This window comes from Cuculus canorus, chromosome 1 (assembly GCF_017976375.1).
Source record: "Cuculus canorus isolate bCucCan1 chromosome 1, bCucCan1.pri, whole genome shotgun sequence".
Taxonomy (NCBI): Eukaryota; Metazoa; Chordata; class Aves; order Cuculiformes; family Cuculidae; genus Cuculus; species Cuculus canorus.
The window spans coordinates 29,890,194-29,962,282 of NC_071401.1; the positions used below are offsets into that span (position 1 = coordinate 29,890,194).

The following is a 72,089-nucleotide window of genomic DNA, read 5'->3' on the forward strand; positions in this document are numbered from 1 at the left end:
TACCCTCTAAACTCATGGCCTTGGCAGAGGCTTCGGCTTTCTCACTCAGATATCCTTCTTGGCAAGATGCTCTGTCCTAGTGTTTTGAGACTTAAATAGGAACCAGGGGATCTTACAAGCTCTGGGAAACAAATCAGGTTGCACCATTGTCACTGGGTAGATGTAGTGAATCCATAATAAAGCAAATTAATAACCATTTCATAATGCCTGATCCTTCTCGGATGCTTTATTTGGCCTCAGGCAGTTGGCTGTTTTTTAAAAAATCTTTGTTCCTTCTACCTCATTTGCAAAGTATTTTTTCCCTCTTTCTTTATAGCTTTAAACATATCTTCGGAGAGATCTTCTGTCCTATGTTAAAAAGCTTAATCTGACTTTAGCAAGAAATCTCACAAATTTAAACTTTGAATAAGAAGAAACCTATATCTACAGTTTTCTGGAAATTTAACAAAACATCTGGATATCTCTCGGAATCCTACAGTGCATTCTGCTTTCCTGCACAGTTTCTGCAAGTGTACATCAGGTATTTAACTAGGCTGAGCCCATGCAATCCTGAGTTAGTTTAGGTAGATTCACTAGGAATTTGCTTGTTCGTACCCAAGATTGTTATCTTTTCCTGTTTCTGTAAGAAAGCAAAGAAAACGTGTATGTGTCATTTCCAAGAGCTGATGTTTTTAAGGTTTGAGTTGTGTTAATTCCCAACCACCTTGTATTGACAGTCTGAGCCGGTTGGTGGCACTGGTCATCAGACAGAAATTCACGCATTTTTACAATGAATTCCAGTTAGACCAATTCTCACAGCTGAGAAGGAAATCAGACAATGCAACATCCAAATAATTAAAGCTCTTCATATCATACAGCTGTGTATCAGACTATAGACAATGGCAACAGCTGCCACAGTCTTTCTAGAAGTCCTTTAGTATTGCAAGACCAACTAAGATTTCTTCTTGAGTCAGAATTTAAATCTAGTTTCCTGACCTGCAGCCAGTGCTTGTCCTTGAATAGTAGCTTTGGGCTTTTAAGCTTAAGGTTCTAAGTCTTGCCAAGTTTCATTACATCATGTTTGCAAACTTTCTTGCATATCCTTTCTTCTCCTTTGCAGGAGGAAGGTTATTTTGGAGAGTTTCCCAGAGTTATGAGATTTCCTAAGGTTTGTATGTGGAAATGACATTCAGGTACTGTCCTGTGATGGAGCCACAGGCAGATCTGGTTACTAGTGAAGAGCTGCTGTGTGTACAGAGGAGAGGTATTTTGGTGGAGGAAGGCATCAAAGTTTTAAGCACTTCCCTGCTCCTTGGCAGAAGGAAGTCTTTTATCAGCTGTGGTGGAAAATTCTGGATGGTCTATCTAAATTTTGCAGCTGTTCACAAGTTCAGTGACATGTACTTCTACCTTGTGTGTCTGAACACAAGTGTAGAGCTGAGCACTCTGCTGAGCTTGCTGCAGTGCTAACAGGTAACAGCAACACTAAGACAGCCAAAGGCCAGAAGCAAAATGACTGAACTATGGTTCCTGTGTGTTTTGCAATAGCCACTGAAGGAGTATCTGTGATAATACACTTTCAGTTTCAGAACAAAAAAATGCAACTCGTCTGATTATTGAATAATTTCAGGTATAAAACTCAGGGGAATCACAGCTCTGGCATGGTTTTTCTTTAAATCAGATCTAACTTTGACATTCATGATGTATGGAAATAATTGCATTTTTCCTTATTATTGGTGGAGGACATTTCTCATTTTGGTTTCCCAGGCCACTCCTCTTTTCCTAATTGCTGCTGTCTTTTAAAGGAAAAAGCTTTGCCTCCTCATGACTGATGAGATCTGCTCACTGGTTTCTGCAGAGATGTCTGTCCTTTGCTGAGGGTCATTAGTAGCATGATTCCAGGCAGCCACAGTAAACGTACACAGACTGAACTGCAAAGGCGGAGGCACAACGTTGAGCGATGTGAGGCAGAAATGGATCTGTGTCGCGATGGAGGAGCCTGGTACAAAGGAGTGAGGAGGGGCTGCAGAATCAGCATCTGGAAATAATGGGTCTTTGGTTCGGTTTGGTAATGGATGTGCTTGAGTTATTGCATGAAGACACCCTGAAACTTGAAAAAAAAATTCTTCAGAATAGAAATATTGACAAAATTTCCACTTTGAAGCCAAACCAGGACAGGGATGGCAGGAAGGAAATGGGGCCTCTCCTTCCATCTGACATGCGTGGCGCCAGCTGGGGCTGATAAAGGCAGGAGGGTTGTGGGAGAATTACAACACTTTTTAGGATCCCTATTGGAGAATAACCTTTTTTTAGAACAAAGTTGTCGAGGGCTGGAGCACCTCTGCTATGAGGACAGTCTGAGACAGTTAGGGTTGTTCAGCCTGGAGAAGAGAAGACTTGGGGGAGACCTTACAGTGACCTTCCAGTACTGAGAGGTGCTACGGGAAAGCTGGAAGGGATTCTTTGTCAGAGAATGCAGGGACAGGACAAGAGGGAATGGTTTGAAGCTGAAAGAGGGGAAATTTAGATTGGATAGTAGGAAGAAATTTTTCACTCTGCGGGTGGTGAGGCACTGGAACTTCCATCCTTGGAGGTGTTCAAGGTCAGGTTGGATGGGGCCTTGAGCAGCCTGGTCTGGTGCGAGGTGTCCCTGCCGATGGCACGGGGATTGGAACTGGATGATCTTTAAGGTCCCTTCCAACCCAAACCATTCTATGATTCTGCAATTCTATAACACGCAAGGAGCCGGGCAGGGCAGGAGCGCAGGGACAGAGTAGGGGTTGCTCAGCCTAGAGAAGAGAAGGCTCTGAGGAGACCTTGTAGCAGTACCTGAAGGGGCTACAAGAAAGCTGGGGAGGGACTTTTTTACAAAGGCTTGTAATGATAGGGCTAGGGGGAATGGCGATAAATTGGAGAGGGGCAGATTTAGACTAGACATAAGGAAGAATTTCTTCACAATGAGAGTGGTGAGGCACTGGCACAGGTTGTCCAGGCGAAGTGTTCAGGTTGGATGGTGCTTTAAGAAGCCCGGAGGTGTCCCTGCCCACATCAAGGGGGTTGGAACTGGACGATCTTTAAAGTCTCTTCTAACCTAAACCCTTCTACTAATACAAGAAGTACCTAATATTAAAAAAAAACTGGATTTTTTTTTATTTAAGCTTAAGTATAATGAAGTAATTTTATGTTTGGAAAGTTACACAGAATATCCCTCTGATGGCATGTTTTCTTTCAAGCAGTGTTTTCCAGACATTGTGCATTCTTTGACGATGATAATGTTTTGTGTGAAGCATGATCCATGCTGGAAAGGTGTCTCTTCTTCTCTAATCCCCTCTGTTTATAGACTTTCCAATCTCAAATGCAAGGTCAGGAAGAGCTGCCTCCAAAGCTCCAAATTAGCAAGAGACTTGACTGTTGTCAAGTTCACAATAACATTAAAATTAGACCTTGGAAAATAATAGAATGTGCATAAGATTTCTGGGAATATTTATACATATGCATGTAAGTGGGAAATCCATTCTGTCCCAGCTCTTGTCTGGCTGCACATGATGGGTGGAGATCCCCCCCTCGTGTTGCCAGCTCTGACGAAGGGTGCTTGCTTTCTAAAACTCCAGAACGACTCTTGGGGACTTTATTTCTCGGCGTTTTCGGTATCCCTGCGATTGTAAGAACAACGCGGGGCGGGAGATGCCGCCGCTCCTCAGTCCTCCCCGATAGGGGGCAGCACCGCCCGCCCGGGGCCCGCGGGGACCATAGAGCCGCGCTGTTGTCGATGCGGGCGTGAGGGCGCGCGGGCGTTTCCGGTCCCCCGTCGTGTCACACTTCCCCCCCTCCGCTGCGTTGGCTCTGCCCCGTCCTGGTGGCGGCGCGTGCGCGCCGGGAGCGGCCCCCGAGGGCGAAGCGGCGGAGCCATGGCGGCCTCCATCATCAGCAGCCGGGTGGTGGCTGGGCTCCGCGCTGCGATCGGCACCGCCTCGGCCAAGGTAGCGGGGGCGAGGGCAAGAGGGCGCCGTGGGACGCCTGGGGTCGGGAGCGGCGGCGGGGGAAGCGGCCGCCCCGTCCCATCCCTCCCTTTCCTGCCCCGCCCTGTGTCCTCGCGTGTCCCCGCAGCCGCATGTTCCCTGTGTCCCTCTGTGTCCCCAGCCCCTTGTCTCCGCAGCCCCTGTCCCCGCGTCCCTGTATGTCCCCTCAGCCCCGTGTGTCCCCGCAGCCCTGTGTCATGTATGCCCTCCCGCAAACCTGTGCCCACGCAACTCCGTGTCTTCGTGTGTCCCCGCAGCTCTGTGTCTTTGTGTGCCCCGCAGCTGCGTGTCTGTAACTCTGTGCCTCGGGAGCCGTGTGTCCTCGCAGCTCTGTGCCCTCTTGTGTCCCTGCAGCCGTGTATCCCGTGTGCCCCCCGGCAGCCCTGTGCCCACGTAACTCTGTCCCCCCGTGTGTCCCCGCAGCCGCGTGTCCCTGCAGCTCTGTGCCCCCGCAGCCCTGTGCCCATATAGCTCTGTGTCCTTGGGAGTACCCCCGCAGCCCGTGCTCCTGCAGTCGTGTGTCCCTGCAGCTGTGTGTCCTCCTGTGCCCCCCGCAGCTCTGTGCCGCCACAGTCGTGTATCCCCGCAGCTCTGTGCCCCTTTCTGCCTCTGCAGGCCTGTGTCACTGCAGCTGTTGCTCTGGTTGCAGCAGGGCTTCTCGGACTGTTTCACCTTTTACTTCCTTTCTCTCTGGTGAATGCTTTTTTTTTAGAGGTAGGGTCTTGGTTTTGCTTGCAGAACCGGTGGGAAGCAGTGCAACCAAAAGAGCTGGGGGAGTCTGAAGGGTGCAGCTGTATGGGTGACTTGCTCTTCTCCTTCCACGTATGGGGAAAGGTCGCCTGGAGTTCCCCTCTCGTGTTACGCAGGGCCCGGCAAGTCTGTCATTTCCAGAAGCAGCCGCGAAGGCAGTCAACACCTCTCACTTGTCTTTCATGCCAAGGAAAGGGCCTGCTGTTTGCAGAAGGAATGCTCTGGAGATTAAATAAGCTCTGCTGATTTGCTAGCTTGAAATGCCGTAGTAAAGCTCTTGTGTTGCTTGTGTGCTTTATTTAAAATGAAATGCAATCTTAAAAATCCAATCTATTAGAAATTTCCGAATACAGATCGATTTTTATAATACTTGTGCCAATGGTACTTACTAAAAAAAGTGAAAAGTAAATGCAGAATTTTGCTTGTATCCAAGTTTGGTTTGTTGTCTTTATAGTTTGAATCTTCCAGTGCTGATCTGTGTACATGAATTAGCTGAATTCAGTAGGTTGGCCTTTTTATGTGTGTGTAAAGTTAAGGTCTTATTCCTATATAGTGAAATATGAAAAAATACCATAAACAGTTTTGACTTTGTGGTTCATAATTTTATTGTTATGAAGTGCAGGTACTGTACAGGGTACTCTTTCAAAATCTGTATTGTCCTAAAATATATGAGTATCTGTTCTTTTTAACTGGCATTGCTCACATAGTATCACTTCTGATATTTTATAATAAAAATTAATTTTTCCCTGATATGCTTTATGCAAAATATCTATCAGAAATTCTTTGAGTTGTGTACTTTTGCAAATGAAATTAAGACATATTCCACACTGGAATTTCCTGGACTGAATATTAGACGTGTTTTATTTTACGTATTGTTTGTTACCTTGCACTTTTGGCAATGCTCTGATTCACTGTAGGTGCTTGAAAAGGATCATATCTACTTTTTTCTGTTTCATGATACTCACATGAAGGCTGAATTCTGTTCTGTAGTAAATATAGTTTGCCATGTACAAGCACCAAAGTTGGTGTAACTTAGTTTCTGCTGCCCCTCCTCCCCACCTTTTAGTTCATAGTTTGTCAGTTGGAAGCAATCTACCAAAACTTCTGAATGAATTCATTCTGCATGCCTCTTCTCTGTTCCCTTAGGCTTCCAAATTTCCTTGGGGTTCTTTTCTCTACAGATATATTCCTTAAAGTACTTAAAACACCCCATAGTATTTAGTTAGCATTTAACCCCGCTGACTCTTGTCACTGCTTGCAACCTCCCCAGCTCTTTCCCACTGCTCCAGAAAAACCTATCAACCCCCCAGATCAGACCTGATGTGAATGACTATACTACATGTGTAGGGTTAAGTGTTCAGAAGTTTGCGTTGGTACACTGGACCGTGCCTAAATGCCTAAATCTCTTTTCACCTACAAGTGAATAAATTTGTAGTGATTCCTGAGATTATAAGTTTTGTTAGATTCATTTCAGTTTCATGTACTTGTTTAATAGATAGACTTTTAAAAAATATAACAAAAGAGCAGTTTTTCAAAACAGAGTAATGTGGTTTTTTTGTTTTTTTTTCTGTTTGGTTTTTTTTTTTCCTTTCCCTTCAGGTTCTTGGTGGAAGTCCAGGAATACTCAATAATCATGGATTTCAGGTGCAGCAACAGCAACAGAGAAGGCTGTCACTACATGAATACCTGAGCATGGGACTGTTGCAGGAGGCTGGCATTGCTGTTCCACATGGACTGGTTGCCAGGACACCAGATGAAGCTTACAAAATAGCAAAAGAAATAGGTATAATATTAAAGAGAACATATACAGTATAGGCATGGGATTGATACAAGGTGTAACTACTTTTTCTGTCTTTCCTGGTAAGACATTTCTTGGCCTTCTGAATATACCTTCTCTTTAAGAGACCCTTTCCCGTGAAGTGACTTTCTTGCAGATCTGTTTACTTTAGAGCTGACATTTTCCTAATGTGAAGTTTTCTAATGCTTAAGATTGCTCAGCGCACAAGCACACAGTGAAATCAGTTAAGTGACATAGCTTTAAAGACGGTGAAAAAAAACTTCCCAAATGGGGCATTTGCTTACATCTGCACAGCACTCCTGTTAACAGCATATGAGGCAACCTTTGCCTGGGGCTCTTTAATAGACAGCAGGGAAACTCGAAGGTCAAGATTCCTTTGTTTTGTTCCTGGTTCAGGGAGGCCTTCTGTGACAAAGTAGGCATGCCTGTTGGTTTATAGCTCTGTCTCATCCATGTGGCTTCATATCTGGAGTGTGTGACCCTGTGACATTTCTTGGAGGTCAGAAAAATGAAGTTGTGAAGTGTATTAGTTAGAATCCTTTGGTAAACTAGAATAAAGGAATTCAGGGCTTCTATTTGTAAGTCATATGCTTTAAGGTGGTATGTGTTTGATGCTACGGTTTTCCTTGGTACTTGAGGCATGGAAGGGAAGTCTTTCCAAAATAAGAGTACACTGAAGGAGCTTGAGTTCTTGGGGCATTGCTCAAACGTTGTCCCGAATCCATTCTACGTGGTGACGGAGTGTCCTCTGCTGCAGTGTTTTGGATTTCTTTGATATTGTAGTAATTTCCCCACTAGTCTTCATTTAGTATGTACTTAAAAAAAAAAACCCAAACCAAAATAAATCTCTGGCAGGATGAAAATAATCTCACTTTTTTTGGTCCACCATTGTTTATTTTTGTTGTGTAAGAGTTGTTGCTAGTAGATACGAGCTAATCTTTTGCTTCTTTTTTATGTGTTAAACTGGTTTTTCAAATGTTTGTCTAAACTGTTAGAAAGATAGTTGATAATACTGCTTGCTCTGTTCCCCTAGTGCTGATCTGCGTGATTCTGATAACCTTTAGTCAGAAACCTGCTCTCTGTAAACTTGAGTTTGGCATCAGATTTGTTTCCTTTTGCAGGTACCTCACTGCAGTTAGAAATCGGTAACTTTTTATCTTAGTGTATAACAAATATAGCCTTCTCATTAACAGAGATGATCATAGTTTAGCTGTGGCTGTAGCTAAATCAGTGTAACCCTGTCGTATGAACGAAGCCAAAGCTTAACCAAACTGAGGATTATTTATCCCTGCAAGGTAACTCATGTGTGGTAGAATCAAGCTGAGACATATGAATGCTGCGGTTTGTCTTGGAGTCTATTTAGAAGAGTACACTAAGTATTCTTTAATTAATAAAAATAATGAAATTTGGTAGATTTTCATTCTAAGTTATGCCTATCTTGAGGTGTGAAGTTAGATAAAGCAGTCTGGAAGCCAGAAAGGTTGCTTCCTGTTCGCTGACCCCAGTCTTTCCTGTGCTCAGTATTTTTTCTGCTAAAGACTAGAGTGTCCTAAAGAGAGCAAATTGTTTACCTCTATTTGAAGTAATTTTGAAACGGATGTGAAGTAAAATACAGGATTTGAGCTTGTGTTATTTTCTTCCCTATAACTTTTCCCTAATAATTTTAAAGGAAACTGGGATGAAATTAGATGCTATGAGTGACTCTTGACAGATGGTTTGAAACTTACATTCTTTGAGTTTATTTGCTAGTTTTTAAAAAATTGTTTTTTGCTGCAGCTATCAGATTTCTTAAAGTGCTCTTTTCAACTCAGATTTCTGTTCTAGCTAGATTCTGCATATGATTATTGTTTTACTTCTGTTTTTTAAAAATAATTTGTTGAGTCATGGGAGGTTTGCCATTGTCGTTATTACAACATTGGTTTGCATAACTTTCTCTTTTCATATTTGTCTGGCCGTTGAGAGTCATAATTGGAATTTGTTTCTTATCACAAACAGTGCTTCCCTATAAAGAGCCATCCATCTTATTTCAAGTCAATTGTTATCACATACTGGTTCATGAAACTATTATTCTTTTCAAATGACAACTACTGAGTAATTTACTCCCTGGGAATACATTTGGACCTCCTGTAAATGTCCCTGCTCGCTTTATTTTCCTCCAGTAGTTCCCTGTCTCCATTCAAGACCTCCAGATCTTATCTGTGCCACTAAAAGAATGCATTCTGCTCAGAGCTGAGAAAACTTGTATCTGATGAAGTCTTGAAAGACTTGATTGATTTTTTAAAAAAAGTAGTGGTTTTAGTTAATTTGTGGACTTCGCAATATGTGGCTCTTAGAATCATAGAATAGTTTGGGTTGGAAAGGACCTTAAGGGTCATCCAGTTCCAACCCCCCCTGCCATGGGCAGGGACATCCCACTAAATCAGGCTGCCCAAGGCCCCATCCAACCTGGCCTTGAACACCTCCAGGGATGGGGCAGCCACAACCTCCCTGTGCAACCTGTTCCAGTGTCTCACCACTCTCATAGTGAAGAAATTCTTCCTAATGTCTAGTCTAAATCTGCCCCTCTCCAGTTGATGCCCATTGCCCCTAGTCCTGTCACCACAAGCCTTTATGAATAGCCCCTCTCCGGCTTTCCTGTAGGCCCCCTTCAGGTACTGGAAGGTCGCTATAAGATCTCCTCTGAGCCTTCTCTTCTCCAGAATGAACAGGCCCATCTCGGCCTGTCCTCGTAGGGAAGGTGCTCCAGCCCTCCAATCATCTTTGTAGCCCTCCTCTGGACCTGTTCCAACAGCTCCATATTCTTCTTACATTGAGGATTCCAGAACTGGACACAATATTCCAGATGGAGTCTCATGAGAGAGGAATAGAGAGGCAGAATCACTTCCCTTGACCAGCTAGCCACACTTCTTTTGATGCAGCCCAGGATACGGTTGTTTTTTTGGGCTGCGAGCACACATTGCTGGCTCATATCGAACTTCTCATCGACCGGCACCCCCAAGTCCTTCTCTGCAGGGCTGCTCTCAATCACATCACCTCCCATCGTGTACTGAAAACGGGGATTGCCCTGACCCAGGTGCGGGACCTTGCACTTGGCCTTATTGAACCTCATGAGGTTCTCAGAGGCCCACTTTTCCAGTCTGTCCAGGTCCCTCTGGATGACATCCTATCCTTCTGGTGTGGCAACTGCACCACTCAGCTTGGTGTCATCTGCTAACTTGCTGAGGGTGCGCTCAATCTCGCTGTTGATACCATTGATAGAGATACTGAACAGCACCAGTCCCATTACAGACCTCTGAGGGACACCACTTGTCATGGATCTCTATCTGGACTTTGAGCCATTGACCACTACTCTTGGCTACTCTTCATATGTTACATGAGCACCTCACTCAAATTTTGAAAAAGTGAGCTGAGTCAATTCTGTTCCAGAGCATTGATGAAAGGCTGCTTTATGTCTTGATGATTACCTCTGAGTTTATAGTTTACTCTCGGCCTATGTGTGCATTCCACCCAGCACTGTGAGCTGTGGTGATGTGGAAACATATGCATTTATCATCAAGAACATAACTAATGAACCTAAAAATTATTTCTTGAAGAACAGGTGCTCCATCGGTGTTATAGCAGGTAGCTCAGCAGAATATGCTATTTTAGAAGTGTAGTGTTGCTGTTTGCTAAGACAGCACCTATGAAAGTATGTATTGCTGTAACTGAAGTTTTGATGCTACCTACCACCATTCTCCGTTAACAGTTGTGTGGAGGACTGTGACATATTCTTTCCCTCTAGAAAAGCCTAATTTTCTTTTATGCAAAACATAAATTTTTACGATTCTTGAAGCAGCTTTTGTGTTCTAGTATTTTTGTAGGATTTTAAGACGCTAAATTCTCACAGTTTCATGCTCATGGCATGGTGTCAAATTTTAGTACAATACTAAGCTATACAGAATAGCAGGTGTTGAGGAACAGTACATAACATTTCTCTTTCCTACACCAGAGTTCTTGAAAGGAGACTAAAAGCAATGGAGGCTGCTGCTACTTTTGCTATTGCCGCTCAAGAGATCTAGTCCATCTCCTTGTCAGTGTGAGTAGGATCATAAGGAATGATTTTTTTGGTATGCTTTCTACAGAATGACTGAAGTAATTGGCTTGGAGGTATTCTTTCAGACACTTCCATGATTCTGGCCTTTTAAGTTTTTTTCAATGTTGTTATTTTAATTTTCTGCCTATTACATAAACATACAACCGGTAATGCATAAACCTGGTAGATATATAATTTATAATTTTGTTTATTTCAGGCCTGATTTAGTCAGAACCCGAAATTTAGTACAATGTGTGCAATAATTTTCTTAGTAAAGTACTAGCTTTGTCTTTATTAGCTTGTCAAAAGAATAGGTGTTCCAGGCACAGTGACGCAAAAGCAGGGGAGGTTTTCTCCTTAAAGTATGCCATACCATCTTTGTGATTAGTTGTGTTTCTTTTTATTCTGTGTCACTAAAAGCTTACATTTAGCTTTTTTGTTCCTAATACTTTTTGGTTGTTTTGCCAACATAAGTTTCCCCTGTTTGTGAATTATCTGCATGACTATGTTAACTGATGTCCTTTAGGTTGTTTGTAGGGTCTGAAGCTCCAGAGCATTTATTCAGATGTTTTAGGACATGGATGATAATCTAAGGTAGGAAACTTATGCAAAAATTTTCCAGGTGTTAAAAAGCCTCTGCTGTAGTGGTCAGTGATAAGCACTTTTTTTTTTTCCCCAACTATGTTCCTGCTTACCCAGTCAAAATCTCTAGATAATGAGCAGTAGAGGTCTAGAAGCCCAACATTTACTTGAATTCTGGCAAATGCCTCTTCTTTTGGCCTCTGAAGCTTAAATTTTGCTTCAGCCTTTGCTTTCTTCTGCAGGACTTGACTCCTTCCACAAATTCAAGTAATTTGTCTAGCCGACAGAGTCAAATGTTGACTGCTGTATTTTAATTGCATAACTTAAGCTATTGCCAAAACCAAACCTGTCTTGTGAGTTGGTGAAAAACCTGATGCAGTTAATTAATGTCTGGAAGTATTTGTTTAGAAAATAATTCTTTGTAATAGGCGTGAAATGTCTTCACTCTCCTAACTGGTCTGACCAGTGAAAGCGTGAAGATTTCTGGCACATAATTATGTCAGTAATCATACTTCTGATTTTCATGGAATGTTTCTTCTAACATTCAAAAGTTTCAGATGCTGAAAAAGTATAATTTTGAAGTTAAATTCTAAATAACCATACTTATTAGCAAAACACAGACACCACACTCTGAAGAGACTGTCTCTGTTGGCAGAGTTAATGTTGGCACCTTCCTTGTGTTGAGACTCCTGTTGATAAGAGGTTGTTAGTTACAAGCCCATCTTTTCTCTCCCTAATTCCAGTAGAAACAATGTTATTATTTAAACTTAGAGTTTTTATTGTATCTGTGCAACAAGAAAAAAATTGATTTGTGTTACAAATGGAGAGATACTCTTCTGGAGCTAAGAAGTTTTAAATATAGTAACCGAGGCAAAAGTTCTGGATCTGTGTCTCTCTCTCCCAGGGTAAGTTTGCAGTTGAGTGGTAGTTGAGAGTTGCTTGACACATGTTATTAACCTATTACTGCCTTTTACTCTTGTCTTTTGTGGCAGAACACTTTAGACTTGCATAGTTATCATGGAGATGTTTATAATATGTCGAAGGCTGTGCTGCTGCTACAGTCAGTATTGGACAGAGAAATGGCAAAGCAATTTGATAAAGTTCAGAATGGAAACATGTAAAGTGGAACATTTTAATAAAAGTTATCTGCCCTAATGATTGGATTTTCTACTTGCACAGAAAACGTCAGAGAAACAAAGAAAAGCAAGCCTCTTGCTTCTTAATAAACTTAATGTAAGATTGTGCTTTACTCAGACCAGCGCATGGAAGGAGAGACAGACCTTTCTCCCCGTTTGAAAGCTTAGGTTATGGAGTCATAAATTATTCCTTCCAGTCAGTCAATGTCAGTGTTGCTAGGAATGAAGGTCGGGCCATTTCCTGGCTGTTACACTCACTATTTAATAAACTGTTGTGGAAGAAGAAACCTATAGTGTTAGTACTACGTAGATTTTTGTTGTCCTGAGCAGATAGATGCTAGCACGGTGTTCTGCTGATTTCAGGCGCCTGTTCTCCTTGGTACCCACTCTTAATTTTCTAAACATTTCCTGAATCTTTTCAGGCTATTTTACTTATATGTGCTTTTAGTGCTAACTGCTATTAATATGGAAATGCAGCTCTTAACAAATATTCTGAGTTTTGTGCATTGATCTGTAGCTTGCTTGCCTGAGACATTGTCTGTACTAAAGGTTTGTTGTTTTGTTCCAGTGGCCTGTGGCAAGACTTCACAGTTTGCTACTGCTGCTGAAAGCAGGTGTCCTGCTTTCTGTCCCACTCGCTTCAGTGCCTTTGTGTCTGTGTTTGTCACACACGGCAGACTCGCAAAAGTACTGTCTGCTGGATTGGCTTTTGCCTTCAGCAGAATCACTTTCCTGATAGGCTTCAAGGCACAACTGCACAAATGCTTACGCTGGCGTGAGTAGAAAAGTATCTTAGCTGCTGGTTTCTGAATTTTTTCTTGGATTACTACATATCAGCAGCTCTCTGCTGTGTCAGACTGTGATGGTGCTGCAGCTGTAGCACTGCAGATGAGGTGTGTGACCAAACTTTTCTGTCCTAGTTCTAGATTCACCTTAAATAGGAGCTGTATGAAAAAAAATGTTTATTGGACAATAAAATTTATGTATAGGTTAAGTTAAGGTTTTCTTGGACATGTTATCTTATATTTTTTTTCACGTGTATAAATGCAGCTTAATTGCTTGTAAACACAGCTGGTCAAATAACCCTTGAAGTGTTATGTGCTTGTGCAGTCAAGCAGCTAGTTTGCTTGCAGTGCTGTAGGAAAACAAATTACAAATCACTAATATCCTGCTTACTTAATGCCAAAATTGTTTAATTCTGTTGTGTAAAGAATAGTCCAATGACAACTTTTTTATGACTGAAACTGATTGCAAAAAGCTTAGAGTTGTTTCTCACACACTTTTTCTTCAAATGTCTTTCATATGCTGCCAAAGTATAATCATGCATAATAATTTAAATCCTTACGAAATACCTTATGACATAGGGCAGTGGTGCATTTAGCCCAACACTCTGCCTCTTGTGGTGGCAAAAGAACGTGCTGTTTAGGGAGGTTGTTAGCCCAGCTGTTTTCTACAGGCTATGCCTCATTTCCTCCCATCACTCATAATTTTTGACTTGGGAATATCAGAGGAAACATCTCTGTCTGGTTTCTTTTGAATCTCCTGTGCTTCCGTCATGTCTCCTGGCAGCCTTCACTATCTTCTGTGTAAAGAACTGTCCCTTTTTCTCTTTTCTCACGTCTTTTAAAAACTGACTTCCCTTGGTAGATGGCTTTTGCTTTTGCCTGGTATAGAGAAGGAAATAGGATGTGTGATGTACTTGTGTGTTCTTGCTCTGTTTCTCACCAAGTGTGGCTAAAGACTATATTATGTTCTTGCTTTGTTCTCCTTTGATAGAATTAAAGTGCAAGCACTTTTAGTCTCCTCTTGTAAGGGAAGCTCTTAATTTCAATGATCATCCTAGTAAACAGTCTTTACCATTGAAAATTACTTTTATGGTGATTAGGCACTGGAACAGGTTGCTTAGAGAAATTGTGGCTGCCCCATCCCTGGAGATGTTCATGGCTAGGTTGAACAAGGCTTTGAGCAACCTGATCTAGTGGAAGGTGTCCCAGCCCATGGCAGGAGGACTGGAACTGATGATGCCCAAAGCTAAACGTAAGGTTCCAGCAGAGAACTTACCAGAGCTTTAGTATGCATCTGGTTCCGACTTGTTCAAATTCTAGTCTTCATCAGTAAGAGGAGTAGTGAGTACAAAGAAGTTGCCTCTGGGTGAACTTCATGGCTTGACATCTTCTCTGTAGAGGCTGTTTTACCTTCTGGACTTAGTGTAGGAGATGAAAAGTAGGGTGGAGAAATATGACCCTCTCTTCTGAACCTCGTAGTGGACTCTTAAGTTAAATCTCTTAGCCTTGATTACTAAGTATATGGTTATAAGTCTTTGTTAGATATAAAACTCCTATAGAGAACTCAAAAGATTAAAATAATGCTGTGAATATTTTAAATGTCAAATATTTGAGTCACTGCAGATCCTTGTGAAGGAGCCCAGGCAAATCGTCCATGGAGGCACCATGTGATGTTTTGTTCTTTTTAAGTCTCTTCACAGAAAATAAAGTATTTTCCTCTCTCTTTTACACTAACACTAAGAAGTCATGTTCCTACCAATTTTGTATTTGTATGTACGTACAAGGTAAATTGTTTTCAAATGGATGGAACTTTATTTTTAAGCTTGCATGTTGAAGTATGTAGCTTCATTTATTCATGGAGCTGCTTTTATAATCTTATTCATATATGAGGCTTAGTGGTTCCTAAAGGAAGCTTTATACTTCAAGTAATTGCATAAAAGTTAAGGTCTGTTTTGTGTGGCTTCTATAAAGCGTGTTAACTTGCTTGATTGCCAGCACTTAGTAGCTATAAAAAATAGTAACTGTCAGAAACTGAATTAAATATTAGAAGATCAACTATAGTAAATCAACATATAAGGGTTTATAACCTTCATGCTTCTCATGCTAAAGTTGTGAATTCAGAGATTTGTTGTTAGGTAGACAGTCAAGAAGTAAAATCTACAGGTAGCTACTTGGGAGTAGTAACTTGAGCATTTGCTTTGCTTATAACCACCCTAGCTTGTGATATTATGCCAGTTTAATTTTATCTGTCCAGGCAGGATGCAGTTCAGAATAGGAATTACCACACCTTTCTTGTGTCTGCTGTAATCTTTTTCAGCGTGTGTAGTGGCCAGTTTTGCTTGAGTACTGTAATTTTTCTTAGGCTTTTCCGTGCTGCCTTTTCACATCCAAGGGAACAGCAAGTTCTTTCTTTGCTCAGAAAGACTAGAGTGGCTCAGCTAATGGTGGCATGAGAAAAGATGAGATGTGCTGCACAAATGTGAGTGGGGCAGCTCTTAACGTCTTGTGGTCTAGCTCCTCTCTGCAGTGTATTCGGAGTAATTGAACTTGAATAATAGCATGGGGCTTTGTTTTACTTCCTTCATCGCCTTAAGTGAACTTTGCGTTTTGTCTTTCAATGTCACTTCAGAATATCTTAGTGGATTTTTATTATGGTCTCATACTTTACTTTTTAAACACAAATTTGCAGCCTCCCCTGCCTAGATTATTTTGTAAAGGATTTTTTTACACAGTTAAAGGCAACTAAAGGGCTTACTTGGCCTTCTCTGGGAAAAATAGTGGATTTGCTTAGACCATTGACTTTTGCAAAGCACTCAAGCTCACACATCAGTGCTCTGCAGAGTGGAGGCCATAGTGGACCTGCAAGTTGGCTTGGGTAAGTGCCACAGATATTTATAATTGCTGAGAAGATAGTGTTTACAGATATAAGGTATTTGTACTTGATTGAGGAAAATATTGGACTATGGTGTGTCAGATACTCAGTGTCATCTTGTTGATAAATAGTCTGTTAGATGCTAACCATTTCTTGCTGGGTGCCTAGTTATTTGTGATTCAAACATGTCTTGACCATATATCAGAACACTCAAAGTATCAACACTCTTGGATACTAACTCACCAAGGTTTGTTCACAGAACCGCCTAAAGCTGAAATTTGGGGATGATTTGAGACTTGGGATAACAAATTGAGTTACAATGTCATCTTTGATTCACATATGTGTGTTTTTAATTGAGGGGGAGGAGAGGAGATGCGGGGATAAAATAAAAACAATCTTTATTCTACCTTGGGCAATTTGTTTTAGTAGTCACAGATGACAACTTTTGGGTTTTCTTTCATTCTAGGTTCAAAGGATCTTGTGGTAAAAGCACAGGTTTTAGCTGGTGGTAGAGGAAAAGGAACATTTGAAGGTGGCCTCAAAGGAGGAGTGAAAATAGTTTTTTCGTAAGTTGTTTCAAAATTATCCAACTAAGTGGAAAAACTTAATATTTTCACTTTGTGAATTGGACATGTTGCTTAGTTTAAAATCAGTGTTTTAATTATTAACCTTAAAATAAGAAAAAATTAGGTAAGTTGTTTTTTTTTTTTATGCTACTTCTGTTTTTTCTAGCAGTTTCTTTGTCACATTCTGAGCTTCTTTTATTCTAGTCCAGAAGAAGCAAAAGATATCTCCTCCAAAATGATTGGAAAGAAGTTGTTTACCAAGCAGACAGGAGAAAAGGGCAGGATATGCAATCAAGTATTTATCTGTGAGCGCAGATACCCCAGGAGGGAATACTATTTTGCAATAACAATGGAAAGGTCTTTTCAAGTGAGTAATATTAGAAATACAAGTAAACTAATTAACTTGTTATAGCTGATTTTATAAACAAAAACACAAACCCCCAAAATGTTTACTGTACTGGTCACTTGCTTTTGAAAATCAGAAATATGCATGAGCTGAATTTTTTTTCTGAGTATCTCTGACTACATCATTGCCTTAGTGTTTAGATGCTTTAGAGATGTAACGCTACAATTCAAATATAGTGAATAATAAATCGGTATTGATAGTCCCAGCTGAAATTTGAAGTCATATGGCTGAAGGGGGCATGGGTGGAATGAAGGAATTATTTTCATTTTCATTTTAGTCTGCCAGCTGCTTATACTAGAGTTTAGTTAAAAATACAGCTCTATGTGTGTGCACATGTACATGCTATTTAAGAGGGTCAGGAACAAGATATGTAGAAGTCTTTTGGAAGAGTCATTGATGCTGGGTAAATTAAAACATCCTTATTCCTCAATGTGTGGAGGTTCCTAGAGGTGCACAGGTATGTCCTTCAACTTTGAAAGTACGGGTAGGTTGCTTATGCCAGTACTTCTTCAGAAATTGGTAAGAAGATTCGGGCATAGAGGTCTGCTTGCAGAGCTTTTAGAAAATGAAAGCCATAGTCATACTGAATGCAATGAAAGCCATACTGCTTGTATGTTCTGTTAGTGTGGGTATGTGGGTTTTTAGGCTACAATTCAGATGCAGTTATTGAAATGTGACAGTGTATTTTTTGACAGACTAGTGTGCCATTATGGAGCATAGAGCATAAATTGCTAAATAACTTCAACAAAGCCAGGTTAAAGCAGATCTTGGGCCTTTATATTTTGAAGCTCAACAAAAATTGAGTTTGGTCTATCCAGATGCTTAGGATTTTACAGACACACTGCTCTTGGCAATTACAGGAGTATCTCTGGCACGGATATGAAGTCATTTTCTGTGGTGGAATGAGGAAGCTAATTTTAGTCTTTTGTTTGCTTGAGTATTTTTTTTTTTATGAAATTAGGAATTAAGTATCACATTTGTTCCTTCATCTTCCTTGGTAGTGCTCTGTCTGATTATGTTGGATTTTAGTACAATTATGTGACTTGCGCACCTACGTTCTGTTGTACTCTATGATGGAGCAGATTTAATTGTTGCAGTATGCACCTCAGATTTACCACAAGATGGCATTAAAATACTGTAAACGACTGGATTTTATGAACTGAAAATTGTGTAAGCAATAAGCAAGCATCCTTATGGAAATAAAGTTGACTGTAACTGATTTAAGCAGATCAGATAAAGAAGGGAAACATATCTTCCTGACTTATTCTCGTTCTTGTATGAAAAAAAAAAATCTTATTAGTGTATATTGGACGTAACAGCATGGGTTATTGTCTCTTGATAGGATTGTGCTTTGTTTTTACTGATGACTTTGTAAGTCGTGTTTCTAGATGTGCTTGTACTTGCTGTGACTTGGATGCTTGTGTTGAGGAAATGCCTTTCTAAAGAAGGAGGTGTGAAGGCTGAATAGCACATAGTGTGTATTCCCAATGTTGTTTCAAACCCCTTCCTTTAAGGGAGGGAAGAAGTCTGTAAAATAAGCAGTTGGAAGTGGAACTTGATGTCTTGAATGTTATTTGCCAATAGAGGCAAGATTTTGTATGTTTTAAGCAAAACTGTTCACTTTGGTCAATTCTGTGGAACAGGAAGTTATTTCTGTAATGTGTTTGTAGCTTCCTGACTGTTCAGTACATGAATATCCAGAAATGTGCACTGTGTTGAGTCTTGCTATTAGATGTAGGATAATTCACCATCTGTGTATTACCATTTGGAAGGATGGTGGTGGAAGGGGACTAGTGTGGTTACTAAGTGTGTTCTCACTTAGTATCACACTTTACAACAGTTATAAGGCTGTTTGATGTGCAAGATCTGTGCTGACCTTAAGTGCTGCCTTAGTACACCAGGTGCCAGGTGGTGATCAGGGAAGGTAGGTCGAGATGATACAGGTGATGATACAAGTGAGTATGTCGTTACTGTAAACTGGAGGACTGTTCCCATGAGGAGAGATTTTAGATTCCATGGTAGGAAATCCTTGATGTTTCTGTTGACATTTAGATAGCTTTCTAAAAAAAACCTCTGCTGCAAATGTTATAAATTCTGATTTCTTAATTTCTTGAGTAATTGAGTGCTGTTTTGTCAGAACTCTGTGACTTACTTTCAGTGATGGCTGTACTTCTTGAGCTTTGTGATGCTACTTGAACAGGAATTGTTTGCAGTAACTTGCCACTAGGTTCTGCAGACCTAGATTTGTCCTTGGAGTTGGAGCGTGGCAGAATGAATAAATGAGTACCTGGCAGTTGGTGTGTGTTTGTATAGGGGTGAGTGGAGAAAGGGAAAATGAGAATCTGTTCTTTTTCTGGTGACAACCTAGAAGATACAATGCATATGATTACTAAATGACTTTTTATCAAAATTTAAATCTGGTGTGTCTGTGTTAATTGCAATATTGCTACTGTGTATGTGAAAGACAGTTTTCTGGTTAAAAGAAAGTGGACCCAACATACACCTTAAAATTTGGAAAGTATTATTAAAATATTTTGTATAGATGTATTGAATAGAAAGTGACATTCTCCTTGAAGCATGCAAATAAAATACCCAAATAAAAAAAATTCCAGTTAACAAGGTTTTATTGCTATGAGGTGTTTTATGAGAAGACCTAAGTTTCAATTGTGTGCTATAAAATTACTTATGCTTTTCTTTTTTTCTTTTTTTTTGTTCTAGGGTCCTGTGCTGATAGGCAGTTCTCAGGGTGGTGTTAATATTGAAGATGTTGCTGCAGAGAATCCTGATGCGATAATTAAGGAACCCATTGATATAGTAGAAGGCATAAAAAAGGAGCAAGCTGTTAGGGTAATTGCTAATGCAGAAAAGTACACATTAGTGAGGATGGGAGGGTTGCTTCTAAATTTTGTGAAGTGTGTATGCTTTCAACCTGCTGAGTTGTCTTAAATCCTTTTGAGATATTGAAACAAATTTGAATTAGATATTTAAGTATTTTCAGGTGATAGTCACGGCAGTGCTGTATGTAACTTTGTGGAGGCACATGATGGTGACTTTTTACTAGCTCATTTTTAGGATAAATGTGGTGCTTTGTGTTGAAAACACATATTTTCAAATGCAAGAGTTAACATTTTTTCCATGAAGACAGGAAAGTTCTACATCTACAAATTCAGTTAACACTGAAATAATAGCTAAACTGGGACATTCCTAATTTGTAACTAAATCAAACCGGGAACAGCAGTTAACTGATAAACAATCTTTTACTTTCAGCTTGCCCAAAAAATGGGATTTCCTCCTAATCTGGTGGATGAAGCAGCTGAAAATATGATCAAATTATATAATCTCTTCCTGAAATATGATGCTACCATGATAGAAATAAATCCTATGGTGGAAGATGCATCAGGAGTTGGTAATGTTTCTTCTTCATATTCTTCATGTAACGGCTTAAAAACTTAGTTACTTGGCATTGCTAAAACTTCATCTGTATCCAGCAAGATGACTTAACATTAACATGTTATGTTGAAATATGAATTTAATAAAGCACGTAAGTTTGAGAATCTAAGCATTGTAAATATCTGCTCTTAATTGCTAAGTACTATCTTAAGTGTGAATAGCTTCCTTTTTAAAAAGATTCTATTTCTTTAAAAAGAGCACATCCTCTTGAGTGTTTGACTACCCAGTCTAAGGCGTTCCTGGAAATTGGGTTGTGATAAAATTCATGAGTTGAAACTGGAGGCATCTTGAGTATTCAAAGTTGGTATTGAAAAGGGGACCAGAAGAGTAGCACCTTCTACTGCTCCTGCCTTTACTGCTCAGGCATCAGAATGACCGATTGAGTTTGATGTTCGATGTGTTGGAAGACTAGAGGTTTTTAATGGATATCCTGGTTTCTAGCATATCCGGTTGCAGAATAGTTAGTTAATGTTCAATCACAGCCAGTTCCCATCTCACCCAAAAATAAATCTGTGGAGAATATTTCTACTTGAGCTTGAGTACAAGGGTTTTAAATTTAAACGTGGGTGTAGCTCCTTCATCAGAGCTTGTGATTACTGTACTGCTTAGATGAACAATATGGAGCAGTCTCGCCCATCTCTTTCTCGTGCCTTGTCATTTTTATATCACCTGTAGTGAGGGGTAGAAACTGAGTCTTAAGTTTATACAGACAGAAACTTAGTTCTTGTGTAAAGAATACCCTCAGTTTTCCGTGTCATCTGCTACATCTAAGTAAGACTTTTATGTGTATTCTTCTGACACCCTTTCTTTGAACTCAGATGTTTTTTCATTGTGTTTCTGCACACGCAGACTAAAAGCAGATAACTCGGGGATTAAAAAAACCTGAAACACAAGTCCTTCTGTAGCAATTAATGTTATGCTAATTACTGAAGCATAATTTGCCCAGGTTTATCAAGCAGCTTCTATAAGCTGCTTTGTTTTTGGAGTGTCTCAAGAAATATCTTCCTTTTTTGTGTGGTTAAAGGGACTTACTGATGATGTGGATAAACTAGAGAGAATCTTGTATTCACATGCAGTGCTTAGTGTGTCGTTTCAGCAAAACCTTCTTTGGACTGCATGGGCTAGCTGCGAAGTTTGACTTAACAGGCTTTAACATATTCATGTAGCAGTTGAGCTCTTATTTCAGTATTAAATAATGGTTTGGTTTTCTTTTCCTTTCAGTGATGTGTATGGATGCAAAGATAAACTTTGACAGTAATTCAGCCTACCGTCAGAAGAAAATCTTTGATATGCAGGATTGGACACAGGAGGATGAAAGAGACAGGGACGCTGCAAAAGCAGATCTCAACTATATAGGATTGGATGGAAACATAGGCTGCTTAGGTATGTTCTACTTAACGCATTCTAAATGAACTAATGGATTTAGAAACTGCATTCCTAAATGTTATCTTTATTTTTATATAGTCAATGGTGCTGGTTTAGCTATGGCCACAATGGATATAATTAAACTTCACGGCGGAACCCCAGCAAACTTCCTTGACGTTGGTGGCGGTGCTACAGTGCAGCAAGTCACAGAAGCCTTTAAGCTTATTACCTCTGATAAAAAGGTGAGGGAAGAATTGGCGTATCAACGTCCTACACAGTGGTAAAACAGGCTATGATTGGAAAGCCAATGCTTAGTTCGTGTTTTCCAGAAAACACGTTTTTATCAGCATAGGATTAAAAAGGGAAGAAAATGGAGATGTTAGCTTAATCTTAGTGCAACTAAAGAAGGCCTGAAAACCTGTTGAAGTTTTTTCTATTTTTTTAAAACAGGTTCTTTAGCTGTGTACTGAGTAGGCAGGTTTTTGTCCTCCAGTTGAAGTTACAGCTGTATTTGAATCTTTCCAGAAACCCTTGAGTTGGAAACTCCCTCTGCCTGCTGTGTAAATGGAAACTGGTATTCAGATGAGCTTCCATGTCCTTTTTTGTTTTGTTTTGCTTTTGGGCCCATTTTGCGGCTGCATCTGCTTTGTGCATAATGCCTTAGAGATGAATATTCACTGTGCTGTGCAAAACCAAGTTTCTAAGGTACTAATTATTTGTAATGCAAGGTAAAAAAACTTCATAATGGTTTGGATGGGCATTAATTTTTATCCTATCAGAAGTTTATCAGAAGTCTTTGAATATTATTAAAATAATAAATTGAGGAAGAGCTTTACCATTCCAGAAGGACAATGCACGGACTGGATTGATGGTCTACATAGAGATAGAAACTCAGTGACGGTTTGGGACTTTATTAAAAAAAAAAGAAAAATATGGAAAAGAGCTAACCAAAAAAGGCGGGAGTGACTTGCAGGACCTCATAATGGTATGACTCTTTTGTACCAGAATTTTATGCACAACTTGCTTATCTTTGGAAAGGGCCAGCAACAAATAGTGAGTGATGCTACACAGAAGCTTAATCTCTTCCCTATTGGAAAGATTCTTGTTGACAAAGGCAGGGTCTGACACACTGTCTGAGGGTGTCGTAGAATCTCAGAATTGTTTAGGTTGAGAAAGACCTTTTAATATCATAAAGTCCAACTGTTAACCTAGCACTTACAAGCCCACTGCTAAACTATGTCCCTATGCACCACATCTACACAACTTTTAAACACCTCCAAGGATGGCAGTTCAACCACTTCCCTAGGCAGCCTGTTCCTGTGCTTGACAAACCTTTCAGTGAACTAATTTTTCCTAATATCCAGTCTGAACCTCCCCTAGTGCAACTTGAGGCCATTTCCTCTTGTCCTATCACTTGTTACTCAAGAGAAGAGGCAAACGCCCACCTCGCAACAGTCTCCTTTCAGGTAGTTGTAGAAAGCAGTGAGGTCACCCCACAGCCTCCTTTTCTCCAAGCTGAACAACTCCAGTTCCCGCAGCCACTCCTCATAAAACTTGTTCTTCCAGCAAACTGAGAAAAAAGTGAGAGGACAGGCACAGAGCATCTGAATTAGAGAGAAGAGAAGAAACAAGGAAGAATCTGGGAGATGTTGATGTGGGAGAAGTTCTTGCAATGCCAGTTTTCTGCTGATACATGGACAGAGCATGTCCAAACAGACTTCTTAATATATCTTTCCCATTCTGCTTTGTGTTGGCTGCTCGCTATTTTATCAAAACCGAATAGCTGGGATTCCTGGTGCTGACAGTCAAACAGCAGTACAGCCCACTGGTGTAATGGACTGCACCCTGGCTGGCAATTTGGGTTCAATTCAGGCATTGTTTGGAACAGTCTTCTGGGGTGCTGGTCTAAGTTGCTTCTACTCAGTAGCAGGAGCAAAAACAATGCCACACAAATGAGCTAGTCTAATGGCAAGATAATTGGAAGCAAGCTATTGTTTATTAACCAGTTGCACATTAATGGTTTGTTTTGTTAAGTTTATTCTGTCCTCCAAGGCCATCTACCCATTCTTGTGCCACTTTATTCTGTCATTCATAGTTGACCACAGTCTAATTACCCCTCCTTTTCACCACTTAAGTTAAAAAAAGACTTTTCCTCAACCTCAGGCTTAGTCCTCCTGAATGAAATATATTTCAGATAAGCTTACCTCCAAGCATGCTAGCTTTTAAGTAAACTGTATGAAGTGTCTTGTGTATGAGTTTTGTAAATCTTCTGTCTTCTTTAGCATGGCTTTTCAGTATGTGGGGGTACTAGTGTGGGAAGTATCTGCTGGAGTAATGTTAGAAATGGAAAGATAAAACAGTTGACAAGTTGTTAAATGACTGTACTGAAATTTCATCTGTTTGATTTCCTTGAAGAAAATCAAACAGCTCTCTTTATTCCTCTTGCTGAGAATATTCTGGAGTAATGTAAGGTGTTTGATTTGTACAGAAAATGGATATGTGTCTACACAGAATACACACTGTAAGAGAAATGGCTGTTGCCTGCAACTCATGCTGGATTGAAAGATAATGTGGAAGTTTCCTGGGACAGGCATTTTTGCTTTAAGTTTTTTTTTCTGAAGTAACTGTTCTGCTGTATGTGTATTTATAGAACTGTACTTTTGTTGTTGATGTTCTCTAGAATGGAAGCATTCCCTGTCTTTTGCAGAGTCCCTTATTACACTTATGGAGCTTGAATTTTCCTTGGCCTGAAAGGCTCAGTGGTGCTTTTATCTGATGTGCCTCTGACCATTTTTAATGTGAATATTGTCATTGATTCTGTAGGTACTGGCTATTCTGGTAAATATTTTTGGTGGCATTATGCGATGTGACGTGATAGCACAAGGCATCGTTATGGCAGTAAAGGATTTGGACCTAAAAATACCTATTGTGGTACGATTGCAAGGTGAGTGTACTTCAGTACACGTTAAATATATTTCTGTCCATATTGACAGATGTTCTTGAGCTTTTATATTGTGTAGCAATTTGCCTGTAAGCTGAAGACTGGAGAAGTAAGGCAAACCTTGAATTTAGATGGTGAGGATTGGCAAGCTAATAAAAAGAGATTTCCTGCTTTTATAACTATTAAAGTTGTTGCCTTCTGGATTTAATAATTAACTTACTTTTGCAAGAGGCTCCCTAGAAGATATGAAAATACTCTGGTAGCAGTAGTCTCCTGTTCAATAAGAATGACATTTTGTCTGTTTTTTAAGGTACACGAGTTGATGATGCCAAAGCTTTGATAACAGCTAGTGGTCTCAAAATCCTTGCATGTGATGACTTGGATGAAGCTGCAAAAATGGTAAGATAGCTGGTTACAAATATTCTTTTCAGAGCATAGTACCTCTTGCAGAATGTTGAAAAGTCTGAACTCCATTCAGTCAACTAAAGGCAGCATAGGATAAATCACAGTGCCAGTTATTAACAGGACTTGAAGCAAATGTTTTACAAATTAGTACATACTTTGTGAGGAGTACTACGCAGCCAGAAGCTATTATAGCCCAGAAATTTCTGTGTTTGGGATTTAGATTCTGCACCCGCCTCTGAAAGTCAGTTTGAAAAATAGGTTTAAAAAAAGTAAAACAGGTAAATGACCAGATCAGTCACTTTCTTTGGAAGAAGAATGGCTAAGAGCTTAGCTTTATTATTAATTGGAAGAAAATACTTGAACTGAGGCAGCTGAAAAATGCAATATAACACTTCTTTTGATGGACCGCTATACTTCAGTATGTGTGATTAAAACCAAGCATAATTATCTTCCTTTTGCCTCATAAGGTAATTAGATATTCAGACATTCAGACATATTGGTTGTGATATTTTTTTTTGTGTGTGTATTCTGTTTTGCTCCGTTTCCTTGGGTTGAAGCTCTAGAAGCAGCTGTGGATTGTGAAGAAGGAACTTAGCCTGGCAGTAAGGTCCTCTGTTTTACAGAGTACTGTTAAATCCTGCTAGACTGATTAAGCTTTGCTAATGTTAATGGAAAACGTCCCTAGGAATGTAGAGGGGTCTTTAAGCTGTATTTCATCTATATAATGCATCTTCTAAAGTTCTTGATGAATTCAAAGTTCGGAGTTGAATCATCTCAGCCATGCAAATGGAGTTGAAATTAGTTTTGTAATCTTAAGTTATCTGTATCTGTAGAAGCCCTTCTTGAAAGGGTTATAGCTAGCTTTGTATATTGCCCAAAGGAAATTCCTTAAACAGGTTTATGCAAGATGGTGGAATAAGTGGGATAAACAAGTGGATAAGGATAGATCAGAGTAATAAGCTGAGCATTCAAAGCAGTGATTATAACCAGTGGTCCTAAACTAATTTTTTTCTACCTAAATATTTAGCAGATGTCTGTGTATTATTCTAGCTAACTGATATTTTAGGTGCCTTTGTGGTTAGGTAATGTGGACAAGAAAAACTTATTACAAGTGTGGAGCAACATTGGAGATGAAAATTTTTGATCTGCAAAAAATTAGAGGGCATCTGGTGAATTTTGTATAATGAGGAAACTTCTAGTTCTGAATCTTTTTTTTTTTCCCTTGAAGAACCACTTAAATATAATATTTGATTTTAAGCAGGAAATAATTAATAGAGGTTTTGAGCTACTGTGCAAGAGAAGTTGAAGCTCCGTGAGGTGTCAAAGAAAGATCCAGAAATGCTTGCAATAGGAACTCAAAGGAGAAAGAGCTTCTAGATATAAAGAATCTCTTGTGGGTGGATACTTCCAACACCTTCAAAGAAAACAAAGTGGCACATAAAGGTTAAAACTTGTAGCATTTTATCAAGTTATTTGGTTTTAAATGAGAGCCAGATTTTGTATAACTGTGTGAGATGTTTTCTAAAAGACTGAGCTTTCATTGAAAGGCAATTAAGAAACACTGGACTAAGTAATATCTCCCTACCCCCACCTTAAGATCGTGCTAAAGATTCACCAGCATTACTTGGGTGAAAAAGATTGGTCCAGCTCACTTGTGTTAGGATTGTTTTGAAATTAAGTCTTTATTTTCTGTTTTTCAGGTGGTGAAACTCTCTGAAATAGTAAATTTAGCAAAACAAGCTCAAGTGGATGTTAAATTTCAGTTACCAATTTGATCTGGGAGCTGTCATGCCAGTGTCTAACATGTTCTCTGAAATACTGTGTTCTGTGGGATATTTTTCTTTTTTTTTTTGTGTGTGGAGGTTTTGATTGTTTGACAGGCGCACAAACTGAAGTACCTGGTCTTTAATGTTAACCTTCAGAATGGTCAGAGTTCTTGTAAGACCGCGTATTGCTGTTATTTAGTCTTTCTTAGTTGTTCTCCAGCCTCCAGCTTCTGCTGCAGAATGTCACTTGCAATATACTTCTGCGTTGTCCAAAGTAAAGCTTCTGGTTGAAAAATAATTACTCTGAATAAATTCTGAAGTTACCTTACTTAGAAATTTGTATTAGCCTTGGTTAAAAGTAAATATGACTAGATTATCTAGTTGTCCATGTGGAGAAATGTACAGAAATGGTATTTTATATTGGAGACAGTTGTACTTAGTATAATGAACATGAACAAACCAATCATTATTTATGAACAGGTGCGGTTGAACTTGATCAGAAACATTTTTAAAGTGCTTCACTGAAGTGGCTGGTAACTCTTCTGGACAACATGTTTAATCACTACAAAATATACTGTAGCACTTAGATATTCACGATTTTTGGTCCTTACAAAAAAGCATTGTGTAGTTTTATATATGAAGAAGCATTTACCAAACTTCAAGGAGACAGAATACACGAAAAATTAAAATATCTATTGTACATGGCTAATAAAATTGTACATTAATAAAATGTCTCCCAGAGCTTCTGCTGTCTTTTTCTTCATGTGTTGCCATTTTGATAGATTTCATAAACTCATGGATGAAACCATATTTTAAGATAGCAAGCCAAAAGCTTTTTAGGAGTAAATTTGCTATAGCACATATGTTGATTTTTTTTTCTGCGTTTTGTGTTTAAAACCATGTGTGCTCTCATTGTGTTGAAAAGCTTGGACAGATATCATATGTACAACATCTTGCTAAAGTGGCCGTAACTGATCTCTACACAAACAAGTATGCAGGGAAATGTTGCTTCTACTAACACGGCTACTACTAGCCAGTAATTTTTGTCAGCTTACAATGCTGTTGATTTTGCCATTACAGGCAACTTGGAATTTGGCTGATGATTTACCACTTAGTAATCTGACATAATTTGGAAACTATTACTCATTTTGTGTTTGTACTTTTCTTGTTTAAAATGTTATTTTCTTGATTAATGATAGTGTAGTTTTATCAGGAAATAATGAAGACTTGTCTGTGGTGGGATTTCAAAATAGGAAATCCTATAATCATGAACTAACTAAGGACTTAAGGGTTATATGAAATGTAGGGGAGCTTACAGTTCATCATATGCAGTTTTGAGGTAGGTAAAAACTTTAAACTAGCGTAGTGTATTTCAGTAGCTTTTTGGCAGTACTAAAGAAAACCAGCAGAAATTAAACTCATTCTGAATTTAAACTGGATAATTTTCAGTCATGGTTGGTCTCTCACGATTGACTGCTGTGTGCTGTCGACCCAGTGTGCTAAATTGGGCGTGTGGGTGTGCTTGCAATTGCTTTTATTCTATGACCTTGAAAAAATTTGCAGACATAACTAGTTTGAATAGATTTGTTAAGCATTGCATAATTTGGAGAATATAATTCATTTCTAGCATGTGTGTTTACTTCTAGCCTTACTTTTTTACATTTAAAATCTATGTGGAATGACAGTGTTCCAGGTTCATAAAGAGGTCATTCTTCTTTAAACACACCTAAACATAGCAGTCTAATTCTTTCTAAATCAGAGGGAGGAACAGTAAGAAAAAAATGACTTTATGTTGCCAAAAACGACAAATGGAAATGGTCTTTTACTACAAATACCGGACTAGAATGGAGTCAAAACTAGATCATGCTGTTATTTCCATATTCCGTATTTGAACTGTTGAATGTAGTGGAGTAGGGAAGAGGGATCCAAGGCAAAATAAGTCCATCTTTGGACAAGTCCCCTCCATCTTGGAGGGGAATGTAAAGTATTGACATTCTCAGTAATGTATTCACAAGAACTAGACCTGACAGAGAACGGTGTTTTACCATTAGGGTAAAATCTAAGGCCGTAGTTTAACAAAGGATGAAGAATTGGTGTGGATAGGAAGGTGAATGCATACGGATGCTGACCAGAGTGTTCAAAACGTACCAAATCACTCTTAGCGCTATAATAACTCTGTACAGAGTTGGTTTTAGTTACCTCAGCAACACTTACTTCCTAATTGGAAAGAACTGAATTTTCCTTTGGAAGAAGCAGTGCGTAAGGGGTTGAATACAGTCTTACAGGTAGGATGGGATGCATGTGAACAGTAGCATGAAGGACTGTGACCAGGATGGTGCATGTAGGTGACAGGCATGCAGCTTTCCCAAGATAAGAGTCTGGAAACATTGTTTCTTGTTACTTCACTTGAAGAAACAGAATTAGTGATTGACTGATTAATGTTAAGTGTTTTGAAACTAAGTAGGCTTATGGAGATTGCTTTAATTAACAGGGTAGTAGAGGGCTACAGGACCTTTTAATTATGTGTATGTGTTAATCGTTCTTCAGACTGTTTTGTCTAAATCAAAGCATGTTGCAATCAAGGAATGTTAATCCATGTGGTGTGTAGTTGATAATTTAAAGGCCCAAAGCTGATGTAGGAAAGACTTACAACTTCCTTACCCATACTGTATTGCAACAGTAATAATCAAAGATGTGTAGGAATGGGAACTCACTAAAGTATTAGTGTGCGCAGCCAAAAGCAAAATCTCTATAAGTAAACAAAATATGAAAAATGTGTAAACAAATTACAGCTTCATAGAAGCAGGGGTTTTAATGGCAGTAAAAGGCGTTTGTATTAAATGACTCACTGCCTTTTGATGCAGTTGTTTCTAATGCAGAGTTTAACTGTTTTGAGGTATCATAAAAGCAAATGCCTTTTTGTAAGAATAGTGTCACTGCTACCAACCTTGGAATTTCAGAGTCGGCTGTCTCGCTTTCCACAGCTACCTCAAGGGTTTGACTTTTGGTCAACATGCTTGAAGACAGCTGTAGTGAAAATTAAGATAAATCTTATTCCATAAGTATTCAAAAAGGTTAAGTCTCATTTTCTGTTTTTTCCTATTGTCTACTGAACTAGTTTCTATTTAATGTATTAAACCATTTTCTACTGTGATACTTCAGTGAGTAATTGACTTGCATGGAGAAACACGATAGGCTTCTGAGTAGTATTAATATGGATACTGTTATTGGACATATTCAGATTTGGTTAAAACAATTCTTATGCTACAATGGCAATGATGAAGAATTTGAAAGAAAAGTAAAAAAAAGAAACACCGAAGGAGCTGGGAATAGAGCTGTATTTCAAATTACTAATAGATCTAATGCTTTTAATGTGGGGGAGGCCTGTATAGTAACCCCTTGAAGATCTCCTTGCAGCAAGATGAAAAACTCCAGTTTTCTGCTAAACTGCTAAACTTCAAGTAGCTCACCATCTTCTTACCTTCTGCAGATGAAAGAATAGCCCTGGATTTAACAGAGGCTTAATTGCAAGCTTACAAGAGGTGTGGTGGATGATATGAGGGCAGAAAACATTTTTTCTCACAAAAATAAAAATCAAAGTCAGACCTTGCTGAGAAATGATTTCTTGACAAGGTATTTTTTTTTCCTCTTTATCTGACTCCCAAATTTCATGTGTTAAAATACAAGAAACTCTACAGATGTCTACAGAGACAGAAGGAATGGTGTGTGGGCAGTAGAAATACAGTGATGGGGATATTTTATTCCTTATACAAAGTTGTGGTCTTTTGTGACCTCAGGTTTCCCAGGTGGTAATGATCTCCTTGGATCTGGGAAGGCATTTTTCAGAGCACAGGTAGAGACCCTGGGATGTTGTGTATTAGACACAGCATGGGAAATGAGAAGGGATCTTAATGGGTACAGCCTGAATAAAAGACCTCACTGCAAATAACGTAACACTATATTTGTATTTTTATAATTCACCCTTTCTGTGAAAGCACGCCGGTAGTTTTATATGTGTATATCTGTGTTTGTGTATGTATGTATGCATATATATGTATAAATATTGTGAGTGAGATTAATATGTATAAATTTGGGAACAATGTTTATCAGGTTACTGCGGTACCAAGTACACTGCATTAACGGTAAACATTCTCATTATTCATGGCCAATTTAAACAGGCAAGATGTATTACTTGGGGGAAAGAGCCAGTACTGCCTCTTGTTTTGAGACCAGCTTGAGAGGTAGAGGTGATACACAGTCCTTGCACTATGCATATCTTTACCACTGCTTTGTTGTCCGCTTTGTTATGCGCTTGCAGAAGGTCTGGGTCATCAGAGCTGTCAGTAGCTTTGGGAGTGAACTGTGTGCTCAGCACTTGAGAAATTCAGACTACAGAGAGAATGGGATGACGGTCACTGAAAAATTAACACCATACTTAATGGACAAACCCATGACTTGTGGGCTTCTCAGTTCTAGGAGCTAGCAATAAGAAGGCTCTTTCCTCCTCTTTTTCCTCACTTTTGATCTTGCCTACACTAGGCAACATCAAATCTTTTCACTGGAAGGAGCCATAGCAGGTATTGGATATGAGCTGCTCTTGTGTCCGAAACAGGAAGGCAGTGATATAAAAAGTAATCAGGGTGGTCAGTGAGGGATCCTCAAATCAAGGAATTGTTTAGGTTGGGAAAGACCTTTAAGATTATCAAGTCCAACCCTTTAGTAGAGCAGACATATATTAGATCTGAAGCAAATCTGTCATTCCTAGCTGGCACAGAAGTCCATTGCCTCTCTTAAATTTTCAACCTCTTTGACAGCAGAAATTAAATTCCTTCAAATTCCCTGAGACTGGCACTCTCAAAAACACAGTCTGCGCTCCCAAATTACAGAGGATTTAAAGGGAGCGAAAATCATTGTGATGTAAAAAGAAAATCACGTAGAAAAAAAGGAGGAGAGCAGGCTAGAACTACAGCTGGATGACCCTTCGGGTTAGCTACGTCGTGTTTGGGTTTCATTATCCAAAAGTTTTACTGAAGTCTTTGCTTTCCCGGCTCGTGTTGCTCTGCTGTCCTTGACTGTGGGAAGCTGTGACCTTGTCGGAGGGCAGCTTGTCAACTGGCTCTGCCCTCTGCCTCCGCTGTCAGCTCCCCACAGCCAGGTACTCTTTCAGACCGCCTGCTGGACTCAAGTTTTCCTCTTCCAAGCAGTGTGCCTGGCAGCCAAGTGTGAGTGTGTTGCGTGGAGACCATGACGTCGTTTTCTATCAGCCAGCAGTCCGAAAGCTGAGTTTTGCCTTTCCTTTTATGCAATCTATATTGCATTGCCATGTATTATCCTTTTGCCATCTCATCAATTTACATACTTCACATAGGCTAACGAGGCTTCCTACATGTCTGGACATTTATATTGCTCCCAAAAGTGCAAGGTGGCTGGAAGCATCCTGTTTTACTTGTAATTACACAACTTCATCAGTCTTATCACTATTAGCACATCTTCTCATATCAGACCTGTAGTTTTCTGCATTTAAGGATTTTCACCAGTTGACATGCACACTAGAGCAGTTAAATCAGCCCAAACCTGCTGGAGCAATGTGCCTTTCTGTTTAACATTGTAATTATCTTACCCATTAGATTAAGATACAGACAGAACTGTATCTGAGGCTCTTACGTATTTTCAGATTTCATTTTCTTCCATATTCATCACTGTTTCATGTTCTCTTTTAATTTGGACAAGTCTGTATTTGACCGTTCTGGGGAATGTTACCCATTTCGGGGTATGCAGGATTGGGGGGTGGCTGGTTAGTAGGGAGTCAGCCAAGCTTGAAGCTTTCTAGTAGCTTTAGGCAATACCTCCTGCCCCAAGCATAAGCTAACACCCAGTGTACCGCAATAGTTCTTTGAAATAAGTGGAACTGTCAGAATGAAGCCTGGAAAATTAACAAAAGTATTTGGCAGATGGAAACCAGGCTGCAAGAAAACAGTGTTGACAGTCCCAGTCTGCAGCTTGTAGGAGGTCTGTGCCATCAGCCCACATCTGTTTGCAGTACCAGCCTGCTGGGAAGGCGGCCGTCCTGCGGGTACTGCATGCCAGGATCCCATACCTCCTGCACACAAAGGTCCCACATGCCCTGCACGCCAGGGTGATGTGGCTATGTGCTGCTCTCCTGGGCACCTTTAGGAACTGGCAGTTCGTCCTGAAGGAATGGAGCAGGCTGCGAAGAGTCTGTGGCCCCAAGACTAAAATTGAGAGGAGATGATGCTGAGTGACTTTGAATCACACAATGCTACCTAGATGAATTTTAAGCTGTTGACAGATATAAGTGTTCAAACTAATTAAGGTCAGAAATAGTAACGTTTTGACACTTGCCACCTTCTTTACGTCTTTTTGTCTTGACTGAAACCCTGCCTGAATTCCAGACTGAGCTTCTGGTTGGGTTCCAGAGTTAGATTTTCATCAGCAACTGTGTTTCATTAGTATTACACATTTGTCTGCTGCATAGAGACATTCTCACACACATGCTGAGCAAATAGGCTGTCTTTGAGAGTGGTAATGAAAATAAACCAGGTGCCCCAAATTCACACAACTGCTAGGCAGCAATTGAACAAGCAGAGACATATCTTGTCCACTTGTTTGCGGTATCTGAACAGGACTCAAGTGCAGTGCACAGTTATTCTTGCTCCAGGAAAACTTCCCTACAGTACACCTAAACCTCTGTGGCCATGAACACACCGGTCAATGAAATACAGGACCTCTCTTTGGCTCTGAGGCTGACTGACATGGGGTAGCCTGTGCACATGTTGTTTGTCTAAAAAATGGAGGGGGCATGGTCAAGAAATCATGCACTATGAAATGTTGCCTTCTGTAACAAAATGATGGAATTACTAGCTCAGAGGAGAGATCAGCGTGTATTGTTTCTCTTGAGTTTAGCAAGACTTTCAAGGATGTCTCCCATAACATCCTCATTAAGAAAGGGATGAAGTGCAGGCTTGGTAATTGAACAGTGAGATGGATCCAAAACTGGCTGAACAGCTGGGCACAAGAAGTTGCGATCATCAGCACAATGTCCATCTGGAGGCCAATCACTAATAGTGTGCCTCAAGGGTCGGCATTGGGGCCAACACTGTTTAACATCTTTGTTAATGACCTGGATGACTAAGGTGTACCCTTAATAAGTTTGCTGATGACACAGAGCTGGTAGGAGCAGTTGACAGACCAGATGGTTTTACTGCCATCCAGTGGGACCTCAACAACCTGGAGAAATTCAGTGATGGGAAATGCAAAGTCCCGCCTCTGGGGAGGAACATCTCCATTCACCAGTGAACACTGGGGGATGACTGAACAGCATCTCTGCAGAAAAGGCTCTGGCTCTCCTGTTGGACAACAAACTTGCCACGATCAAGCAGTGTGTCCTTGCAGCAAAGACCAGCAGCCTCCTGGGCTGCATTAGACAGAGAGCCAACAGCAGGTGGGGGGATGCTGATTGTTCCACTCTGTTCAGCACTGGTGAGGCACATCTGGAGTGCTGGATCCAGTGCTGGGGACCCCAGTACCAGAGTGATGTAGGCCGGGAATATGACGAAGAGGAGTGGCTTAGAGAGGTGGGGCTATTCATCCTGGAGAAGTGAAAGCTCATGGGATCTTATCTGTGTGGATGAATGCCTGACGAGAGGAATAAAAACAAAGCCAGGCTCTCTTCTCATTGCTTCCTACGGACAGGACAAGAGGCAATGGCCACTGTGAGAATGGTCCAGCACTGGCACAAGTTGCCTGGAGTTTGTGGAGTCTCCAGCACTGGAAGTATTCAAAACCTTCTGGCGTATGGCCCCGAGCAACCTCTAGTGTTGTTGAGTGAAAGGAGTCTTTGTGAAAAACATATATTGACAAGCTGGTAAATTGAGCCTGAAATGAAGAATATTTTTCCAATAAGACAAATGTTTGGGGGTTTTGTTTTTGTGTTTTTTGTGGGTTTTTTTTTTTTTCAGCCATATTTATTATTTTTCATACCTACTTTACCACTATTTCCTACCAGAACAAGAAGGGTTAGCTTGAAGCATGGGATTCTCTCACCACTGATGTCTATAATAGCACTTTTCATAGGATGAAAGCTTCCAAAATGAGACACAGAAAAATTACTGCAAAGGAGCAATTATTTTAAACATAGTCTTAGGGTTTGGGTTTTTTTTCCTACTTAGACACTTACTCTTCCCTTGCCAAACTTCAATAATTTTGGACGACCATTTTCCCCATTTTTGTTGCACTTAGGTGGGAGGGAGAGAAAATCCACAGCTTGGATGATAATTGCTCTACTGGGCTGTGTTTTTGATTCCTATTCCAGCTGCTGGGTCATAAGGAGCAGTTTGAATTGCTGAGCAGACAGAAAGATTCCCAAGGGGAGTGTCAGCTCTACTTTTCCATCAGAGGAGGGACTGAACCGGGCACTTGAGGGAGCTATTCACCTTCCCGTGGAAGTGTTGAGGAAAAGGAATATCCACCAGTCTCAAGAAAAAGGAACTAAATGAAAAGAATATTTTTTAAAAATAGTAACAATAATTTCTTTTAAGAGAAACCTGTGCTTTTATAACTCTGCAAATAGAATCGTTTGCAATATGTAAAGTTAAGCCATGCTTTTGGTAGTTTTCTCTTTCTTACGCTACAGTTACTACTGGAATGAGCCTAAATATATTCTTTATAGATTTTGAAAGTCTGCTTTCAAGGTGTGAGGGCTTTTTGCACAGAGCTGCTGCCTATACCTGGAAGTAAATGCCATAGTTGGAGGAGAAAGGGATGAAAAGTAGCAGGAAGTCCAGTTCTCTTGAGAACTGGAGAGGAAAACTGTGCCTCACTCCAGGTTTTCCAAAGGTGCCTGAGATCTCCCAGGTCAGGTGCTTGTCCTGAGGGGCCCCCAGCATTAGGCTTAGGTAATGCCTCTCTGATTTCAGAAGGTACTGGTACCTGGCAGCTTATTCGAGTAAAAAAAAAGTAATGGACCTAAACTAGAGGAGTCTGTCATACACGTTTGTGAAGGTACGTTAGGAAAACAAAAGAGAACTACATTTTTCTGATTTATTCTAAGATAATGTCTCCTTACTCTGTACTTGGCCGTGCTTGCTAGCCCAGCTCACACTTTCCATTCGAAGACTGATTAAATATGCTAATACTTAAACTCTTCTTTGAGGTCTTCATAGGATACCCTTTGGATTTAAATCTTCCCCAGGTCAGTAATGAGCAAAAAATTAATCCACCAAGACTTGAAAAGTTCTTCTATCCCTAAGAAGGCAAGGTGGAAATAGTGAAGTGAAAGAATTCTAAGCTCTCAAGCTTATGTTTCCTATTACTATACAAGCTGTCAGTCATACCTGATAAAAGAAATTAGTGTGAGTTGTTTATTAATAGTTTCTGGCTCACATTAGGCTTGTTGGTACCTTCTTGCTTCGTGGAAGCAGCAGTCGCTGGGGTGAGTGACTTCTTGCCAGGCTGTCTATCTCAGAGGAATATATACCATGCTGGAGGGGAACAAGGAGGGTCCTGAGATGGCTTTTCTCCTTCATAGTGCAGCCTCAGTGTTGGGAGGACCTGGGAGGCATGGACCCACCATCAGACTGCAGATGGGGATCAAGCATCTTTGTTGTGACACTGGAAAGATGAAGGCTGTGAATCAAAACCCACTGAGGCAGATGTGCATAAGGATGCTGGAATTGTTCTCCACTGGCCTGGAAAATCAGGGCAAAAATATTGCTTTCTCAAAGAGCCAAATGTGCTATTTTCCAGACATAAGTAATTTCTCAGCTGTCAGTGACAGCTCCTTGTTTAGGAGGATCCTGTTCTGTAGCTGCAAATGAAAAGAGCTTCTTGGCAGCCAGCCAGCAACGCAGCTACTTAATTTACCAAGGAAAACTTTGAGGAAACGGGGAAAGTTTTCTAGAAAGCAGATCTGCAATACAGCACACTGTGTTTCTCCTTTGTGCAACAGAAAATCAAAGAAAAAAATTGAAGCATCAGAGAAATATATTTTATGTACTTGGATTCACTGAACCACACAATAATCTAGGTGCTAAAGTAACTAGAATATGCAGAGTAACTCTGCATTTACCTTAGTTCCTCCTCTTCGGAGTGTCTTTGTCTGTGACTGACAGCCCTTGGACCACCTTAGACCTCCTTGGTTTTAAGGCAATCAGGTTCTTGCCCTTTGTGTAAGGGTATACTGGTTCTAGTCTGCCATACCTGGAGCCCTGCCAAACAAATATATAGAAAAAAGGTAATTTTCTGAATGTCTTCTCCTGGGACACATCTCACTGCCTGGAGAGGGAGTGAAAAATCTTTCCTACAGCAGATCTTCAGTGGTTGGATGTCTGTACACAAAGATACCAGTGCCAGCTGCGGGATGATGATTGCAGCCCTACAGGCAAATCGTCTGGGAGATAAAACCGGTCAGATCATGGCATTGCTGAGAGCTCAGAGGCCACATCAGCGAGACACTTGCAGCCAAGCAACTGGGAAGAGACCATTTTTATTAACGATGGTCTTTGCTGCTAAAGCATGCTTTTAGAGATTCACCTCATTCACCTTTCACGCTGCCTGCTGACACCTGTCAGCTTTCTGGACTCTGCGATGACTCAGCCAGTGAACTGGGCTCAGAAATGTAAATTTTCATTGGAACAATAATCATTATGTGACCCTAATGACATGCATTTCAGACAGTTACCTTCCTTAAGCATAGGCTCATGGGGCACTCCATATCCTCCCACCCAACCTCAGCTTACCCCAGCTGGTGGAAGAAAGAAATTCTGTGGGTTTTTTATCCCCTAGCGTTACCCTTGTGTGTTGTTTAATAACTGCTTATTTTGGAAGACCCAGGTTATCAAAGTTTGCATTCTCACCTCCTGCACAGTCACCCATGCCTTGTCTCTAACAACTACTCTGTCTCTTCTTCACCATACCAATTTTTTGTCATTTCTCTAAAACTTCTGTAATGCCCTTTGGCATTTCTAGCCTGAGATTCTGCAGCAGACGGAAAATGAAAATTTAGTGCAGCATTAAGTTAATTAAACTTACCATCAAATTAATAACACAAGGAATACTGGGCAGACTGCATTATTCATTTTCATGTTTAATTCAGTAAAAACTCCATTTTAAATGCACTTAGTGTTTCTGCGGGATTTTTACCCTGCTCTGCTAGATTTTCATGGAAACCTTTTGCACACAGGGTTGCTGGGGTCCTGTATATAAAGTCAATGTAATTTTCACTCAAGTGGTAGAAGGGTCACAATTAATAGAAGAAATGAGACATGTCTAGTTTCTAGGAAAGAAAAAATTAATCAAACATGGGGGATCAAATTAATTTTAATTCATCAATTTATCTGCTTTCTTGTTTCCTAGAACTCCTACTATTCTCCCTGCCTTTCCCTCCCCAGTTTTCTTCCACCAACAAAAAGCCAGTTCACCTCCTGAAGAGTTTTCTAAAGATCTTAGGGCTGAAGCCTTGCTGCACCATCATGGCACATCCCAGCATTATCTCTACAGCTCTGCTCCTGGCCATGCTGCAAGATATTGTTATTTATGAATGAATACTGTGCAGTAGGAGGTTAGGACTGTGAGGCTATGTGCTCCATCAGGTTGATTTTTCTTTAAGCGCAGTCAAGCAATAGCTGAATAACATGGTTCGAAGACCTACAGCTCTTCAGTTCTAAGAGGACTGTGGATTATGGTCCAAAAGGTCTAGCACAAAATGAAATTATGGGTGCAATAACCCAATATATGCTCTAGAAAGAGGCAGTGGGAATGTAATTTCCCTTTGAGAAAGGAAGGAAATTAAAGAAAACTGAAACCATGGCACAGAGACAGCATTATTAAGAAGGAAGGCAAAAGGAAAGAATCATTAGGAAATATGCAGCTATTGCTGCAACACAGCACAAGGAGAGAGACCAGCTGAGTATATTAGATGCTTCCTTGCTAAACTGTTACTTTTATTAAAGATTATTGTTGATAAAAGAGCAGGTAGACCTTCAAGGAAAATCTGCTGCTGAGTGACAGTGTTGAGGCTCAAACTTAGTGCCTTGCCTGGTCTAACGTGCAGAGATCATAGAATCATAGAATCACCAGGTTGGAAAGGACCCACTGGATCATCGAGTCCAACCATTCCTAACACTCCCTTAAACCATGTCCTTAACCACTTCATCAACCCATTCCTTAAACACCTCCAGGGAAGGTGACTCGACCACCTCCCTGGGCAGCCTCTGCCAGTGCCTGATGACTCTTTCCGTGAAGAATTTTTTTCTGATATCCAGCCTGAACCTCCCCTGGCAGAGCTTCAGGCCATTCCCCCTTGTCCTGTCCCCTGTCACTTGGGAGAAGAGGCCAGCTCCCTCCTCTCCACAACCTTCTTTCAGGTAGTTGTAGAGAGTAATAAGGTCTCCCCTCAGCCTCCTCTTCTCAAGGCTAAACAACCCCAGCTCTCTCAGCCGCTCCTCGTAAGACTTGTTCTCCAGTCCCCTCACCAGCTTTGTTGCTCTTCTCTGGACACGCTCCAGAGCCTCAACATCCTTCTTGTGGTGAGGGGTCCAGAACTGAACACAGTACTCAAGGTGTGGTCTCACCAGTGCCGAGTACAGAGGGGAATAACCTCCCTGGTCCTGCTGGTCACACCGTTTCTGATACAAACCAAGATGCCATTGGCCTTCTTGGCCACCTGGGCACACTGCTGGCTCATGTTCAGTCGGCTGTCAACCAACACCCCCAGGTCCTTCTCCTCTATACAGCTCTCCAGCCACTCTTCCCCCAATCTGTAGCACTGCATAGGGTTGTTGTGACTCAAGTGCAGGACCTGGCATTTGGCCTTGTGGAACCTCATCCCATTGGCCTCAGCCCAAGATGTAGTCAAATAGCAAAGCTGCCTTCTGTCTGAATTCCCCCACTCAGAGGAAGAAGGGACCAGGGAGCTCAGTCTCTGCAGAAAAGCACCCACCCAAACTCCTCAGAATTGTTTTATTTTCCTATGAGCCTCCAGAATTTTTTGTATGTGAACCTTCATCCATTCCCCTGAGTTTTTCCAGACACCACCTAGATTTGACAGCAGGAGAAAAAAAAATAAAAATCAATCATTTAACAATGCACAAAATATTCTGATGCCTTACTATTAAAAGAGAAGTAATTTGAAAGAGAGCCACGCAGCCAGTGTGCTGAGTCAGTGTTGAACCTGCTGGGGGAGAGGTAGCTGTGGTGAAAGATCCCCAGCATCAGTGGTGGGTGAAGCTGGAGGAGGAGGTGAGTCCCTGCAGTTTTTGGGGTCGGCTTCCCCCACCCAACCTGTGCATTTGGGCACCTGTGGTGTCAGTGCAGCCGAGGGCCTATCCGAACCACAGACACTTTGAGGTGTCCTGCTCCTGCGTAGACTCATCCACAGTCCCTTTGAGTTGATTTCACACTGGAGTTCCAGCCTGTCCAGTACGGCATGGCAGCAACAGCAGTGACTCCCTGCTCTTTGATATACATAAGCTGGGACCCTCTCCCCTTGTCCTTTAGAAGAGAAGGTGTGAGAAAACATTTCATTCTTTTTAGTAAAGTATCAGGATTATTTCTCAGGAAATAAGAGATCTGATTTCTAAGTAGTCTTTAACTCAAAAAGACTTCAACCTATGTCGCCTCTTTCTCATTTTTGCTAAATCTTGAAAAGCACAGTAACGAAAAAAATATAAATCCAGTCAAGGTTAGCCATTTAGTTTGCCTGACTGCAAGGGCTGCATAATGATAACGTTGCAAATATAAAGAGATTTCAGGAGGCAGAGACCTGTAACAGCAGGAAACATAGGTGCTTTCAGGAATTCTTTGTCCCATATTCTCAACCAAGTCCTGACCTTCCACAACATCTACCTCCATCAGGATGTTTAACCCCAAACCCGAGGGCTCTCAGTCCTAAGAGGATAGGATAGGATGGCTAAGCCACAGGATGTATAAGGTACAGGGCTGGAATGAGGGTTTGGCTCAGGAGCTGCTGAGGGGCTGAGCAGGAGCTGTTTGAATGACTGCAAGTTAGACCCTTGCACAGAGGGAAGACACTGCTGACAGCTGCTTGGAGGCATTGACCCTGATGTAGGTACCTGCTGTGGTCAGGAGGCAGCAGGACCTGCAAAGTTCTCCTGCACTGGCAGCTCCTGTGCCATTTGCTGGTTGCTCAGGTTTGCAGGGCTCTCATGTACAGGGCAACTCTTGCCTTCCCTAAGTACTGGGATCCCTCTGACGAGTCACATCCCATAGCAAGAATATTTGCCTAAAAGCAGCAACCTGGCCAAGGCCATGGGTAATACAAGGACATGGCGGTAGAGCACGTGGTCATATGCTGGTCTGCTTTGGGGACTGCTTACACAGACAGAAATTTTGCTATTGAAAGGTAAGGTGAACATAGCTGATGACACACTGAGGTACTGCTCAGGGCTTCTCAGCATCTTGTGCGTGACCACACCTATGAAACAGACACATATTACATACTGACAACTCACTAGCTCTATGAAATGGGGTTTAGTTTACAACATGTGGTGTGGGCTCACTGACCCATTACTCAGTCAGATATCTTTCATTTATTGGCCGTGCACCATGGCTTGATTGATGACACGCAGCTTCAGATACTAAGCCTGCCAAAAAGTGCAGTAAGTGTGAAATGGTCAGAAAAGCCACATCACACAACTATAAAGTGTGTTGTCGTCTTTGGACAAAGGCCCAGAGGCACGGGTGGCTGGTCCAAGGAGCCAGTGCTCTCAGCTTCTCCATACTCATTCCTCAGCACAGCTTCATCGGTGAATGAAGAAGATCCGCACCTTCTGCCTCCAGCCTGGAGATGAGGCTCTTGCAACAACAACTGTTTTGCCTTTTGCGCTGTTGTCTCGGTAGTGTCCTCAGGAGAAAATTCCAAATGGTGACAGTTCATGGTCATGAATTATACAGTCCACTGCTTTTGCATTAGGACTTTACAGCAGCCATGGAAATCCAAGGCTGACAGTTCAAAGCAACTCTCCTGTGCCTCTTTTGTTGCAAACGTGGGAAGAGAGGCAATGTTATGTACTCCAGTGGGCTGTTGAGATGAATAAATAGATGCTTTTAGATGTGAAGTTCGTACAATGGTATTTGAGGATGCTGTTTAGTAATTAATTCTGTGAGTAATAAAGCATCGTTGAAATAATTCAAATTCTACATAGTAACTCTGGATGAGGGCTTTGAGAGAGACTTGCGGCAATAAACGTAAATGTCAGCACTGTTTCAGGGAGGCAGACAGTGGAGTAGTATGAATTGATAAGCTCTGATTTTGTTTCTTTGATGCTTGCCTTGTTTGTCTTGATTGCTATGATGAAACTCATAATCAATTAACAGGCTATAATGGATATAATTTCATTATGGCACCAGGAGCCTCATAACTTTCTCTCATGTATTATTCACACAAATGCGTGCACAAATAGGTGATCTACTACAGCACACATATCCCAGCGTATCTGCACAACTTAAAATCACACTGAGGTCCAGACGAAGCCTCCACCATCCACTAGGAAAGGCTAAAATTTTGGATTATTGGAGAAGTGTAACCACTTACCACATTCCTTTTGACTCATGCTAGGAGACTGCTGGACACAGAGGTGCCAAATATCTGCCTGCTGAGAGGCCTTTGACTTGCCTTCAGGATGGACATTAAGATCCTTTTCATCTCTGAACAGTTCAGGGGACATGATCTCACTATAGGGACTGAGCAGTCACCACTGAAAGAGAGAGGATGTTTATATTTGTGTGCTGAAGACAAGAAAAACAGGTGTTATGCCAAAACCATATGTTTGTGTAACAATTGTCTTGAGGCTAATGCTGTATGAGGAATCCAGGTAGAATTATTTCCAATTATTCCAGGTTTTCCAAATATTATGGGAAGTGTTTCCCAATTTATGTTTTTAAGCATTTGTTCTACCATGGAACTATGTATTGGCATTCACCAAAAGTCAGTTGGGGATGATTTTTATATTTTTTTTAAGATTTCATGTATAAGAGGTTAAGGACAAGTTCTCTGCAGTGCTTTCTGAGAAGTCTGTAAAGACAGGACTGTAAATTGCGTTTTGTGGGAGATATTGACTGGTGTGCAATGGGTGAAACAGGAAGCATACAGGGAAAGACCCAGTCCTTCCCTGGAGAGCTGGATCATTGCCCTGCCTCTTCCTTAGGGGTGATATATGAAATCTTTTCAGGTGACCATTTCCCTGCTCACATGCTCCTTATTGTCTGGATAGCTGAACTGTGACTGAGAGCCTGTGTGATAAGAGCTGAAACTTTGGCTGGTGAGAGATGGGGATTTTCTGAACTGTGCGTGTAAATTGCTATTTAACATCAACTGCTCAAAGGTCTGACTCTGGGTCTCCCAACCTGAGGACTTCAGATTTGCAGATGTCTATTGGCATCTTATCTTGTCGCTTCTCCTCCCACCTGCAAAATGGCAAAATGCTCCCCTGGCATGAAAGGGCACGAAGAAATCAATAGGATGATAACTAGTCCATGCAAACGTTTTGGTGGCCAGATGAGGGTTTAAATACCACATTATGCATCAGGGGGTGAACTCTGAGCAACAAGAAGAGAACAACAGATTGACTCGCTGCTCATGGGCTGAGCACCGTCCAGGGTGTGCAGTGAATGAGGCAAGTGTCCAAAGGCAAATGAAAAATCTATGAAGTTACGTGATTAAATAACTACCACAATACAGGTAAGCAGAAGGGGTGGAAAGGAACCTGCAGAGAGCTGCCTTTGCTGCGTTATTTGCCACAACTTCCCCAGGACGCTATTGCATGTTCCCTGGCAGCTCTGCCTTAGTTCTGCAACAGGCACTTGGGGAAATGAAATGTATCCTGAAAAGTACTTTCGGGGTTTATTTACTTTGTGTTGCCTTCATCTGTGTTCTTATGGCTACAGACAGACTGGCACATGTGTACATATATTTCTTCACCTGGATGACTTTTGTTACTCTTTCCTATTCCCATTCACCATGACAGCATTTTGACAGCTACTAAATTATAGTTTTCTTCTTTTGTATTTTACAGCAAGATTCTTGACTCTCCAGATAAGGAGATGAAGAGAGAAAAGAGCTCATGGTTTCCATCTGTTGTAAAACTTCTTACTAAAATTGTTGCCCTATAAAGCTGCGCTGAACTTGCTCTGAAACACTGCTAAAGAGAGGAGGGAGAACTGGACTGCTCTTATGGAGTGTCTTAAAAGAAAAGTGAGAAAAAAGGTGGATATTATTGCACCGAGATATAAAGATTTGATAGGGATAGGGTAGAGGAATCCTCCCCTTACAGCCTGCTGTCATTTTGAAATTGTTGCTTTGCAGGACACACTATCAAAACAGAATTTGACTGCTTTAGAAATTAGAAGTTTTCTATTTTACACAGGAGGTGGTTTTAAGGTTGCCAGAGTAGCACGGTGCATATCAATTAAAAAAGGGAACACTTTAAGAATACACTTGATTTTGTCCTAGGAGAGAAATAACCTGACTTTAAGCCATCATACTCCATGGGCAAGTGGGAGGCTTCAAAATCACCAGCAAATTGAGACATATCACTACCTTTGCCTGAGCGGTGTGACCCACACTGGACTCCCAGGTGCCATTCTGGAATTAAGATCTTTTCAAAAATGCTAGAAAAAGTTATCAGAAAAATGTCTCCCTGTGAGGAGTCCACTTCATTAGTAACCAGTGAACTCGGATTGCTACCAGAATGACTCAAGGCCAGATTGGCCTGTCTAGGCAACCCATGCTTAAAATGGACTTCCCTAACATAAATCTAATAATAATCCAGAAGGAGAACAGCAAGCAGCTAAGAAAATACAAGATTTAAGTCCTTTTCCAACTTTCTATCTGTTGCCTGCGTTGACAAAGCATGCCGATTAATGCATCCATTGCTACTTCTAAGTACTCATCCAAATAAGTTTAATGGTCTAAACTACTATTTGTCAAACTTTTTGCAAGCCTAACATCCTTTCCCCTGCAGCTGTCTTCTTGACATAACCCAGCTACATCCTTTACACTTTTAGTTACTGGTAGCAGCTCAATTTCTCAAAGTGGGATAGGAGAGAGAGTTGCAGAGGTGCATACTTGTTCCCTGCTCTGAAGCAATACAGCTGCTACTGGAAGTCGCTCAGCATACCTTGATTTCCCTGGTTTTCTTCTCAAGGTTTTGATGATATACAGGAAAATAATACTTTAATAATCTACATGCATACATTTTTATGACATCTCAGAAGTTTTTCTTAAGATTTTTCTAGATCTTCCATGATTCCTTTTGAACTATTTTTGTGCAGGCCTGCAGGATTGCAAATTAGTGCTTCACTTTGCACCCACAATACTTGCTGGTCTCTGGCCTCAAACGTTTGTTTCCATCCCTCCTGAAACCCACTGATGTGTCCTTTCTGCAGTCTGTGGCTTAGCAGAACATAATGCAGCCAGGGCAAAGTTTGTTTTGTTTTTTAAATATTCTGTTTGCTGCAAAACATCTCTGTAGAAATCTTCCCAAGAAAAGATTGCAATAGTTTTCCTCAGGCCACCTGTGGCATATGTGAGCCAGACAAATAGATAGTTTTCAGTTATTTATTTTTGAAAAATTTCTCACCAGCAGTATTCACAGAGGTGTTCATCCTTCTCAGATCATCTGAAACCAGTTCAGAAGCTACTTTTTTTGTTTACGAATCATTATAGTAAATTCTATCTCATTTTAACCACATATTTACTCTCCAGTGGATTAAACATAAACAAGTATAATGGAACTTGAAGCAGAAAAGCAGCATGAAGCCCACGGCGAAGCCAGACCAATTTTATGGAATAATCTTTTTGTTCAGAGATTTAGTGTTCAAATAAAAGCATCTTTGTTATTTTCTCTTTTAAAAGTTGCTTCTTACTGAAATGCAATTCACTCTTCCTTCCAGGACGCTCAGTTCTGCAGATCACTAAGCAGTGCCATATTAAGACAAAGAACTTGCCTTTCACAAGGAAAACTAGAGGTAGGTGTCAGCCAGTCTGTTAGAGTTTGAAGCACTGCCTAGGGCAGTCACCCTTTTCTCCCTTCTTCCTTTGAATATTTTGTCAGTTAGATTTATGCCTCAAGTTGACCTAATCCTCGGAGATATGTTCCACGTGCCTAGAGCACCAGGTCCTCTCCCTTAGCCTGTCTTAATTAGCCCCATTCATTTTCCTCCACTTTTCCATTTGCATGGGAGAGGCACACTGACAAGCTCTCTGCCTACGAAGAGCTGCTGCTCTGAACTGATTTGAGGTGAGTTTCCTTCATCCTTTGTCTTGTAGCCATGAAAGTTGGAGAGAGGTATCACTAGGAACTACATACAGGATTATAGATGATGCAGGCTGGAAGGGACTTCAGGTGTCTAGTTCAACCTCCTTCTCAAAGCATGGTCATCATTGATTTCCTACGAGATATGGTTTAATTTATTCTTCATCATTTTCTTCACTGAGTATTCATCAAAAAGGATTCTTTGTTACTGTTAAGCTGGTCATCTCCTCTGTGTAAGCGTGGACTCGCATGCAGCAACAACTGCCATTCAGGAGGTATTTCCATAGCACACTTCAAGTTTCCTACTTGTGACCACAGGAGGAGCTGACTTTTAAAGCAAATGTTCACAACAGAGCTGTAAGAAACGTCTCAAGTTGCCATAAAGGACTGAGACAGCTGTAATAATTGCTTGTCTTTGAGATTTTGCACATTTCTACCATATAACTCCTGTCTTCCAAATTACCAAAGAAAAAATGCTGCAGGTTGTGTCAGGTCTTTCATTTCTTTTCTCCCACACAGAGGATTCAGAGGTGGATGATAAATGAAGAGACAGATATGCCTTACCAGGTACAGGTATAGACGGTAACAGTTTTGAGAGCAGGTAGCTGATTTGATTCTGGATCCTGAACACTTTGCAAATTGTGCATCTGAAGTGAAGGATTCTTGCGCACCTGATGGGAAGATGTAACTTTGATTATATATAGCCATGAACAGTGCCCAGTAAAAAAAAAAAAAAAGCAGTTTTGAGGTATTACGTTGTTTCTAGCAGGCAGTCTACCTCTTATCTTATGATAACACATCTATGTAACGGGGTCACCTTTGAGTATATGACCCTGTCAATTCTGCAAATAACTGTCAAAATACTATGAACACTCCTGCTGTATATCATTCAGTAGGGAACATTCCTGGTTTGATTAACCTAAGAGGTCAGCACTATCATCTCTGGAACTATTGTGCTACTCTTAATTAGGTAATTTTCTAAGCAAAATAGAAGAGCTGTCTTTCTTCCAGTAACTTTTTCAGAGAGCATGATTACAACACTAACTCTACAATTCCTTGCATTGAATCATCACCAAGAGAGATATTTCCAAAGGATGTTGCTTTTATAACAAAAAAGAATGCAATAGATTCCATGTAAGACAATCCTATGCTTTTTTTGGTCTATCAGCTTTAAAAAAGAAAACCTTCCAACACACAATTCACCTTTTTCTCACCACACCTGCCGAAGTTCAGTGATTAAAGTGATTCACATGAAGATGCTATATCTCTTTTGATTTAGAGCTGCCTCCATTTCAGGTGCTCACATGCCCTTTCTTAACGTCTCTTGTTGGGTTTTCACTGACATTGGTCACCTACCAAATTATAGCAGAGGACAAATATTGTGAGTAGGTGGGTAAACCCTCTGAAGCTGATTTCAGCTGTTGGCTCTGAATACTACCCTATAAGTTCTGATTGCTGTGTAGGACATCTCTTCTGGGCTTGCGTTTACCTTATGTCCTGTCATGCTGGCCAGGTCATTTCTGCTTCTGGAAAGATGACATGTCATAACAATAACTCTTGCAGCAAAGCAATGGTAGTTTTATGGCGCTTTTTGAAATGCTGGAAAAGGCAAACAAGGTGTTTTGGGCAAAGCCACAGAGTTCCCACTGTGATCTCGGGTAGGTGCAATATCTCTTGTAACTCTAGTGAAGCATTACATCTGCATGTTTGTATACTTCCAATAGATTTTGGGATGCGACAATTCAGGATGTATATATAAATACTAATTAATATTTTTTCACTTCTATGCTTTGTACCTGTTTTTATGCTAGTAGGTGGCATCCCAGCCATTTGTCCCAGGCATCACAGAACCATTCAAATATCCCTCGTTCTGCCATCTTTGACCATTTGAGAACTCTCCTCATTTTCCACTTGTTGCACAACAGCCTTAGCCCTTCCCATGAGAGCCCTTTACTAATTTTCCCTGAGGAGCTCTGCAGGTCCTTCTACTCATTCTTAGTGTTTTCTACTTTGGAATATCTCCAATGCCTCTGCCCATCTGTGCATCCTCTCTGGTTTGCTGCCTGAAGGATAGGTCACAAGCCCTCCTCTCTCAAATGCTCCCAAGGAAGCCTCCATGCTCCTCTCACAGACTCTCCAGCAGGATCCAAACCTATCCTGGGAGAACTCCAGCCTGTCCCTGCCTGGGCAGAGTTCAACTAATTTTTCTACATGTGCATTACTCTCAGTTGTTCTCCTTCTTTTGGCTGATTCATGCAATCTATTGGGGTCTCGTATTATTTTTCATTACTAATGTTCCATGGTATGTAGTTGAGAGAATAAGAGTGAAGTATAGCAGAAAGGTCTTGCTGTCAGATCAGCTAATCCTGGAGTCAGAGAGATGCAAGGAGTGCTGGAGGGTTGAGGCTGATTTCTTTGTTACCAATTTGGGAAGCCAGAAGACCAGAGAAAGTGGAAAAAGCCAAAGTGAGAAGGAGGAGGGCTAGCCCTGGTTAACCTGCTAGTTAGATGCAGGCTGGGCTCCTGTGCTCTACTCCAATGAATCTGAACATAATTAACAGCAGCGGTGTGACCGTGTACCATATATATGCATCAAACACACATAGAATGTCTTTATACATTAAGGAAAGGCATTGCTTGTTTTTCTCTTTGCACAATAGCTTATGGCAGCACTACTGAGAACATGCATTTTTTATCATAGAGTGATAGAATCATAGAATTGCTTGGTTGGAAAAGACCTTTGAAATCATTGAGTCCAACTGTACCTGTCGACTACTAAACCATATCCCTGAGCACTTTATCTACCCATCTTTTAAATACCTCCTGGGATGGTGACTCAACCATCCTGTTCCAGTGCATGATAACCCTTTCGGTGCAGAAATTTTTGCTGGTGTCTATCCTTGAGTGGATCCCATAGACTTGTTATTGTCTAATTGGCTGAGCAGGTCTCTAACCATTCTGTCTTGTATCATTGGAGCTTTGTTCTGCTCCCCCTCCCTGTCTTCTGGCTCAGGAGGCTGAGTACCCAGAGAACACCTTATGTTATTATTAAAGAATGAGGCAAAGAGGACATTAAGTACCTCAGCCTTATCCTCATCCTTTGTCACTAATGACCCCCCCTGCATCCAGTCAAGAATGGAGAGTCTCCTTGGCCCTCCTTTTGTTGTTAATATATTTGTGGAAACATTTTTTTATTATCTTTCACAGAATTGGCCAATTTAAGTTCTAGTTGGAGTTTAGCCCTTCTGATTTTCCCTCTGCATGATCTCACTTAATCCTTGTAGTGCTCCTGAGATGTCTGCCCCTTCTTCCAAAGCTCATAGACTTTCCTCTTGTTTCCGAGATCCACCCAAATCTCTCTGCTCAGCCATGCTGGTTTTCTTCCCTGATGGCTCATTTTTCAGCACATGGGGATGGCCTGCACCTCCAGGATTCTTTTCTTGAGGAGCATCCAGTCTTCTTGGGCTCCTTTGCCCTTTAGGACTGCCTTCCAAGCACCTTTATCAACCAGCCTTCTGAACAGTCCAAAGTCTGCCCTCCAGAAGTCCAAGGTGGCAGTTCTGTTGACCTCCATCCTTACTTCTCCCAGAACGGAGAATTCTATCATCTTGTGATTGTTGTGCTCCAGGCATTCAGTGGTCACATCTCCCTGAAATATATTTGAAATTCTTCAGGAGGAAACTTCTGCACAAATTCACAATATTGTAATGGCATGAGAAAAAGATGGAGTATTTCTCAGCTCATCTGCATTGCTAACAAATGACCTTCTTTATTAGCTGATTTAATAAGACAGACAAACAACAAAATTTTGTGCATCTTCCTTACTGATAAATCATGGGGAAAATGTCAGTGGTTGATGTGTTGTGGCAAAAGGTATTAATCTTCTTCATTATCCTTGAGCTGCCAGTCTTTTTCACGCACAGCTTGCAAGAACAGATTTCATTAAGTCATCCAAAAGGCTCAAGCCACTGTATTAATTTCTTTCACATGAATTTACTGAAGTCCCCCTGCTCAGGAATGAGCACAAATAATCAAATTGGCTTTTGAAAGGCATGAATAGTTAGGGCCAAATGAGTGATTTCAGACTACAAGGATAAAAGCAAAGTATGAAGAGATGCAATTTATCACACACATTGTAACTAGCCTCCTTGGATAAGCCCTCTTCAGCTTTCATTGTGAAGAGCTTTATTCTAACCATCAATTGTAATTTTTCTACATTTAGGATCCTTTTCTTTTTCCTTCTTTCTTTCTTTTTTTTTTCTCTTTTATTTTTTTCCTGAGAACAGAGCACGCAGAAAGGACGTTTATTTTCTGTTTAAAATTTTTGAATGTTCTTGTCATTGGGAATCTGTTAAAAGTGGACAGAAGACTTCTGTGAAAGTCCATGTTCAGGACTTCATTACTTACCTCACATGGATGTATCCACAGGATTCCTAGCCCCATTGCACAAGGTGCTATGCAAAATTGAAGAAGGACAAAGTAGTCTTCCTAGTTTATGAATAAAAACGCTGAGCAGCTTGTGAAGCACTCTGGCTTTTGGGTACGAAGATGATCGGGGGGCTGGAGCATATGCTATACAAAGACAGACTGAGAGAGTTGGGGTTGTTCAGCCTGGAGGACAGAAGGCTCTGGAAGGACCTTACAGCAGCCTTCTAGTACTTATAGAAGGCCTATAGCAAAGCTGGGGAGAGGCTCTTTGTCAGGGAGTGTAGCGATAGGATTTCAAGCTTGAAGGAAGTAGATTTATATTAGATATTAGGAAGAAATCTTTTCCTGTGGGGGTGGTGAGGCACTGGAACAGATTGCCCAGAGAAGTCATGGATGCCCCATCCCTGGAAGTGCCTAAGGCAAGGTTGGATGAGGCTTTAAGCAACCTGTTCTAGTGGAAGGTGTCCCTGCTTGTTGCAGGGGGCTTGGCATGAGGTGATCTTTAACATCCCTTTCAACCCAAAATGTTCTGTGATCCTACGATTCTATGATATTGACTTATTTGTAATTACATTCCTTCAAAGAGGCACCTTCATTTCCACTGCCACACAGGTGACTTAACGGATGTTTCACAGTTTCTCAAATTAGACAAAGCAATGGAGCCGAGAATGGCCTTTTCAGGCAGGACACTTGCGCAGAGACACTGCTTTCTGTGTGCCAGACAGAGTTTATACCAAAGTGCTGTTGCCAAGGGATGGGAAAGACTCAAAGGTCAAGAAATATTTTGATTTGAGGATCTCCAGAGGGATATGGTCAGTGCTGGACAAGACGAATGTAGACAGACTCCTCTTCCTCTGAAGATCTTTGAGGACACCTGCCTCATTCTCTGTGCTGTATGTAGGGAGTTCTGGTGCTTATTTTAGGGGGCTAGTTCAAGCATCTATGATCTGGGTGTGAAATGGATCCCTCCACTACTTTTATATTTATAGCCAAGGGTAGTGGGAACGAATTAGCTGAGTCATATCCAGGCAATTTGAACTCTGTTTCCACCTGGCAGGTTGTCTTGTTGCTATTTTGAAGTGGATCAGATCCTCCTGAAAGCATTTATATGGCACCAATCATCATGCAATCCAGCAAGCGAAGGTTCACGGAAAGCATCATAGTATTTCAAATGCTGTGGAGGATTTTGTCTCATGTCAAATATAAAATATACAGCTATTTAAACAAGCCAATAGTTTCTCAATCTACTATGTAACTAATTTTTGTAAACCATGTAGTACACAAGTCTGTGCTTTGATTTAATTTCCATGCTTCATCAAGGATTTCAGTCTTCAGTCCTAATCAGAACTGTTTGCTGTTCTTTGAAATGATGTAAAAAAAATCATAGAATCATACAATCATACGATAGATAGGGTTGGAAGGGAACTTAAAGATCATCTAGTTCCACTCTCCCTGCCATGGGCAGGGACATCCCACGAGACCAGGCTGCCCATTCCCCATCCAGCCTGGCCTTGAACACCTCAAGGGATGGGGCAGCTACAACTTCCCTGGGGCAACTTGTGCCAGTGTCTCACCACTCTCATGGTGAAGAAATTCTTCCTAATGTCCAGTCTAAATACGCTCCTCTCCAGTTTATACCCTTTCCCCCTGGTCCTACCCCCACAAGCCTTTATGAATAGTCCCTCTCCGGCTTTCCTGTAGGCCCCCTTCAGGTACTGGAAGGTCACTATAAGATCTCCTCTGAGCCTTCTCTTCTCCAGGCTGAACAAGTCCATCTCAGCCTGTCCTCGTAGGGAAGGTGCTTCAGCCCTCCAATCATCTTTGTAGCCCTCTTCTGGACCCGTTCCAACAGCTCCATATTCTTCTTACATTGAGGATTCCAGAACTGGACACAGTATTCCAGATGAGGTCTCACAAGATTGGAATAGAGGGGCAGAATCCCTTCCCTCGCCCTGCTGGCCACGCCTCTTTTGATGCAGCTCAGGATATGGTTGGCCTTGTGGGCTATGAGCGTACATTGCTGGCTCATGTCGAGCTTCTCATCGACCAGCACCCCCAAGTTCTTCTCTGCAGGGCTGCTCTTAAGCACGTCATCCCCCATCGTGTACTGAAAATGGGGACTGCCCCAACACAGGTGCAGGACCTTGCACTTGGCCTTATTGAACCTCATGAGGTTCTCAGGGGCCCACTTTTCCAGCCTGCCCAGGTCCCTCTGGATGACATCCCATCCTTCTGGTGTGGCAACTACACCACCCAGCTTGATGTCATCTGCAAACTTGTTGAGGGTGCAGTCAATCTTGCTGTTGATACCATTGATAAAGATATTAAACAGCACTGGTCTCAGTATGGACCCCCAAGGACCCTTGCTGAGGAATTAGGAAAGAAAAATAAACCATTTTCCCGTTTTCCTAGTTTGAATCATATTTAATTAAAGTGACATGCCTTGGGCAACATCTAATTAATATATCATCTCTCTATAACTAAAATGAGTGGAAAGCTTATGACTGCTGAGCTGCAGAAACGAGTGAAAATTCCTTTCATGTGTTCTTACTCATTTTTCATCTGAGTATCCATCATTATTTTCTCATTGGAAGAGTGAAGCTTTTTTCTGATCATTCACTTTTAATGTTTACTGACGGATAATTCCCTGCTAGCTCTGCTGCTCTTTTCCACTTCGATCATTTCCATTATGACATGTAGCTTGACCATACGCTATGGTAAGGCTTTGCAGTGGAGGTAACAAAGGCCCGGTTCAGCCAATATTTCCTTACATAAATAGTTTTCCTTGTAGAAGGCTCACCTGCAGGAGTGCTGACCACTCTATGGGGTGCACAGCCTCCTGCTCTCTTCCAAGATGAGATGAATTTGCTTTGTACTGCTGTGGCTCCTTAGGTGAGGGAGTTTCCCAAGGAGGACAGGGCATAAAGCTGCTGAGAGCTATGAGACATCTTGGTGAGTTCATGGGCATCGCCAGGAGAGGTGCTATGTCTTCTCCCTGAGATGTGTTTGTAATAGGCTGAGAGGGTAGAGAGAAGCATATATCCTTCTGGCAAACGCAGTGGCTATCTCATGGTGAGGCAAATGAACATGGACATCTTTAATCCCCAATCGCAAACCCTTCCTTCCATGGCACTGGAACAAGTAGCATCTGGTTAGTAATGTGACAGAAGGTGTCATACCACCACTACTTTGTGTGAGGTAATGCAGCGCTTACAACCATATAAGACATGGCGAAATTGTGGAGAAACTGTTTTTCCTGTGGGATAAGCCTAGTCTAGACTTTCCCTTCCTTGCATACTTTCTTGAAACCAACAGTTTTGAGAGTTCCACTACTGACATGCCTCTCTGTCTTCTCCATCTTCTCCCTGTTCCTCCTAAACATTGTTCTCCTGTCCATTGATATAACCAGCCTTTCCACCATTCTTCCTGCATTTCTGTGTGGAGTGAACTCATCTGTTTACAATGGTGAGAACACTTTCTTTTTCTCTGCTCTTTTGGTGCAACATAATGTTGTCAGGAAGCCTGTGTGTTACCTAAACACATGTACTGAACTGACACGTGTTGTCTTCTGCAGCGTTGATGCCTCGGACGTTCTGTTTCAACTTCTACTACTTGAAGTGGTCTGTAAACTCCTCAGAGTGATGTTCTTCTCCATCTGATATAATTTTTATAGGCAGTAGAGACATAGAAGCCGATGACATAAGGAAGAATTTCTTCACCATGAGAGTGGCGAGGCACTGGCACAGGTTGCCCAGGGAAGCTGTGGATGCTTCATCCCTGGAGGTGTTCAAGGCCAGGCTGGATGGGGTCTTGTGCAGCCTGATCTAGAGAAACATGTCCCTGCCCTTGGCAGGGGAGTTGGACCTGGATGATCTTTAAGGTCCCTTCCAACCCAAACTATTCTATGATTCTATGATATTGACATAAGTCCGAGACCTGCCAGTATGAGCCTACACCCCCAGAAGTCGATGATGCATAGTTGAACTATATTCATTGTTTGCTGGTGCTCTGTAAGGGTCCTGTGTAAATGCATATTTGCAATGCTATGCAAGAAGTCTTTGTGTGAGATGGACTGGATGGAAAGACAAGGTAAGCAGGGCATGAATGAAAGAAATATGGAGAAGCTGACTCGTCTTGCAGGATGAATAGGTAATGCTTGAAGGGGAATACTAGTGATTGGAGAGGACTCCAGCCCCTGTTGCTGTGCATGAGGAGAGCTGCTTGTTTCAGTGGGATGGCAGGAACGTGGAGGAAAATCCTGAAAGGCTTGTCCCCTGCCTCAGACCTCATGGAAAGCAGAAAAAGCTGATTTTTTCTGAACAACTTCTGATACTCCCCATGTAGGTGACTTACACCTTTTGTGCATGAAAAAAAACTGTTGTAGAGTTCTAGAATTCCAGGGCATTAGGGGCAATGACGGTGGAGAAACTTTCCTCACCTCTCGACACTGCTTCCTACACTGCTAGCTGAAACTCATGTTCCTTCACCACACATGTGCTTTATGAAAGGGGGAAGTGTATTCCCTAGTGCACATGCCCCTAAATAACTCCAAAGACCTTTCTTTACAACAAAAATGGGTGTTCAGGATGAAACTCTCAGCTTCTGCAGCAAAAAGAAGGAGGCAGAGAGGAGAGGGCAAGTCTGAGAACACAGGAAATTGGAGAGGCATCAGGTGACAGAAATAAATGACTGTCACAAAGGAAGGGAGGAAAAACGGAGAAGGAAAGGGAGGGAGGAGGACTTATAATAAAAAAACAAAATCACAAAGAGAACAGAGGGATGTAAGAAATATTAAACATAAATATGCTGAGGGCTATTGCTGCTTTACCTATTATCACATTTCTTTTTCTTGCTGACAGCTATACTTTATAGTGAATTTGTTGGATCATTTCCAGGCAATAGCTCCCAACCTGTCAGCAGAGTTTTTATGAAAGCATATGTTATTTCTGCTCCTTTAGAGACTGCTTTGGTGAAGATCTGGGTTGTCCTTTAAAGAACCTCATGCTTTTCCGTTAGCCTTCTAATTAAGGAGACTTAAGCAAGCAGGAATGAATTTGCACCGTACTGACGCTTCTCATTAGAGAAGGAAAAGAACATTGAAGTTGGTAAATCCTGTGGCTTAGAATTTAGGATGTTTTGCAACTGGAATGAAGCATTGTTGATATGTTGCTCTACAAGCATTAGGCTGGGTGTTCCAGGCAGTTTTCACCAATTGCTGTAAGTGATATAACTTGCCATTAAAATTATCTTTGAAGTCCCATAGGGTAACCGGAGTACCTTGTGCAATGTGAGACTTTGGAACTTTTAATATTAGTTTCACATTTCCTTCCTGTTTCCCATGGTAACAAAAGCAGGGCACTCTTGTTCTCCAGCTCCTGTGTCACGCTAACTTCGTTTGGTAAATTTTACATATATATAACATCTCTTGGTTCCTAGATTCCAGGTCAGGTGTGAAACATTTAGCATATGGAAAAGCAGAATTATTAGCAAAGTGCAAGTGAGAAAAAGGTTTGTTACCCTTTGAAGCATGTAGGATCAGGCAATGGGTGAAGTGCTCAACTCCAGGGCTAGATTTCTGCAGTCCAGAAGGTTATAGACACATGGATGGGGTTGTGGGTGTAGCGATTGTCTTTACTGCCACCCTCATCCTTCTGCCAGGATCACAGATGTGCTGTCCTAACCCATTTCAGAGTGGTATGAGATACTTCATTCACATGGTACTACGTAAATCTAGTTTTGAAAAGTGCTAATGAAGAGCTGAACTATTTCTTCATACAGGTGTGAACAGGCAGCAAACTAGGAAAGATCTGAGGAAAGCGAGCAGCAGTGAGGTGGAGAAGAGGTGGTGGGTCCAGTGTGAGAAGTGTGAGTGGGAGCATGCAGAGAGGCAAAGCAGGGAATGGAGGAAAATGGTGTCTTCAGCATCCCAGGAAGGACATATTCCTTGGCCCTGCAAGTTGCATGCAGGCAGGCAAAGAAGAATCTGGCATCCCACAGACAGAGCTGTACGGCACTGTACTGTGGCACTGAGGTGCTTGTAGATATGGCTGTACGGATCTGCCTTCAACACCCTTATGACACAGCCTCTGGGTTTATTTAGCAGCCTCTGACTTGAGCAGTAGGTTAGGACGCTGAAAAAAGACCTTTTCTTCCAAAGATAATGGCCAAGTTGCACTTATCAATATTCATAACACTGTATTTTCACTACAGCATCAACCCTTCCCTCTTCTTGACCCACCACAGAGCACGAACACATTTCTCAGTTTGCAGCGATTTGAGTTGTCTTCCTCAGTATACAGCTAGCAATATATAGCATTCCAGGAGGAGGAAAACGTGACTGCTTTAAAAATAAGATGCTGCCACCCACAGCACACTCTGGCTGGGATGCTGTATTATGCATTGCAGCATATACTAGTGCCAGAACAGCACTGCTTTTACAGGTAAATGCAATATTATCACACACTGAGAGAGACAGAGTAAGACTCAGAACTGTATTTAAACATTTAGTTTATTACCTATAATGTTACAATTCTAAGTCAAGTGTATAAACTTAAGTATAGACCAATATTAGCATCCTATAAGGGTCTGTGAGGGACTACATGACCCATCTGGAGTTCAGTGTAAAGTCTTTTTAAATGTTTCCACAAGGTTGCTGCAGGTGAAGTTCTTGTATATGCTCCGGTGCTCAGCAGGATTGGATCCATGATGTTATGCTGACATTGGTGGAGGTCTCAGGCCAGCTGAGAGGGAGCTCAGATTATGACCCGCTCCTCTCATTCTCTTGTAGTCCCTCTGGAGTGATAACATCTGGGGTATCAGTTGCCCCAGCTCCTTATCTTCTTTACCTTCGACCAGTGGTGCCGATGGTGAGGCACACAGTGGGTTGCTTTGTCCCTCCTGTCAGTGCAACCTGAACCAGTGTGCAGGGATCCAAAAAAATCCAGGGTCATACGTCAAGCCATTTCCAATGCACAAAACTCATGGTTTCCACATCCATTAGTCATCCAAGTACAACATATATTGGTTTCTTTTCATAAATCTTATTAATACTTCTGTTTTCAGAATCACCTCTGATTCTTTGTTCTGTGGCTATGGTGTAACTCTGCATACCTGCGCTGGTATGTGGGAGGGGGTGACCATGGGCCAGTTTAGTTATCCTGATAGGCAAAGGAGTGGCGGAGACGTAATGGCTAGCTCATCCTCCCCAACTCATCCTTGCTTCACGAGTGGGCTTTGATGTGGCCACTGATGTGGAATGGCCATCAGACCTCTGTCTAGCTCTCCTCCACTGCGTAACTCAGCAAAGAGCCCTCTTCAGCAGCTTCAAGGGGAGTGATACTCCCAGTATTGAAGATGGAGGCACAGTTGGCACATTGACCCATAGTCCCTTACTGACTGATGCATGCCAGTCAAGAGGCACAATTTTACATCACTAAAGCTCTTTATACTGTGTTCTCTCAGCCCATTTGGGATGGGGCAGTAGGAGCTCTTCAGCACTGAAGCTGCAAAGAAGCATTCATGTCCTCATATGTGGGCATGACTACGGTCAGACTAAGGTACCATGACTTCTGCAAGCTGTGAAATTTTCTGATGTGACAAAGAGCTAGTGATTAGTAAAGATAGTCACCTCACTCAGCCTTACCTGAGTGTCAGGCATTTGTATTACACCAGTTGTCTCAGTTTCCTCCACAATTTATGGCAAACATAAACAGTTCCAGCAAGGTATTCATGCACAGAGTGAACTTCACACAGGACGGAACCATTTCCATCCTCATTTTCTCAGTGCTCACTGCATTTTTTTGATCATAAAGCTCTACCCTTCAGTGTTATTGGAGAAACGAACACTTGGATAACAGCAGAAGGGTTGCTACATATCCACACAGAAAGGAATCTTTCAGGATCCTTTTAGTGTATGACTTTTCCATTCAAATCTTCTGCGATCACAATTTAGCAGATTCACCTCAAGCTGTGCAGTGAAGAGAAATGGGCACCAGCACTTCGTTGTGCCTATAGATGCACAAAGATGTCCCCTTTCTCCACCCCCAACCTCCATATTTCTGGAAGATCAGTGATATGAAAGGGTCAAAGATCCTTTATGAAGGCATGAAACAAGCACAACTGAAGGCATCCTAAGCAGTTTTTAAGGCATTTGGTTTAGATTCCACCCCATGCATTAGTAACTAGTGCTAGAGCACTGGCTCATCCAGTGCTCTGTTGGAAGAGGAAAGGTCTATTTCTGAAACACTAGAAAAACAATTGGGGAAAATTTAATTGTTGCAAACAAGTAGTACTAGAAGCAGAAGGCTGTAACAGAGGAGGCACGCTGTTCACAATGTTATATTATTTGGTAGATAATCTAATTTCATTTGTTTATGTTAGTGGTACCAGCCATTGGCCAGGCTTCTGCTTTGACCTAAACCTGGGTCTAAATTACCTGTGGAAATGACTACTAGATGGTAGGTAACTGCTTATTTTGGTAGTGTTTCTGCCACCCCATACTAGATTAATATTTTGGAGGAACATCACAGTCTGGAACATCTCCTCTGAAAAGTGATATTTAGTGGAATTATTATGTTCTTTACCCACACACAACAACCCCTCCACTCCTATTATGAGAGACACTGTGTTCAATGCTGAGCCATAACAGAGTGGGTTGTATTTGCATGGGCTGAAACATCTACAGGAGGCTCTTACTCTGCTTTTGAACTGTTGAGAAGAAGGAGTAAATTGATAGCAAGCCTCCTCCCAGACACAATCTTGGTGCCTGCTGCTGCAGAAATACTTACTCCTAGCTTTGCCTGGGGAAAATACCAAGGAATTACACCTCCAGGGTGGTGATTTCATATATTTCAAGAGAAACTTGCACTCTGATGGAGCGTGGCTGATATAACATCTAGCTGGAAGTTACACATCTGCACACCTGGCATTTGTCTCTGTTTTCATTTGGACCCAAAGCAGAGTCTGATCCCAAGAGCTGCATTTCCCAAGTGGGGACCTGCATACAGCTGGAAGCAGCAGCGTGGCTGTACACAGTCACTGAGCACAGGGTGTGTTCCCATATGCCTCTGCAGCTGTTTGCAGCCTGATGCTGGTTTTCATTGCTGACAGTTTACTTTGTTTTCACAAAAAATACACCTTTTGCTGATGACCCCTTTTTCCTGAAAGTGTGTCTGTGTTCCTGCAGAACTCCTAATAGAGAAATGCTTTCCTGGCTAAGTGTCGTGAATGTCAGTAATTGCTTTCTTTCAGTTTACCACAGTTCTCAGGATTAAGATTAATAAAACACTGACTCTCAGCAAAGACGTTTAAATAAAGGATGGGTACTTCAAGTTCAGCCTGCTGCATTGATTAGATAGTTTATTTCCTTCTGTTCACCAAAATAGTTTAAGGCAGTTGCATAGCATAGGCAACTAATGTCAACTGCCCTTGAAATGAAGGGGTTTTGACTCAAGTGCCATTGAGAATAAATTTAAAATGTTATCTAGACATCACAGAAAGGAATAAAATCTAGAGTGTAAGCCCCAAAGAAATTCAGAGAGTCAGCTGCCAGACATGGAGCAAAGAAGGAAGGCTGGCTCTCTAATAAAGCACATCTGACTTGTCTTCAGCCTAGCCCCATGCCACCATGGAGTGGAGCAGTTTGAAAACAGGAGGAAAATGCAGGTGACAAGAATGCTTAAATCACTAGAAGTGAGAGGCAAATACTGATGCCAAGGTGGATGTGGCAGAGCCTGTGACTTGATTGAAAGAAGCTGGTTCTGCAAAGCAACTGGAAGCTAACAAGGAGTAAACGAGGACAACAGAACAGTGGAAGAGATGACTTGGCAATATACAGTGCAAATAGCACGAGGATCTGATCTCCAATTAAGTGACAATTTTTAATCACTGCAAACTGAGACTCTTCCAGATTGTTTCTCTTGCTGAACAATTTTCAGCAGTAACTGGAAATAGGTTTTCACCACCTTACCAATTTTTTCTCATGGTAAGGGAGCAGCTGAAGTTGCTTCTTTGACTTTTTCTGACTTTCATACCTTTATTTAAAGAGGTTATCTGTTTTCCAAATCTCAGTAGTATCCATATTCAGTAAACGTCAAGTGCATACCATGCAAGATTTATACACACACTCTCTATTATTTCACATCATTAACTCACAAGTAAAATGGTTTAGTTGAAAACATGCAGGTACAAAGGATGACTTTACTCAGTATAACTGTTGAAGTGTCCCTTGCTCTATGGTGTGGTTCAAAGAGATTGTTAAAAACCCAGCATGAAAAGGTTTGCTGACATTTCTGTAAAAGACCATTCTGTGGGGTATATAGCATTGTATTCCAAGTTTACTCACCCAATAAATAGTATCAATTGCTCCATCCTGCCAAGGGTTCATCTTTGAGCACTTAATTTCATAAACAATCCCAATCTCATGCCATCAGGGTTTTTTTGCCATCTCCAAAATGGTTTCTCAGGTGTACTAAGGTTGTAGGTTATTCTTTGGGGTCTTGCAAGGGAGAAGAAGAAACACCATGGCGTGGTATGTGCCATGCTGAAATAATGTAGAATAGTTCACAAGTTTCCTCAGGGAGGAGCAAGGGAGTGAAGGAAGTGTTTTAACACAGCTGGATATCCCATGTTTGATGCTTTCACCCAAAGTTCGTCACGATCTTTTTGGTGTGAACAACTATTTTCTTTCCTATACTCATGTAACTACGTGGGTATGAAAAGTTTTTCAGACTGCAAAAGTTTTCTTTAGTTTTCTTTTTCTTTTTCCCTCAGTAATGCCTACTTCCTTATAAGAGAAGATAATTTGGCTTGTACTTAATATTGTCATTTAGAAGTGGGGTTTGAGAAAGCAGAACATAATACACATGATACTTAAAGATGTCTCACAGCCCTGTGTGCCCTCCAGAGGTGCAGCAAGAGGTCCCTGGCTTTGGCCAACCTCATTCTCTTCTTAGCTCTGGGGAAGGGCAGAGTATGGGGATGCTGCTGGAGATAAGATCCAGAAGAATGAGGGAAAGGTTTTGGTTAAATGGAGGTCACTAGCTACCATCAGCCTGTATCAATCCACTGAACTGCTTTTGGTTCATGAAACACTTGTGAATCTCTTAAGCAGAAGAAATGCTGAACTGTCAGGGTTGGGAGCAGGTGTGAAAGCTGCATCTTGTGTGGAGTTTGATTGATGACACAAATGGTGGTGGTTGCTGTCAATCCACTCTCCCCTCTTCCTTGTACCTCTAGTGAGAAAGCAATCTACTGGCTCACTTCCCTTCTGATACTTTGACAGGATTCCAGGGTAAAAAATACACAGAACTGAACCTGAAAACTTTTGCTTTTGAAATTCTGGATATCACTGCAAGCCTTCACAGCCAAAAGTCTAGCTGAAGGCAGGGGAGAGGGACCAATGTTTCTCAGTGTCATATCCGTTTTTTTTCCCACACCACAGCATTTTTAGTGTAAGGTTTTAAGTGACATAGCGAAAGAGCTCAGGCACGTTAGGAAAGAAGCAACATACATAAAAGACTTTTCAAAGGTTGCCAGTGCACTATTTTAGGGATCTGCAAAAGTGTGAAACTTCCCAAGTCAAAGAAGCTCTTGATGAGGGAACCATCAGGTACATGCTCTTGCTAACACATGCAGCCTGTCAGCTCTCTCTCTGCCTCCCAACCACTGCTGGCACTTTTTCTAGCTGAATGACAGAAGATGTCTGAAAGGAGGTGGATGAGCTGTGTCACATTTCTCTCGGTGGTGCCTGCACACATAACAAAATGCCTCTCTCATTGCCATATGACAGTTGTGCCAAAGTGTGCTGGGTATTGCACTGTAAGAGGATTTACAGCAGGGATAAAAGTAAAGAGACTGAGAAGATGAAGGAGATGAGGAAATAATATTAGTTTAACAGGAGTGCAAATCACCAGTAGGCAGAACAGTGTTTTCTACCATAACCTGTGCATCCCAGCAAAGAGTTATTAAAAATAACTGAGAATAGACATGAGGGACATATATCATGTTCTTTCTCATCTCACTAAATTCTGCAGCATCTGTACCATTATATTATTGTGAAAAAAATGTGAGAAAAGTGCTTTACTCCCTCAGAAAGTTTATGTCTGAGCTTGGGTTCTAATTTTTTTCTGAAGACAAAAGAGGACTGCAGGAAAGGACTGTGGATGAAATGTTACTGTGCTAAACCAAAAAGAATTCAAACAGAGGCTAACTGAGTTGGAAAAGGCTTCATAGCAGTCATGCTTTGGACATTGCATGTTGTCCTTGAGATTGGTCTAGCACAAATAGTTGCAAGTTGCTGCAGTTGTTCAACGTTGTCATTGTTCCGGCTCTTCATAGCGCAAACCTGCTTAGAGTAAGCACTTCTTTTGATCTATCTGATCTACAAAAAAAGAATATTTGAAACACAGGTGTGATCCTGTCGGTAGCTTCAGCTAAACCGGCACTAACACAAAACTCTGACATGGCCAGCCCATAAGCAGGACATGTTTGTTTCCCAGCTCTGTACGATGTCCCACCTCTTATCCAACCCCATTACATTACTGAGCGAGTATTGGTTCTGGTTTGGATTTCAGTAGTGCTGTTCAACTGTTTTTTTGAGCTCCAAAACATATGTCTCAACTGTAATGGTTAAAACAGAAATTAACTTTCACGTGTTATCCTGTTCCAATTTGCTTTCTCTTATATTGAAACCTCACAGAGAGCATTTAGGAGCATCCCTTACCTGTGGCTTTGTGGAGAAGAGATTGCCTCTACCTGTAGGCACATTATGCCCTTTGGGGTAAACTCAATTTCTCAAAATTATGATCAGCATCAGTGTTTAAACTTTCAACTTTTCTTTAATACCTTGTGTCTTCATGAATGGTTTCAACAGCTTGACTTTGTACTTGGTGAGTGCTTTCTGGACCCACTATTCCTGCTGTTTGCAAGAATTCATTGCTTACAGGATGATTCCAGCCAGCTTGTCCTGCAGAAGACTAATTTCCTTTTTAGCAAAAGAGTCTTAGGGTGTATGGGTAACCATCTATCTTCTGCATCATTACCTGTCCTACAAATCATTGCATTCAGAGCTGCAAATTATTGGCAGAGTTCAAACAAATAGACCTGCTGAATAATTCAGGCTGGAAGGCACCTTGTGAGGGATCCGGTCCAACCTCTTACTGAAAGGAGAGCTAGTTTCAAAGCTAGATCAGAAACAAAACACTAGTTATGTTAAAAATAACACATTGCAGGTTTCAGTTAGGCAGCAATGAATGTAATTCTTAGTGGAGGCTGTGTTCACATATTTTCCAAGGGAAAAATGGAGTGGGAAGCACTTTAGAAAGTGACAGCTGTATTTGTCTCTTTCTTCATTTGAATTTACCTTCCGAAGTCTGAAAAAGCACCAGGCCTTGTCTTACCTTGGGATCTGGAGGCAGCCTGGACTTGAAGAATGAGAAGATCAGGATAAACCAGATGAATAGCCTGAGGGAGGGGATAGCTAAATTGTTTCTTTGGAGAGAGAGGGGAAGAAAACAACTGAAAAGGACCTGGAGGCAAGGTATTTAAAAAAACAGCTCAATGCAATGACATGATTTTGTTCATAGGTGAGTAGAGCTGCCTCCTCCTCTCTCCCAAGAAAGGTTTCAGCAGAAGTCATAAACAACCTTGCAGAGGGAGAAGAGCAAAGTTAATAACACAACCGATATATTTTTTTTCTTTATGTGTGGGTAGGATGTGCATGTTTTATAAGATCTTTGGTAGTTTTATTCTATGATAGGCTCCTTCTTCAAAGTATATTTTGAGGAAAGCATCTTCTTTAAGAACAAGTGTGATTTGCTCAGCCCTCAATTAGCAGATAAAGAGCTCTAATGATTTATAACTTTATAAAGGTGGGATAATTTGATATAGGAAGCAGTAAAGTGTGATTACAAACAGCGTGGGGTAGTCAATAGGGCTGACTTTGACCAATGCATCTGTATGTGAAGGAAGCTGGTTTTTTTGTTGCTGCAATACAGATCAAATCACAGAGTCACGAGTACCAGGGGCTTTGACTGAGCTCAGATCACAGCTGATGTGAGAGAAACAATTCTCACCAGTTGCTTGAAAATTGAAGCTTGTAATAAAGCACTGAAAAGATGTAACCTGGACAAAAAGAGACCAAATTCACAGGCTTTTAGTTTTGAATGCTATTGACTTTTATTTTTAATAATCTGAAGATTCGACAGATATTTATTTCATTACTTCTTAATATTCAACGAAGTATTAATTATCATTTTCATAAGATAACACTTCAAGTGACAATGAAATGCAGTGCCTCTTCGTCCTTTGAAATACACAAATTTCTATTTCTATATATGTACATTTTATATATACATAAAACAAATATTTAAAAATGTATCTTATTTTTAAAAGCTACTTAATTATACATCAGCATTTTCTATATCTTTAGTGGCATAGCTCTGGTTTTAAATGCATATCCAGCAGCGACTTCCACACTCCTTGTCCAAGTAAACTGGTTGTTAGCTTTGGAGATCAGTTCATGCTTCACAATTCATTAGTTCACTGCCAGAGGCCCAGATAGTCTATCACCATGGTGGCAGCAGCAGAAAATGTGGCTGTGGCAAGATGTGAGGTGTAGGTTAAACTTCAAGTACATTGCTGAACTGTATTGATTTCAGCTCATGGTCAGTTGCATGGCTCAATCAAAACTTCAGCATACGCTCGAGTGCTTTTCCGGACTGAAGTCTCCAGCAACCTCATTGTGAAGTTAACAGAGATCCTTCTAGACCTCTTAATATATAAACATATTTTTTGAAAGCTTGGTGTATTCATAGTTAGCAAATATCAGTGTATATTCGTGATTTTAGGTTTTCTTCCCAAAAAGGAGTTTTGCAGATGCTCTTATCTCTTGAAGGAAATGTACCTGAATCTCAAAACTCCAACTATGACCAATTCATTAGTGTAGATCTAAATACCGACTCATTCCCAGCATTTAAAATTTACTTAATTATTTTCTAGTCAAAAGAATTATTTTTATTGCAACAATTAGAAAAGGTAAATGATATGTAAGCAATTGCTAGGAGTTTATTATACCTTCAAGAGAAGAAGGTAGTACTTTTATATGCTTCAAGAATATAATTCAAGCAGAGAATTTTCTCATCTCTTGCTGCTCTAGATTTTAATTACTGCTAAAACCTAATTACTTGAAGACAAGAAGGCATAGCACAATAAAGGCTGCTAAAGGCAGACGACGACTGCTGGAATGGCATGTGAATGCACTTGCCTTTTGCTTTGTGACAGACACTGGAGCTAAATTTTAGTAAGAGTCTGGTCGTTTTCTGAACGATTTGTAGCAATTCCCAGCTGCTACTCCACTTTGGGTAACAGAGCAGTTTTTCGTGCGCCTGTCTGGTTGAATTGTTTCAATGTCTTATCGGAATTACTATCTTTCGCTTCACTGAACCAAGGGATATAATTACACACTTTATAACTAGCTGCTTAGTAAATTAAAGTTACAGTAAACATCTGAATATTTTAAGTGATGTTGTCAAGAGTTAGGCCAATTCCACGTCCATTCCCTACACTTAGTACCTAGGAGATGCTGTAACTTTATCCAAGGCAAACAAGAGAGCTGACAGGGGTACTGACTGCTGTTTTTGATGAGCCCTTTTGTTGCAAATCCAGACAGAATTTCCAGGTGAAAACACTTCCAAAGTAGGTCACTTCTCCAGCTACAGCTATACTCACAGCATTCACTGCACTACAACACACCAAGCACCAACTGACATTAATATTAGATATCATGACTCTAATTTAAACTCACAGGATCTGGTCAGTATTCTTAAGATTATTTCCCAGTATATTTTTCCCCCCAATGGATCTGAAAACACCACAAAAGTAAAAAGTTTTCCTTTCTTACATAGGTTTTGTAATTGCGAATGTTTTTCGCACTCTGTAGTGGGTCTGTGTGTTTCAACGACTAATCAAATCCTGTTGTGTACCTAAAACATGTCAACCGCGTGTGAAATTTGCACACCTCAAGGGTTTTTTACATTTCCTTTTCTTAAATATCTAATTACTTTAATGAGGGAAATGTTCAGGAGGGTGCTAATGCAGTAAAGCAATTTTCCATCTGTGTAATTTCCCCAGCCTGCTTTTTGGCAATGTGTTTTTTCAAGTGCATTGCAAGGTAAACAACATTTCATAGCAAAATACTGCTAGGTACTGTGGAGGTTTTTTGAACTGGGAATGCAAGATCTTCTATGAGGTGCCACAGTTACAATAAAGGGCTTCCTTGCCTGCATCTTCCTGTTATTGATTAAATGAATAAAATTACACCATAGTTGACAGTGTCTGCATGCTTTATGGATTTCTTCTCACCCAGCTAAGCCACAGCTGCTTTTCCTATCTATTTGTAATTGCTTCCTGTCCTCTCTTGTTTGAAAAGGATATTAATAACACTACATGTTAGAGACCTACAGGTATATATTAGGTACACCTTGATTATTTCAATCTGCCCTTTCTCTTTGTTAAAAACCAGCAAGACTTTGCGTGCCCACACCTCTGTGCAGGCGACGTTGCTAAGCTACTGCTGTGCTGGCTGGCACAAGTGGGCAGCATCATTCAGCTGCGAGGATCAACAGTACCTGAGCTGCCAGCGCATGTGCCCATTTCCTTCGTGTGTGTGGCTAAAACGACATAACGTTTGGGAGTCAGAATGACATAAAAGAGACGGAAGGATAAGAATGGTAAACACCAAAATTAGGTACTGCTGTTATCAAAGAAGCGGAGTCTGTGCATTGTCCATTCCTACGTCCCTGAAGAATAAGGGCTTGGACTAGAATAATCTTGTGTGGTTAGTGAACGGTCCCCCTTCCCAGCACTGGGACAAGTTGTTCAAACAGCAGGTGAAAGACTTTGCCTCTTCACTCCATTGCCAAACCTCCCAAGCACAAAAGCCACTGAAGATCTTAGACACTCCAACTAGGACTTGGACAAAATTTTCATGCTTGAATTCAAACCCAGGTGTTCCCAGTGCCCAGACGGCAGCTGATGGTGTCTGTGGGTGGTGCTGAGGGTTCCCACTGGCACCTGAGCCTATGGCACGGGGCCGTGTGTGGTACCGCTTGGCACCCAGTCCACTCCCAGCCTGGCACCGAGCTGCTCATCCATTGTGGGAAATCCAGAGAAATCTCCCTCCTGCCCTGCTAAGCAGCTCCAGCTTCTGTCTTGGAGCTGTAGGGGCAACAAACAACCTCCAAATCCTCAGCAAACATTGCAGGGCGCTACTCTAGCTGAATACATAATTCAAAAAGTACTTCAGTGCTGAAAACTGCTTTGGTGGCTGTAGTCCCACATGGATTTTGGGGCAGTATTCTTGCCAGTTTGAGTGAAGGGTGAGCTAAGCTTGGAGTAGCCTGATGTGAGCCTTCTGAAACAGCAGAATGACTACTATTGACCATTTGTAAATGGTCCTAATCGAGCAGATTTCAAGCCACAAAGCTCACTTGGAGCACGTTTGGCTGACAGTGTGTGTTTGAGAATACAAACTAATTAAGCTAGTACTTAGGAATTCACCACGTCATTTGAATGCAACTTTTCTTTAATTGTTGAGAGGTCTCATTAGCAAGTTTAAATCCCCAAGTAAGGCATCCCAGACACTTTTAGGTACATCCTGTGTCTTAGTCACTAGAAACGACAACTAAATATAGCAGCAATGGCAAATAACTCAATGACAAAGGGCAGAGAATTCTCTCTATTTAATGTGATATTAATCTGATATACAGGAGAATGCAGATACATCCACAGCTGTCCTAGGCTCAATTTCCAGGCACAAGATTTCGCTCACCTGCTTGTGAGTGTCCTGGTATATCAGATACCTATGATTCCTCTACTCCAGAGCCATGTGCACCTTCATCTGCTCTTTGTGGCAAAGATTCACAGATTTTTGTCCACCATTTACAGCGCTTCCAGTTTCTTGAGGTTTGCTGGGGTTGCATTGCCTTTCCAACCTGTCACATTCCTTGCTTTTTCTTTCCACACATCCTTTGCTCAAGTTATTTTGTCCTCTGCTCTGCTCTAAATTACACAGGGGAAGCTCCTTTTCCTATTGCTAATTTCGGGTGGATGTTCAGTGGTAGATCACTTGTGCCAAGTGTTGCTGATACTTGTGATCGGCTGGTTGCCTACTGGAGGAAGATTTGAACTTTATTTCACCTTGTCCCAAACGTGAAATCAGAGTTATGTACATTTCCACAGCTGTCATTTATTCTTCTGCAGTATCTGGGGTAGATTAAACTAGTGAGATGAGAATATTAATATTCCAGTAGATAAGGACCTACAGGAGATACTGCTTGAACCATAGCTCTCTATCTATATGTTTGCACTTGATCATTTATCACTTTTTTTGGGGCACACCCTAAAATGCTTAACATGCAACTGCTCCTGTCAACCCCCCCTTCCAGATGACCTTCTATGATTCCTAAGAGCCAACACTATTGCTTTGTCAGATCACAAGGAAATCATCTCTGTTTCCTTTGTCAGCTTCACAGAGCCATTACTGGACTGAGGGTAACGTTTATTTCCAGGCACCTGACTGAGATACACACAGCACTTTATAACCCATGAAGCTTCTTCCTTGTGTGCCCAAAATACAGGTGCATGAACAATTGACTCTGCAGCCCAAAGAGAAGGTTTGGTGATTTTCGTATAATAATCAACTAAGACGCTTAGGGAAACCACAGCAGAAACAGAAACTACCTCTTTTACTCCCTTTTCTGTCTTCAGTTCTACAACAAAGAATATGTTTTAAAAATATATATCAGACGATATGAGGGCACAGTTTACATGTGTAGATTAAAAATCTTAACCCACATGTGAAAATCCCTTGAAGTGGGAGGTTTAAACAGAGTAAAATATGTGAGATTGGGTCTCAGTAAATAAGAACATTTGATTATCTGCCTAGGTTACTTCATTACTCTTCATTGCCCCTCAAGACATGGTATTTCAGCTTCCTGTGTCATTGGAAGGGAATCTGGGGATAAAGTTATTGCTACACAACCATCTTTCTCTGCTGCAAAAGTTGGATTTGTCCGTGAAAGATGAGACACTGTTGTGATTAAGCTGGTAAGCTACCGGTTAAGATCTCAGACTCTATTTCAGTTCTTCTGGTGGCTTTATTTATGACACTGGGAAGATCGTCAGATTTTTGGGTTCCTGTCCTCTATTGTTACATGAGATATCCTTTCACTGTAGCTCTGTCTGCTTCATGCACCTGAACTTTCCCTAATGTTTGTACTTCAGTGTTTTGCAGGAGTCTCTCCTCTTGGCAGAGACTTTCAAACATCCCTACATGTAGCACGAGTTGTACAGAACTAAACCATGAACAATCTGGGAAGAGCTGAAGTTACAAACCTGAAGCAGGTATTCTACTCGTGGCACTGGACAGAAGCATAGCATAAAGCATAAGACCTTCTCCATTTCCCTTGTCTACTTCTGTCTCAAATTTACATCTCTGTGGGTAATTTCTTAGTCCTAAAAAGCACCTGACTGATAAAAAATAAATTAATTTATGTATTTCTCTGCACATGTTTTTTGGAAGGGAGTTTCAGGAATAGTTCCATATCTGAGTGCATCATACAGAGTAAATATAAACCTGGTTACACTATGGAAAAGCATATTAAAGCTCTGTCTCAGAATTGCCCTATTCTCACTGAGGCCTCATTTGGCCCGACATCGTAAGGGTCTCAGTAAGAACCATTTGAACAGCTTTCCCTGTATTAAAAAGAAAGTATAAGATGGCGACTCAGCCTCACTGGACTCTTTGCATCAGCCCTGCAGAGGGGCCTTTGAAGTGTACCGCTCTTAGAGTAAGGCTATCCACTATTGATTCTTTCTTTGTATATTTAAAAGCAGCTGAAAAATAGCTAAATAAAGGTTTAACTGTAAAGCACTGGGCTAAAACCACTGTATATACAATTTTCATGAGCATTAACTCTGTAGATTTTCAGCATCCTCTGACTGATGAAGAAAGTACAATTGATCAGTACAGGATTGAGAGTCTCTTCACACCAGATTTACAGTAAATTCTGCTGATTATTATTAGTAGATCTGAAAAAAAAATTGTTATCCTTAATGTCTTTTTTTCCCCCTGCAGTTGGCATAGATACAAGAACAAGCATTTAGATTTTTCGGCAAATGTTAAAAAACATAAACAAAAACCAAAAAAACCAACTATAAGCTGAAGTAAGTAAAGATGGTCTATATTTAAAACTGCAACAAAAATTCAGCTAAAATATTCCTGCTAACGTAAGATATTGTGAAGGCCTATTTTGCATCAATTCAAAAGTCAAAATTGCATTAAGTGCAAGGGCTCATTGTACAGGATTGGCAGAATTGTCCAACTGAGCCACGGCATTGTCTGGAGCATTTCTGTGTGTAGCTGTTGTGAAAGCAATGTCTTTTTGAGTGGAGCACTTATATCTCGAATATATTCTTCTCTTCCAAATTATTTTAAGACAGATGGCTGTATGACTACTGATAATGATATTTTCCATATTTCCTGCAGCCCAAATACCTCTGCAAGCATATGCTGCACTGACTTAAAAAGTCAGATATCAACTTGAATCAAATTCAAGACAAAAACAAAGATTAAATTCTGAATTAGAGCCAGATTTCATCACAAATAATTGGGCAAGTCTTCATGTGAACAAGTAGGGTGGATAGGATGTTGTTTCCATCTCTGTAGAGAGCACTAGGTGAGCAAAACCTGCATAGATCTGCTTCATCCTGGATTGTTCCTTGCTTGGGTTCTCCTACCTGTCTAAATGCATTTCATGCTTGGCTGATTTGCTGATTAACTGAATCATCATTTTCCCCTCTCAGTTTGCAGGAATAAGCTGTATTTCCCTTCAAAGATGAATTCTGGATAAACTGATGCTTTAGATCCAGTAGAGAAGATAATCTCATGTGAAGTGATTAACTCTTCAAATGAATTGTGCATTTAGTTCCATTAGAAAACTGTCTTTGCAGTTCACTTCCCTTAACTGCTCCTGCTTACTTGACATGCTTGTAAAGCTGTGGGTTTATATTAGTGGATTTATCTTAGTTTATGATTGTGTTGCTATTAATTACATTAATGGTAATACAGCCTTCCATTTCTTAGTTTTCCCATGCAATTGGAACTATCCTTCATCTGTTGTTTCTCCTTCTTGTTTTTCTCCACTATCTCTCATTATGATTACATATAACTTCTTTCTGCATCAAATTATAAAATATTTTCTCTCTAATTCCGCTCATATTTCTGCCTTTTGCTTCCCTTTCTGCTCAGGTTTCACTGTTTTTCCTCATAATAACCTTCCATTGCATCCTTATTTCTCCCCACTTTCTGTACATCCCTTCTTGAATCAAACCATAATTCTAGTTGATTTGTATCACTGCATGCCATCTCTTGAAAGTATATAAAAAAAAACCCAAATCAAACCAAGAAGGATACATGAT

At 41.0% G+C, this 72,089-nt stretch overlaps 1 protein-coding gene across 1 annotated transcript; it reads left to right on the top strand.

Moving 5' to 3' along the window:
* The first annotated feature begins 3,785 nt into the window (after window positions 1–3,785).
* Window positions 3,786–27,626, top strand: SUCLA2 (succinate-CoA ligase ADP-forming subunit beta). The gene is made up of 11 exons (XM_054072938.1): window positions 3,786–3,959; window positions 6,348–6,531; window positions 16,460–16,559; window positions 16,764–16,926; window positions 19,684–19,812; window positions 20,233–20,371; window positions 21,637–21,798; window positions 21,880–22,022; window positions 24,604–24,724; window positions 25,032–25,120; window positions 26,827–27,626. Exons 1-11 carry the CDS (start codon window positions 3,888–3,890, stop codon window positions 26,899–26,901), a joined length of 1,377 nt encoding a protein of 458 aa, XP_053928913.1. The 5' UTR covers window positions 3,786–3,887; the 3' UTR covers window positions 26,902–27,626.
* The last annotated feature ends 44,463 nt before the right edge of the window (window positions 27,627–72,089 follow it).

Coding starts and splice junctions, on each gene's coding strand:
- SUCLA2 (XM_054072938.1), top strand. CDS start 3,888: ATGGCGGCCTCCATCATCAGCAGCCGGGTGGTGGCTGGGCTCCGCGCT. Junction 21,799..21,879: donor TGGAAACATAGGCTGCTTAG/GTATGTTCTACT, acceptor ATTTTTATATAG/TCAATGGTGCTGGTTTAGCT. Junction 24,725..25,031: donor TATTGTGGTACGATTGCAAG/GTGAGTGTACTT, acceptor CTGTTTTTTAAG/GTACACGAGTTGATGATGCC.